The sequence below is a fragment of the Elaeis guineensis genome, chromosome 7 (assembly GCF_000442705.2).
Source record: "Elaeis guineensis isolate ETL-2024a chromosome 7, EG11, whole genome shotgun sequence".
Classification (NCBI taxonomy): domain Eukaryota; kingdom Viridiplantae; phylum Streptophyta; class Magnoliopsida; order Arecales; family Arecaceae; genus Elaeis; species Elaeis guineensis.
The window spans coordinates 27,394,697-27,466,785 of NC_025999.2; the positions used below are offsets into that span (position 1 = coordinate 27,394,697).

Sequence of the window (72,089 nt, forward strand, 5' to 3'; positions counted from 1 at the left end):
TCACTATTATAAATAAGAGCTATATATCTTAGTTTTTGGGTGTAAAAAATCAATCAATGAAAGAAAAGAAAACTTAAGTTCTACTTTCACAATTCTTCTATCTTCTTCTAAACTTCTTTTGAGATATTTGAATTGAGTATGTTGAAAAAAAATCCTCATTCTTTCTAATTGGATCAGGTTGTATCAAAGCATCGATCCTTTATATCTGTGTGGGGCATTAGTGCGTAATCTAAATATACAGACAATGCAAATAGGAGATAGGCAATTTGTGCTTTAAATACATCAAAAGACAAAGATGAGTATGACTACTAGTTCTTTCTCGATAAATGATAAGGTAAAGGAATATCTCACATAACTTGAGAAGAAGATTGATCAATTCATCGAGAACATCTCCAAATTGATGATACCTTCAACACAAGCATAAGCACTAGCAACTCTTATTGCAAAGCTATCTCCTATATTTGAAGATGAAAATTCTCTATTCAATAAGGAGGATGAGCAACTTAAAGGTACATAGATTTTTTCTCTTTAACTATTTAACATGGAAGCTCAAATCAAGACCCCCATATACAATGAGACCATTGATGCAGATGTTGGATGTCTATCTTAGAAGTCAATCTTGGCTGACGCATATAATATTGCTAGAACATAATTTTATACTTAATAGATATTTATATTGTCATTCATATTTTATGTGTCCATAAATCATCTAAGGATTAACAAGATAATGACACATATTCTCAAAGAGTTGAGAATTTGAGGCATATGTCATTGATAGTTAATTTTTAAATTGCTCCTGGTCATAGGATCATCATGGAGATAGAAATTGATCCAGATAGATCAGTGCATAGATCGCTTCCTTCGGATAGATGAGTCTCGAGTCTGCGGTATAGTGACACTGCAGTGAGAGTGCAGGTGGTTGTTAGAGAATAACTAGCATTGAGCGTGACCAATACAAGAAGTCACATGGATGTCTGCTCACTTGTTAGTGACTTTCTCGATGCTGTAGTTGTATGACTGATCTTTTGATCTGAGATGGCATTACTATTTACAGTGAGGCTGCTGGAGTTTGACTACACATAAATATTAATCTCAATGAGCTATTGTAGTAGATGTTGGCGATAGTTGATCCACTGTAGGAGTAAGGTGTGCATCAAGATGGGATCTATCGATTCTAGCAGAAGAAAGTAGTCCTATGAGATTTAAGAAGCTGAGCCTTTAAGTCTATAGCCATAGTAGTGTGATTAATGAAAAAAAAATTCATGAGAATCACATATGGATTCGAGCTGATTGAATCTATCATATGATCGATGATGAGGTTTGATAATTCATCCATGATCTGTCATCTGGTCGGAACTCACGATAGAGGGACTGTATCATACGTTAACTGTACTTAGAGGTTCATCATCTTTTATTCTATTGGGTTGTCACTACATACTGCTAGGTATCACTGATAGATTGTGAGACCCACGAGCATCATCCTGATGATCGATGATCTTTGATGGACAGAGCTGGAATGGTTCTAATCTATTGAAAAGAGTTTCAATGATATTGTGATAGGGATCACAATATATCTCACTACCAGACAGAATAGAACCTATGGGGTCATACATAAAGAGATTTTTGACTGATCAGATGGTTAAATTATGACTATGAATCATGATAGAATTTGATTATCAATTTGATTGATGATTGATCTAATGCAAAAATTACAATAAGTAACTTACTAAAAAGTTAGTGAGTTATAGGAGGATTAATTAGCAATTGAATTGCTAATTGGCTCAATTTGATTGAGCTATAGGGCTTACATCAAGTCTAATTAAATTAGATTTAATTTAACTTAATATGGGTTTGATTTGATCAAGCCTAATTGGATTATGAGATAATCAAATTATATGAGAGAATGATTCTTTGTTGAATTAGGATTTGAGTTTAACTTAATTTCTAATTAGACTAAGATCTAAATAAGAATATTTGGATTCTTATTTGGATTAAGAATTTTCATCTTCATGGGTGCACCAAATCTTAATTGGACTAGGATTAAATTGAGTTTGACTCAAGCACCAAGAGAGAGTCCAAAAAGACTAGGACTCCTTCTCTAATTAGGTGACATCTGATCTAAATAGTTTGGACTCCAAATCAGATTTGAATTTCTATCTATTTAGATCTAATCAATTTTTAATATGATTAGAATTGGTTAGAATTTATTTGGTTTAAATCTGCCACCTAAAGAGCAGTCCCATATGGATTGGACTCTACTCTCTCCATGCGCCACAAGAAGCCCACGCCCACCAGATTTTTGGATGCCACAACATCCCTTTCTTTTGCATGTAATAATCAAGAGAAATTCTTTTTCTTCCGTGAGGTATATGGGGTGCAAAATATTTGTGTGTTGGGCGGCATAAAATTAAGAGTCCAAGGATTATTGGACTCTTATCTCCTACCCAAATTTAAACTCCCTTCCTATTTAAACCCAGCACCTTATAGGACGATTTGATGGGCTGATTGTGATCAGATTTGAGATGCCAAAACTAGAGCAATATGTGCATGGAAAATTACAAGGGAGAGGGCGCGGCGTGAATGTCATGGGCGTGAGGTAGGTGAGGTGATATCCCTTTTTTTTTTACCAACAACCAAGGGTTGGTTGTTAGGGCCTCTTCTCTCTCTCTTTTGTCCATGTTTGGATATAGATTTTTTTTCTTCTTTTTATCCAAAAGTAAAATAGGTCTGCTGGGCTATGCTAGCAAATCTAAGTTACACATTTCTATAATAAAAAATTAAGATATAAATAAATATAATTTGATTGAATTGATTATCAAAATGTCTTCTTATAGAGTACAATTGTATTATTTATATTGATACATAACAACTATCCTTAAATACAAAAATTATCCACTTTGATAGTTGTTTTTCACATTGAGTCTCTACTTTGATGGTTCCAAGAACTGCTGTCAACGATCTTCCCATGATATGTACACAAGCATGATCACTTTATAACTGCTAAACCAATGGTCATGTTTTATTGGCCTTCGATTCATCCTAGCAGCTTGTGTTGGCCATCTCTTCACTCATTTGGCCTACAATATAGTCCTCTATTCTGAAAAATCTGAGGTTGATATGATTGCATCAGCCTTTTATTAGCTAACAACTAAGACTTGATCTTTCGACTTGCTTATCCATATTATGACTGAAATTCTCTCTCTTCAACCTAGGTCTTTATCTTAGTATAATTTTACAACTGAACTTTGTTTACTTTTAACAAGATTCATGTGATTCTTACATATTTTAATTCTATCAAAATGAATCCATGTAGTGCTTGCTCCTAGCCGCCACACCATGTTAATTGAAGCATGAATCAAACTTCAAATCAAGGTTGAATCATGTTTGAACCAAGCTTCATCAAGTTGGCAATTGTGACTTGATTTCAATTCAATTTAAGATTTGTAAGCTGATCAATGTAAGCTCACATCCAGCTTCATTCAAAATCATGCTTGAATTAAACTTTTGATTAAATAACAATGGAACTTAGTTTGATCTCAACTTTAAGATTAAAAATAATTTTAAACTACATTTGATCAAACTAGGCTTTTTCATACTAGGCTCCTCGCATTACTCATGAGTAATCTAGTTTGAGATCCTTTTGATTTAGTGTAAGTTGGCCAAGCGGAAACCTACTTTGAATTGGCCCCAGTCACGGAGCAATTTTTTCCTAAATTGGACCATGAACTGTATTCAACTCCACCTTAATTAAATGCCCTAAGTGAACTCCACATTGAATTCAGATGTACCAAACAGTCCCTTATAGTTTATTCACAGCCGTGATTACAATGGGAACAGATGGATGGCCAGGATTTTCTTGATTCAACTTTATTTAGATCACACTTCATAGAGTAAAGTCTACAGCGTAGGTTAGCCGAAACCCCAGCATGTGGCGCGCCGCCCTCTCCGCACGTGCGGCCGTCTCCAGACCAGTAAAGGCGGAGGAGAGTTGAAAAAAAGAAAAATAATAAAAAAAAAATTTCTAAAGAGAAAAATAGAAAATAAAGAAGAAGACGAGGACGAAGACAACCATCCAATAACGTGTTCGCCGCTGCTTGACCTTTTCTCCTCTTCTTCTCCATTGCAGCATCTTTTTATTAAGAAAAAATAAATAAAGTAGCGTAAATTATCATCAAACTTCTCGGCGGGTGGCATCGATTTTCTTCTTGGCCCTTTGTCGATTCCCGAGAAGGTAGAGTTCTTGATCGATATGTTAGATTGGATTAGATCCTCTTATTCATTAATATTTTTAATTTATTTTTTTTTCGTGGTTACTCAAGATCCTCTTGTTTTTTTTTTTTTGATAATTTTTAAATTTTTCGATCTCCTCCGGAGGAACTCGGCTGCCGGATTTCGATTTATTGTAATGTTTAATGCCCATTTTTTCTTTTTAAATTCCTTTTTCCAAAACGGAGATCTGTCTACTGGATTCATCCGACGCTCGTAAACTTATGAATCCGTGAAGAACTCTCAGATGTCAGGTTCTTGTAGTTGGAAAAATTCTATCTTTTGGCGAGATTGATTGCTTTTTATTATGAATTCGTGGATCCGGATTTTGTTATAACCTATTACGATTCTCAAGGTTTCATCAATATTTCGAAACTTTGATCTTGGATCTGCTTTTACTGGACATTGTGATGGATGCGGACCGCCTTGTGGTAATGTTTAGGTTATTGAAGCTTCTAAAATTTCAATGAATCTTTCTGAATAAAAGATGGCTGGTATGGCACTAATAAGATTTTGAATTTATGTAGATTGAACGTTAGTTCTGTCTGAAACTAGGAATTTGCATGAACTATCCGATGCTTGTACTGGTTGCTGACCTTCTGTTATTACATAAAATTTTGCAAAAACCTAGATTGTTTTGATGTTCTGCTTAGAATTTTTCTATCCCCACTATATTATCTTGATTCTTATAATTGGTCATTATTTAAATCCTTCATATTATCTGCTTCAGGAAATAAAAATTCTTGGTTTAATTGCCTCTGGATCTTACATGTTCTGCATTGGTTGCTATATGTACAAGTAGTTAGCTTTGGAGTTTATACAATGGAATCAATTCTAGAAGGCTAGTGCTCCCTATTTTCTATCGGGTAACTTTTTGTTATATATGGAGAACCTTCCCGTTGAAGTCATTGGTAATATTCTTTCCCATCTTGGAACTGCTCGGGATGTCGTTGTTGCATCTGCAACTTGCCGAAAATGGAGAGAAGCCTGTAGGAAACACCTTCACACCCTATCTTTCAATTCTGATGATTGGCCTCGTGATCTCCCCACGAGGCAGTTGGAGATTCTCATAACACAGACTATATTCCAGACTATGGGTTTGCAGTGCCTTTCAATCCATATGGACAATGCCCATGAGTTCTCAGCAGCTCCTGTCATCGCTTGGCTTATGTATACTAGAGAAACCCTACGGAGTCTTTCATATAATGTCCGTACAACTCCAAATGTAAACATTTTGGAGAAATGTGGCCGGCAGAAGCTGGAGATATTGGATTTGGACCACAATACTATTACTGGGGTTGAACCAAGTTACCAGAGATTTACTTGTCTCAAATCCCTTTCCTTGAGACATGTTAGTATCTCAGCTTTGGATCTGAGCCTATTGCTTGCTGCCTGCCCAAAAATAGAGTCTTTAACACTTGATACGCTAGAGATTGTAACATCAGATTCGCAATCTACAATGGAATTGAGCAGTCAAACACTGAAGAGTATTTATGCAAAATCCATAGGCGTGGATAAGATAATACTGGAAGCAGATAATCTTGAAAGTTTGCAGTTAAATGCATTAAACCTCGATCTTTTTGAGCTGATTGGAAAGGGTACCCTGAAACATCTCAAGATTGATGATGTCAGTGTCACTCATTTGGATATTGGTGAGAACACAGATCATCTGGAGGTTGTAGACGTTAGCAATTTTACAATTGTGTGGCCTAAATTCTACCATATGATATCTAGATCATCGAAACTGAGAAAACTCCGGCTTTGGGGTGTGGTGTTTGATGATGAGGATGAGATTGTCGATTCAGAAACTATTGCTGTTTCCTTTCCCCAGCTCAGACATCTTTCATTAAGTTATGAATTAAGGGATGGATTGCTCCATTATGGTCTTCAAGGTTCATCACAATTAGAGAATGTGTTGATATTGGAACTGGGATGGACAGTAATAAGTGAGCACTTTGGACATTGGGTTTGTGGGATGATTGAGAAATGCCCAAACCTTAAGAAGTTAGTCATCCATGGTATTCTTTCTGAGGCCAAAACTCGTGAAGAACGCCAGATGTTGGCCAATTTTACCTCATTCATTGTTCATCTCATGAGGAAATATGTAGATGTTGATGTGCAGTTTGAATATGAATGAGATTTTGAGGGTGATTTGAGCAGAGTTCACATCGTAATTTATTTCAGCCTGTGTAACCAGTACAGCAACTTCAGGTACAGATTCATCATTTTCTGTAAAATCTGCATCGCTCTATTTGTCTTGCCATCATATTATGGGCTTATGTAACTTACCTGCCAGGGGCAATTTTTTGTCAACTTGATTTTTAGTACAATATTCTGTTTCTAGTTCTAATATTTGGCAACAATGCACGCTTTACAATATGTTGTCACAATCATTATTTTGCATTTTTTAAATTTCATGAACCACTTCAACTATCTCGGTCATTTTCTTTTTCATGTCTATGATTACTATAAATGTCATAAATTCCTTTTGAGATGCATATTTGACTCAGCTATTCTTTGCTTAAAGATATGATGATGGACTGAGGATTTAAACTCGCTCTTGATATGGAATGTCTATCCAATTCTTTCCTATTCAAATTCTTGCAGACGTTAAATACTGTGGAATCATTTTCCGCCATATTGTTTGTGTGCTCAGATAATCAGTTAACATTTTGCAGTTAAACTTTCATGCTGTATTAACATCTGTTTATGGATCCACTTGATACTGTCCATTTAACTAGAAACACGCAAATTTATTTATTTTTTTTTTACAGAAATTGATATATGAACCTCAGTGTCTCCCTTTCCCTTCTTTTCCCTTTTATGCATTGTTTAATTAAGCTAATAGTTCAATTTAAGTGTGAAGTTTTGCTTTGTGCATGTGGAGGTGGTGACTTGGGGTAGTACACATATGGTCCAGCATTAGTCGTCACAAATTACAAAACTTCTCTTGCTGTTAATTTGCTCGAATATATGACACCTGTATTCAAGACATTACCAGACATTAGATTGACACGAAGTTGGTTACGAACAAATTTTGATGTGTAATAGAAAATGGTTGGCAATGCCATGATGGAGCTTTGAGATAAGGTGTAATTTTGTAACAAATGCAACATCTTAGAGAAATGATTCTAGTCATTAGTGTACCACATTTTGTCTAGACTAGAAAAAAATATCAGTATATCTGAAACTTATGGGGGATAAACAGATGCTCAATGGATGCTTATCATTTAAAAGTCATGTAGGCATGCTCGGGTGACCAGTCTTTCTTGTAGTAGATAAAAGCAATCGGGCTTATGGAGAAATTCAGATATTCCTATATCAATTCTTCATTAATATTTTAGGAAGGATATATTGCACTACCGGTCACATCAATGCTAAACAATATTAGACTTGCAGAGTCAAAAGCACCAGTGGTTTTTGAAAGCCCTTCACAATCATTCAAAATCCTATAAATGCATGCGGAGTTGCCTTTCTTTGTAACATTCTCAGAAAATCTTTGCATTCAGATAGCCTCCATACTCATCTAATCTCTTCAGATAACTTATTCTTCATTTGTCCATATTCAATTTTTAATCAAATAAAGAACATCAATTTAAAGTAAACCAATGCATCTAGCAAGAGGAACTTGTTGGGAATCAGATGCACAGCGGAATAGAATTTTAAAAATTTTTAGCATGCAACAACAATTGAAAACATGTCATCTGAACCCCAATCCCAAAATCACCTTAATGCATTCAATCAAACATAAATCACATGGCATATATAAGGAGGTTAGAAATGTTATACCAAACATGTAGATCCGAATATCCCGGTAATCCGTATCCTCGAGGCACCCAAGCGTGTGTCCTTCAATGGTGATCCACACGGATCTCGATCAAGGACTGGGGGAAAATTTTCTTCTCAAGAAAATCAGCAGCTGCTCCTTTCCTTGCATCACCAACACTTGGCGAGTTTCACACCTTTCTTTCCTCTCTAGAACATGTCAATCATCATGCCTCTAAGCCCACTTGCTGTCCAACATTTGGACAGTTTAAATCCACTCATAAGATCAAAAATCTGGTCCCTCAGATCCAACCCTTTGGATCTGATTTTAGACCACTCAGATCCAACACCTTGGATCTGATTTTTGATCACCTAGATCCAACAATTTGGGTCTGATTTTTGACCACTTATATCCATGCAACCCTTGACCTTTTTTCATGCCTTTTATGGTCCCAAATCATTACTCAAATAAGAGCCATGATAGGAGTCCAAACACCCTCTAACACCCAACCTTTGGGCGTCCCAATTAGAAGAAAGAAGCTTCCTTTTTGGCGTGAGATTTAGGAGAGTTTTATTCTCCATGGACTTCTCCCAGAAACGCCAACTATCTGGGGCATGAAGTGCTCTTCATGTGGAGGCATGAGGGCGTGAGAAATATTAGCATGAACACCTTCACGCAAGGACCAAGTGGCGCATGGAAGAGGTTTTTCCAAATTGGACTCTGCCTACATTTGACGCCATCCCATTTATAATAAACCAAAGGATGTGTGGCCAAGTGAAATGCGTGAAACACTTTCACGCAGAAGGGATTTAAGAAGTGCGCACTCCCTTTCATAAAACATGTGGAACTTCACGGTTTTATGGGCGTGGAAGAATCCTAGGAGCGTTGGACTCCTTAATCCAAGAGATAAATATGGAACCCCATCTCTTGGCATTTAAAATCCTTCCATTTAAATCCCACGCGCAAGATGAAACAAAGGAATACGTGAAAACTCTTTTCACGCATGAATTAAAAGGAGGGCGCAAACTTATTTCTGATCCTTTTATTCGTCCAACACTTGGACGTCAAAAGTAAGGAGGTGTGGAGAAGGAATTTCAAAGGACATGGACTCCTCTTTTAAGGCATTAAATCTTTCCTTGTATCCAACAGTTGGACACCCATAAATCAAGGAGCAATGGACCCAATCTAATATAGGACTTGAACCATTCAAGACCCAATTAGAAGTCCAATCGATCTGGTCTTTGACTAATCAAAGCTCAAAGCCACAATTGAATCCAAATAGATTAGGGATTAGGGTTTAAACACGTGCTAACATGTTAGACTCAAATCCATTTAGGATTTCAACCAAATCCAATTCAATTAGGTTCAACAAGACCTAATCAAAAGTCCAAGACCAATTCTCTTTTGTGTGTGACTCATTGGATTCCATATCTAGCCAGTAGTAGGTCAGGTTTATGTGCACCTAATCCAATTAGGTCCAAGATACATTGAACCTAAGTCCATCAATTAATTAAAACTCTTCTAATTAATTTACTGAATTAAATTTTTTTAATTTATTGGAACCTACAAATCAAGATTGACGTCTAACAACGTGTCATGACTATTTTGAAGATGTAGAATTTGATGGAATACCAAAATTATCCTTTCGCGGTGAGTTACTGTGCAATTCAATCCTTCGATCACACATCTCAGACAGACCATGGGTATGAAATCATGTCAAGCTCAAATACCTATCCATATATATCCTAATTTGATGATGACTCGGTTGATGAACCAGTAAAAACTCTTTTCTACTATTCATCCCTACTTTGGCTAGAGATTTTCTAAGTCATCACCTTATGAAATTACATAGGATGTTCTCTCCTCTTACAAGGAGTGACCGATTCTTTATTGACTATTCACAATCTCCATGCACACTTCATCATATCTAGAACATCTCACACAAGTCTCAAAATGGCATGTTAGGGAATAAACCAAAGTAGAGATCCATATACACAAGGTACCATGGTGATCTCAGATCAAAAGATCACTTGCACAACTTCCACTGGAGAATCATCTATCGCAATGCTATAAGACTGCATCAGATGTTTTTCCTGCGGATTAGTTCAGTGAACTCATTCTCCAATGAGCATCTACATCATTGTATTAGTGTTACCATACAAGTGATTGTGAGATTAATCACTCTCTCCGTCGAGCATACATAGGATGTACCAATCTTACCGGCATCATCCATCTCCGACTCGATGATCCAACGATTGAGAATATTTTAGACTGGGGCTATCAAGATTTTAGATCTCACTATTATGATTTCATCATGATCCTAAAATCATTGTCCTAATCTAATGGGATTTATCATAATCATGAATATGATACAACAAATGACGAAACACAATCCTTATAAAAGTATAAAATGATCAATGTCATGCAAATGAGTAGAAAGATAACACAAGATAATACAGAATAGTCCCATCGCATCAACCATGCGATTGACTCATAGGGTACTATTCTTTCAATCTCCCACTTGCATTAAAATCAATCGCCCCTATATCTAATGCCCATGCTATCAAGATGGCAATCACATTGCTGCTGTGTCAAGGCTTAGTGAATAGGTCTATTATGCAGTTTTTTATATCAACTCACTTATGATCACATCATGAATGAGGTTAAAGTACCTTAGGATGTGCGTGGGTTTCAGTGAGACCACTCCCAACTCAGTGATGAACTCTTTCATTAGGTGACTTTCATCAGCAATCTTCACTTACAACAATATATTGAGTCAACTATAGTTTGTTGTTTGGAATATTTTCAATTTACTGCTCCTTTGGTACTTCTTAGGTACTCGAGAATGCTTTTCACAATTTTTCAATGATCCTTTTTTGGATCTGTCTGAAAACTAATGCATCAAGCTTGGTACATAGAATATATGGATAAGTAAACTCTTTTACACCCATCCATATTGAACCCATTCAACACGAAAATTATGTACCTAGACTGGACAAGCCTAGCACCTACTTAGATCTATCTTTATAGATCTTTACACTAAGTATAATGAATGCATCACCCAAGTCTTACAAGGAATACATTTGTGATAGCAAGCTCTTAACCGATTGCAACATCGGGACAACTTTCTAATGTGCAGTATGTTATCCATATACAGAATCAAGAAGTCAGTGGAACTCCCACTTATTCTCTTGCACACACACGGTTCATTTATATTTTGATAAAGTCAAACAATTTGACTATCTCGTCAAAATGGACGTACTGACTCCTTAATGCTTGCTTACTAGATTTGCCCTCCCACTAGAAATAAATCTCTCCGGCTAATATACAGCAATAGCAAGTAAAATCCGGATGAACTTTCCTGTCAGCAGCCTATTGGATCATATTCATAGGTGCATCAACCAAAGACCATACTTGGTTGATATACATCAAGTCCATCTCGGATTTCATGGCTCCAAGCCATCCGTCAGAGTCTCTACTCATGACAATTTTGAATAGGTCATATTGGATCATCATTCTCAATGATGTGTAGTTCATTGTCATTCTGAATGACAAATCTATTTCTGAGTGGTACATTAAACACTTTTATTGACCTTCGGAGAGGAGATATGTGTCGCGGTTGTGTTCCATCAATGGGCACATTTGGTCGAAGAACAATTTGTGGACCCTCCATATGTAAATATGGAATAGTTTGTAGGTCTTAAACTTCTGAAGTTCAATTATCCTCCAATTACCAGTGGTATACTTACTGACAAACATCTTTTATTCAGTAGGATGGTAGAAATAGTATCACATACTCTTCTTAGGATAATCTACAAATCTATACTTATTTGGTCTAGCACGAAAACTTATGTACATCAATTCTTTTCACATAAGCTGGACAATCTGCCTCTTTTTTTTTCATATCTCATATAGAGTGCTAGTAACAGATATTGGTAGTACCTTTTTCATAATATATGCAGCAATAATTAGGGTATATCCCTAGGTTGAGATTAGAAGATCCGTGAAGCATATGATGGATCACACCATATCACATATGGAGTATCCATCTCGAGCCAGAGTTGTTATTACCCTTTAAACATCCATATGCATAAGGCCCTATAGCTCGCTTGCCCTATCTCCATGTCCAATACATGGAGATTAGGTCATCTTTATTCAGCTTCCATATGACTTACAGTTCTTGCAACAACTTGCATAAGTGGGAACCGTGATAGGTATCTAATACCTAAGAATCGAAACTGAAAATTAATCTGTATCATATACAAACCTTTAGCGAATGTAACCTTTGCATTTTGCTATTGCTTTACACTTGCAAAACGGCTTTTGTAACTTTATTACCAAATCTCAATATTGCTACAATGAAAAATAGGTACATTAGGCTGAGACATTCTTCGCCTTATTCTCCTCGATGATGCTATCCAGAAAGAAAGAATCAGGAAGTATTTGTAGGATCAAATCCTTACTCTACTCCTCATCCTATATAAGAATCTAACTAACTTAATCACATGATCAAGTCAATCAAGATTCACTTGACAGTCGTACTATCATCCGACATATCTCATATGCGATTCATTCCTCCTCTATAGCATCATTTACGATCGAATCGGAATCAGAAGAATAGGAGATAATCTCCTAAGTGAGAACTATTCTCATGCTCCTCAACCAATCCATGAGGTTCAATCAATTTAAAAGGTATCAAATATACCAGGCAGTGATGGTGAAGATGCAAATGAATATATAAAAGAATAAACTATAAATGGACTACTCATGATGACATGCACAATTTAGACGAGGTCTTTTATCTAATTGTGTCTTCCACTTATTTGGCGAATTTCATAGCCCTCAAGTATGGAAAACGAAAAATCCTGTCGTCAGGTTTTCAAGTCGGGTTGAGATCCCAATTCCTCTTCAAAGGCCTTGTGGTTGCACAACAAACCTTTGAGAAGTTTATAGGTAGGAACTTTTTTCAATTGCATCTCATGCAACTTCTAATATAACTTTTGCCTCTAAAATACTTGTAGCCTTGTGGTTGCACAATAAACTACAGTATTTAAGTCATACCATTCATTATCATATGATCATATTCGAATAATACTACCCTTGTGGATAGTACAACAAGGCAGCAGTACCCAAATATGCCATAAGCATCACTAAGTCAATATCATATCCAGTCTTATAGCAAGTTTTGTGGTTGCACAACAAACTTACTATAATTTTTGACATACTCTATTGACTTAGCATGAGCTAAATACCATTGGCATCATTATGCACCAAGATAGTATCATATTAGTCCTCACAGCAAGTCTTGTGGTTGCATAACAAACCTACTATGGTTCTTGACATAATACTGGCTTGGCATGAAGGAAAGCATGGGTAGTGTTTTTAACACTTTGCCATTATGACTTAATATAATTAAATGAGGAACTTAGGTCTCAAGCATATCCATAACATATACAAATGCATCACATGCAATTATGTAACTACCAACATAAAAGAACATATAATAAAAACAGATGGTTATGGACTTTTCTTAACATAATCCATCCAAGCCACTGGATAGATTATGGGTCTAACCCTAGGTATATGACAGACTGAACCATCTCATGGTCAATCTTCACGCGCCTCTGCTCTCAAGACATCTGGTTGTTGAGTCTTCATCTCCATAAAAGCTTCTATAAATGCTCTGTTTTCTTTTTTTATCTGAAAATAGAAAGAAATAATTTCTATCTATTTTTAAATAAAATTTTCTATCCTTAATTTTACATCAATATGTAAAAGTCCTAATCAATTGAGAATATATAAAGATAGGAACAGAAAGATACAGCTAAAAATATAAATGTATCAAGGTCAATCTGCCCCAATTTTCAACTAGTGCAGATACATTCATATAATCAGCCATTATAGATACATTCACAGATACATCTATCACATAGCTGTTTTCTAGTCCATAACCATTCATCATGCAATTTATAACAACTTTATAAGGCATGAAAATAAATAATCATGTTATTCTAATTGTGATATCATTCATGCACATGTTAATAAAAGATGTTTAAAACATGGGTGCAGGACCCATCTAGGGTTTTTAATTCGGATTCAACTTTTGACCCAACTTCAATTATAAGTCAACCACATGTCATCCTTTTGAATTAAGTTAATCAATTCTTAAACAAATCCTAATTAGGTTTGCAAAGAATCGGTCAACTATAGCTCAAGTCCTAATCAAATTAGGTCAATGATAATTTGGTTAACTTTAATTGAACTCAATTTTTAATCAAATTAGAATTATGAATTTGATTTGATCTACAATCATAAATCCTAATCAGATTAGGCTAATGAATTATAGTCAAAACAAATCCATCGACAAAAATCCTAATGTGTGTTTGAAGCATCTTTTTTCCATGATCTAGATTTTCAACCACCTACATGACTAGGTCAACTACCATGTTGGGAGACCCAACCATGACCATCGCCCGTTCTGTGGCGGCCGACCCTGGGTCTAGGGTGTGTGCATTACATGCTACAACCCTTCGTCTCGCGCATCCCATGCACAAGGCAGCAATATCATGAAAATTTTAGATTATCAAATCTAGCCCAAACTTGTCACACAAGTCATGAAGCTATGGAATTACATGCCAAGATTTCGATCAGGGACAAGATAACTATTATCCTTTAGAAGAAATGCTACAAACCAGCAATTAAATATCATCCAAAATTTTGATTTTGACATATAATGAATTAGATCTAATCCATATCACAAACAATAACATGCAGTTTGATTGAATCAATCAAGGATGGCTCTGATACCACTGTTGGAAATTGGATGTGCAGTGGAATAGAATTTTAAAAATTTTTAGCATGCAACAACAATTGAAAATATGTCATCTGAACCTCAATCCCAAAATCATCTTAATGCATTCAATCAAACATAAATCACATGGCATATATAAGGAGGTTAGAAATGTTATATCAAACATATAGATCCGAATATCCCAGTAATCCGTATCCTTGAGGCACCCAAGCATGTACCCTCCAACAGTGATCCACAAGGGTCTCGATAAAGGACTCTCTCCGATCCGGATTCGTCGAATTTTCTTCTCAAGAAAATCAGCAGCTGCTCCTTTCCTTGCATCACCAACACTTGGCAATTTTCACACCTTGCTTTCCTCTCTTGGACATGTCAATCATCATGCCTCTAAGCCCACTTGCTGTCCAACATTTGGACAGTTTAAATCCACTCATAAGATAAAAAATCTGGTCCCTCAGATCCAACCCTTTGGATTTGATTTTAGACCACTCAAATCCAACACCTTGGATCTGATTTTAATCACCTAGATCCAACAATTTGGATCTGATTTTTGACCACTTATATCCATGCAACCCTTGACCTTTTTTCATGCCTTTTATGGTCCCAAATCATTACTCAAATAAGAGCCATGATAGGAGTCCAAACACCCTCCAACACCCAACCTTTGGGCGTCCCAACTAGAAGCAAGAAGCTTCCTTTTTGGCATGAGATTTAGGAAAGTCTTATTCTCCATGGACTTCTCCCAGAAATGCCAACTATTTGGGGCATGAAGTGCTCTTCATGCGGAGGCATAAGGGCATGAAAAATATTAGCATGAACACCTTCACGCAAGGACCAATAGGCGCATGGAAGAGTTTTTTTCCAAATTGGACTCTGCCAACATTTGACACCATCCCATTTATAATAAACCAAAGGATGTGTGGCCAAGTGAAATGCGTGAAACACTTTCACGCAGAAGGGATTTAAGAAGTGCGCACTCCCTTTCATAAAACGTGTGGAACTTCACTGTTTTGTGGGTGTGGAAGAATCCTAGGAGTCTTGGACTCCTTAATCCAAGAGATAAATATGGAACCCCATCTCTTGGCATTTAAAATCCTTCCATTTAAATCCCACGTGCAAGATGAAACAAAGGAACGTGTGAAAACTCTTTTCACGCGTGAATTAAAAGGCAAAAGGAGGGTGCAAATTATTTTTTATCCTTTTATTCGTCCAACACTTGGATGTCAAAAGTAAGGAGGCATGGAGAAGGAATTTCAAGGGACATGGACTCCTCTTTTAAGGCATTAAATCTTTCCTTGTGTCCAATAGTGGGACACCCATAAATCAAGGGGCAATGGACCCAATCTAATATAGGACTTGAACCATTCAAGACCCAATTAGAAGTCCAATCGATTTGGTCTTTGACTAATCAAAGCCCAAAGCCACAATTGAATCCAAATAGATTAAGGATTAGGGTTTAAACACGTGCTAGCATGTTGGACTCAAATCCATTTAGGATTTCAACCAAATCCAATCTAATTAGGTTCAACAAGACCTAATCAAAAGTCCAAGACCCTTTTTTTTTTTGTGTGATCCATTGGGTTTTACATCTAGCCAGCAGTAAGTCAGGTTCATGTGCACCTAATCCAACTAGGTTCAAGACATATTGAACCCAAGTCCATCAATTAATAGAACTCTTCTAATTAATTTACTGAATTAAACTCTATTAGAAGTCCAATCGATCTAGTCTTTGACTAATAAAAGCCTAAAGCCACAATTGAATCCAAATAGATTAAGGATTAGAGTTTAAACACGTGCTAGCATGTTGGACTCAAACCCATTTAGGATTTCAACCAAATCCAATCTAATTAGGTTCAACAAGACCTAATCAAAAGTCCAAGATCATTTTTTTTTGTGTGTGATCCATTGGGTTTCACATCTAGACAGCAGTAGGTCAGGTTCATGTGCACCTAATCCAACTAGGTTCAAAACATATTGAACCCAAGTCCATCAATTAATAGAACTCTTCTAATTAATTTACTGAATTAAACTCCTTTAATTCACTGGGCCTACAAGTCAAGATTGACGTCTAGCAACGTGTCATGACTACCCAGAAATGTGAAATTTGATGAAATACCAAAATTATTCTTCTGTGGCGAGTTACCTTGCAATTCAATCCTTCGATCACACAACATCCCAGACAAGCTATAGGCATGGAATCATGTCAAGCCCAAATACCTATTCATATGTATTTTGATCTGATGATGACTTGATTGATGAACCAGTAAAAAATCTTTTCTACTGTTCATCCCTACTTTGACCAGAGATTTTCTGAGTCATCACCTATGAGATCACATAGGATGTTTTTTCTCTTACAAAGAGTGATCGATTCCTTATTGACCACTTACAACCTCCATGTACATTTCACCATATCCAGAACATCCCATACAAGTCTCAAAATGGCATGTTAGGGAATGAACCAAAATAGGGATCTATATATACAAGGTACCATGGTGATTTCAGATCAAAAGATCACTTACACCATTCTCACTGGAGAACCATCTGTTAACATGCTGTAAGGCTCTACCAGATGTTCTACCTGCGGATCAGTTCAGTGAATTCATTTTTCAATGGGCATCTACATCCTTGTATTAGTGTCACCATATAAGTGATTGTAAGATCAATCATCCTTTCCGTCGAGCATACATAGGATGTACCAGTCTTACCGGCATCATCGATCCCCGACTCGATAATCCAATGACTGAAAATATTTTAGACTAGGGCTATCAAGATTTTAGATCTCACTGGTATGATCTCATCATGGTCCTAAAATCATTGTTCTAATCTATGGGGTCGTCATAATCATGAAAATGATGCAGCAAATGACGAAACACAATACCTCATAAAAATATAAAATGATTAATGTCATGCAAATGAGCAGGAAGATAATACAAAATAGTCCCATCACATCAACCATGCGATTAGCTTGTAGGGCATCATTCTTTCAGAACTACCCAGCCGCATTTTTTTCAGCTTACCGATATTCTGTCAATGCCTTTTTATGGGGGGCATTAAACCTTTGACTTTTTCTTTCTTTCTTTATTATTTATTTGGTTGTAGACCCAAATATATGTAAGGGAATTTGTCACCAGTTATCCTATAAAATCTTCACTAATAAGTTAATTTTATACTCTTCTGTCTTTGTATCTGCCAAAGAACCTGTGACATCATTTATTAATTACATGTTATTGACATAATCATGAATCAGTAGTGACAAACCTGAGGTTGGATATTGCTCATTGTCGACATTTCACATTATTAGAGTTTTATGTGTAATTTTTAAATGCTTAGTTTTTCTACTCCAAAACTAGGTTGGTAATATAATTAAGCCAATATCACCAGCCTTATAACTCATTTTTGAAGCACAGTGAAAACCTAATGAAGATAATGAAGAGAAGAGGAACTATGCCTTGTCATGGACCTCTTGCCTTCCAGAAAATGTTTCAAAACTTGCCTATATTTTTGATTTGTCTGGAGTGTTGGTGGTGTAATGGAATTTTGATTTTGACATATTAGCCCCACTTTCCAACCTAATCCAAAATTAGCGCACCTATTCTTATAACAAAACATATTGATCCTTATCTTTTTGTGAACAGGACAAAACAGACTTTGCTACCCAAACAGTAATTTGTTATACTCTTTATATGAAATTATGATTATAAAATTAATCTATTCTATTACGATTAATTCAGAGGAGAGTGGAGACATGGATCACCCAAGGAAAATTTCATTGGTAATGGTATGATGGGTTAAATTCAATTTTTTTTCCTTTAAGATAATCAGGTTAATGGTATTAGTAAGTAGCTAGACAATAGCATTTGCAATAAAAGGTCCTATATATATATAATGAAAGGGGATTAACTTAGTATTTGGTTGGGAAAGGATAGTTAACACAACAAATTCATTTAGCAGCTTCACCAAAATTTTGGAGTTTTGGGCAAAAAATTAAAGTCTCATGCAAAAAAAAAAAAAAAAGTGGAAGAAAAAGCATCTAAGAAAAGTTATTATGCTATATATGTCATATTATAGAGGTTTTTTGTTTGTGTAGTTTTGGCAGCTTTAGGCTGAAGTTAATATTTTATTCAAGTGACCTGTCAACACTTATATTTGAACTATGATTGTGTGAAAATTCACAACCTTTTGCAGTCATGAAGCTTTCTAATTCCTAGTAGTTTCAAGTCTTTTTCCATCATTTTTGAGTAAAACTCACAAATATATTAAAGTGGGGCATTTCTTTCTTAAATCTTTGAGGTTAATTGGCTATCAATTAAATGTATGAAGTAATGAAATGAACTAAATATTAAACATCAAATATTTGACAAGATTTTTTTAACAATTCCAAAAACAATGATTAGCCACTGGAATTCAAGATCCACAATGTTGAGTTTGATCTACACATTTAAAATGGATGGAAATTAAAAATCATATATATTTTGGAGGTCTTCAACATACACATCAAGTGAGTACAATAATGAACAGTACTAATTCCACTAGTGTGCCAAAATATATGATAGGGCACATAAATCAAAGGTACACTTTATTGATCATGATCTACATATCTGAAAACATGATTTTTTTAAGTTCAACATATTTTGATGATTAGATCATAGCAAAACATAGTACCATCCTATTAAAACCATTTGCTTTTTGATTTATTTGATGGTTAAAGATCACCAAAATGATTTTTGGTTTCTAGATAATTTTTTTATGCTGTAGACCACATTCAATTGTTTGGATATTTAATTTGGATGCTCCATCATTGACTTTGAATTCTTAAATCTTGTCTGAGTTTTAACATTTAGTGGCAGTCCTCATATGGTTATTTAATTAAAAAGATGTTCTTACTATGCATGATTGTGGTTTGAATTTGACTGTTCACATCAAATTATCATAATAGGGCCCCTGTTAGAGGTCTTAACCCATTAAAGGTTGCATTTAACATCTATAAGTAATCACTCCCTCTTTAACATCAAGAAATAGAAAGAAACACAAACCAAAATTGACACTAGCCCATGTACTTCAAGAGAACAAAGAAATCACCTAAATATGTTATTAAATACTGAATATATAAATTAAACAGTATTTGTGGCTAATTTCACTCATTTTTGTTTTGAAAACTGAAACTGCAGAAACTGATTGAAGCTACTGGAATTAATTAAAATCAAGTTTTCAGGGTAAGTTATTGCTTAGTTCAAAGCCAAATTGATCTGTTTTGACTAAAATGGATTTGGTTCAGCGGAAACATCAAATCTTATATCTTAACAGATTTTAGGTGTCCCATTAATCATGCTAGAAAAGTTAAATATGAAATTTTGATCAGAAGTCTTCCTAAATATCTCCATGAATTAGGTAATTCTAGTAGTACATGAGGGAAGCTGCAATCAACTCTACAATTGGTTCCCCAAACACAAGCATACATATTATTCTTTCTTTGACTTTATATCAGCACTGTGCACTAATTTCCAATTACAAAACCATGCAAGATAAATCTATAGTTTGTCTTGCATTTTCTTGATCTTGGCAAGGCCATGACGTAATCTTACAGTCCATGGGTTTATTATCTTTTCTTCCCCTGTTTCTTATAAGAGTTAGGATAATATGAATAAAATCTTTCGCTGCTCCTTTAGTCTTTAGTATTGTCAAGGGGTGCTCATCACTTCCTCTGTTAAGAAATCAAAGATTTACAGAACTATGTAATTGGTATTTCTCTCCATCTATTCATTAGTTGCTCTCTCTTTTTTTTTTTGCACTGAAATCTTTGGTCATCTAGTACTTACTAAATGGTGATAACCAATCATCATACAATCCCATATATTTTACTTGGACTTTCTTATTTCTTATGAACTTCTTCAAGTAGCTAACCAGTCTTTATATATTCTACTGCACCTTCTTACAAGACCCGAAACCTTGCTTTTATTGTGTTCATGTGATTTTCTTTTTCCCATGAGCACATTCATAGAATAAATAAGTGTTTTGCTTCAAGGCATGATTCTCTATGTTTATGGTGCCTGTTGATTGCATTATTCAGAGACATGTTATTCCAATTAAAGTAACACTTCTTTAGCAAGGCCATCACAGTTGAAATCTTGCCACCATCTTAACATCATAGGTGCTGTGTGCTTGGAATCCACCAGAATGGGGACATTGTTCAAAGAGTTTTGGAAATGCACCAATAATAGCCCCAAGGTACAAGTTATCCATATTTGATGGCACAATTGATGTTTTATATTAATTATAACATCCATCATTAGACTGGAAGCGACAAATGAGAAGATTTCTTTTAGTGGAGGTAGGAATGAAGTTGGAAATGAGAACATAGAAGAAAGAATAGGTTATCTTTATTTTTGCTCCTAGTCTCTCTATCTCTCTCTAGTAAACAATAATTTGTCTTCTTTGAGATGGAACAAACCTAACCAGGTGGCAGCTTTAGCAAGATCAGGCCAAACCATGATGCAGTGCCTCCATCTTATTTGCATTAAATATCTGAAAACAGCTGTTGTATCTCCAATGGCACAGTTGAAGTTAATAAAGGAAGATCTCATGTAGATTCAAAAGGTTTTCAAGATTTCTTTATATGGTAAATGCAGTTCTAGGAAACAGCAAAGTCCATTATATAGGATCTATAGGATGGAATGAACAAATCCCCTTAATGGGGACTTCATGTTCGGCAATCAGGAAGTACAGAGGAGGGTATAAGTTGTATCTTTCAACTTGTCATGTACTCCCCACACAAGAGGATGTGTGGGCAGGATTTCTAGGTCGCAGCATTTTGCTTGAGGTGACTGGCTTGTTCGTTAGCTGGATAATCAATGCTGTTCTCCTTTAGAATTTTCTTTTAATAAGTTCTGCATTTTTTAAGAGTTATGTTAGATGAATAAACCTTTAAAATTTTATAAGGACCTCTGAGGTTAACTAAAATTTCAATTCTTTAAGAAGCATACTAAACACCATTTACTCGATGTGGAATGTGTAATATATGCAGTTATGCTCCTTGGCTGTTATGACCTGAGCCTTGAATTGAACTAGGCTTCCTGGTTATGGCTATGCCCTCACATTCTGAGATGTTTTGCTTTATTTACTATGGTTTTTACAAATATAGAGGTGCAACTTTATGATTATCCTACATTTGTTGAGCTATTGGAAACTATGACTTTATAGCAGTAATTTAGAACCAATGCTTGAATATCTGGTTTTAGCTTTTATTCAACTGGAGCTTGATAGTTAGGTCAAAACAATCATGCCCCACACAACAAGTTTAATGCATTTCAGGAGATAAATGTACATACAAAGATCCTATTAAGTGCTTGAAGAGCAACTCCGAAATAAGGACTTGTTTGATGAGGATATCTCTACTCCTATAGTGGAAACTTTGAGGGTATGTCTGCATTCCTTGAGTTCTGCATCACCATGGGCTCAATTCCATTTGGCTCCACTAATCTTTCTATTTGCTGTTATCACCTACTGCAAACCTTCCCTTTTTTTGCCCCTGGGAGTCTGTCTTTTCCTTCTAGTGCCAACAATCTCACAAAGTTGTGGACCATCAATGGGATTTCACCCATTCACCTGCTTCTAATGTGCAGTGCATGCATAGTCATCAAGTTATTGTTAGTTGGAGCTGAGTGAATATGGCTTATGATACTAAAGCCACAGTTTGGGTTGTTTGAGGAGGTCAGAAAAGGAATAGGAGGACAGTTTTTGGATATTGGCAAACAATTGGTCTGACCAAGTTGAAAGAAGGTAGATGAGTGTGTTTGCGACTAGGTGGTCGAGTCAGTAAAATAGATATAGATAATGAGACATATCTCAGAAGGCACCAAAAAATGTACCCAGTATAAGATTTTGCTGGACATCTGCAGGTAAAATGGGCATTAAAGCCCCAAATGAACCACCTGTCCCCCGTGTATCATACTGAAACCTGTTTGGCAGCTTATTATGGGTACACACTGGGGCAAGCACAGCAGTATTCATAGATAATTGGCCTAGTATAAAGTAAAAAAATTGTTCTAATTTAACTTCAGTATTACTCGAAAGATTTTAGAATATAGCATGTTTTGATGTCAAAAGTAAACACGGACCTTTTGTTTCTCCAATTATCATTGACTTTATAGTTGGTGTTTTATGCTTACCTCATATGTATATGCTTTTTGAGCTCTTCCCTTGGATTCTCTTATTTAACTTATATGTTACAAGGGAAAAGCCTAGCATGTCACCTAGCATTTCTCCCTTACCCTCTCCTTTTCGATTTCCTGTTACTCAGTCTCATTCTTGTTGATCTTTGAGAACGATCATCCTTTTGTTTCTGTTGAGATTGGAATACCTATGTTTCTGTTGAGACTGGAATATGAAACAGTACCAGATAGTATTTTGTACCACGGAAATCACTTATTGCCAATATATCATGGGTTTGTTAACAAGCTAATAACTAATCAGTTTTTGTTTTTTTTTTTTTTTTTTTTTTTGATGGGAGTTGAAATATGGAGACAACAGTTTTTATTTATTTATTTTTGATTGTTTGTGTTTTCTTGGAAGTTATACTCTGATGGCATATCTGAAACCATAGAATAGATGTGCTCTTTTAAATAAAGTATGTGATAGATGTGTTCTACTCTAATGGCCCTAAATTGCAAAGGAATGGAGGAAAAGGATTCGTGTAGCTGACTCCAACTAGTTTGGGATTAAGGTTTAGTTGAGTTGCAGAATGTGCTCATCAGCACATTCTAACTTGCATTATTGTAGAGACAAAGTTCAGATATTAATCTTGCAATTCAATTAAAAAAAAATGAACATTATATGTCTCAAAATCTGAAGTCTAATGATTATTTACAACATGAAAAGACATGTCTATGGTACTTGAAACCTGAAACCTCATTTTTTTTTCTTATTTCATCAAATCCGGCTTTTTACCCTGCAAAGTATTTGACAGATATGCAGCCATTTTATTGTAAAATGCTTATCATATCACTGAATTGATATTGTTACATCATTTGTTAATGCTGATTTTATATTGAAAACATCCTTTTGCTAATTCACAAGGCACGAGATGTTTGTTTTTCATTATGTCTATATGACCTTTTTCTTTCTACTAATTCACAAGGTGCAGAAGTTTTTCTGATGATGATGTGAACTTCTGTTTCACCCGTATTTCTTTTCTGCATTCTGTTCACCAATTTCAAAGTAAACCAGTTCTTATCCTCAGCAGGAATCTTAGCTCTCTGATTCAGATCTGGGCAGCTAGAAAATAATTCTTAAACAACACAAACAGCAAGGAGCCTGGCCAAATTGTAATTCACTTCACATTTCTCTTGTCAAAACCTCTTGAGGGCCTCTTATTTAAAGAAATAATCTTTCAGAGTTTATAATATATAGTTGGTATAGGATTGCCTTCTTGTTGGTGGGGCCTACTAAACCAAATTTTGGTTTGTATGACTCTTCGGCATTTTGAATGATTCATAATGAGTTCTGTATTTTAGTATGTTATCTAGTCCTTTAATTTTATATTAAAAGTTGGGTAATGACAATTTGCTTATTCCTCTGCAGATGTGCCATATTATCTTTTGGTCACTGACATATCTGCCAATGCTCTCAGTGCTGATTGTTTTATTCAATGCAGTGCGTTTATGGTGGGAACAATGTAGCTGCTATATATATGGCTGAAGATTTGTATATTGTTTACATAAGCTTAAGGTTGAGGAACGAAAATCTTAACCAGATCATTTTCTCAGATGGGATGCTTGCATTGCCTGCTGCCACTTGAGTCTCTAGGATTTTTTACATTCATTAATTCTCTTGAGGCGTCACGAAGAAATGAACAGAAATTGCCCCTCATCTGGAATGTCATATTTCACAAAATTGCTTTCTCCATGGCTACATCAATTTAGTTGGTCTTTGATGCATTACATATAAACTAATGGGGGTGGGCTTGCTGATTAACATCTTGAGTCATTGCAGATGCAAGTCAGAGGAGAGAGCACTTGAATCGGCAATTTTTTCCATTTTCTTTTGTGATTTCTTCTCATATGTTCCCTTTCAGTGCCACAAACTTCATTAACAAATCAAATAATGAAGAAGTAGTGTCTTGGAACTAATCATTAGTTTCTGAAGTCAGAGCTAAGTATAATAATTGACATGTGTAAGAACAGTATATTAAATACCTCCTTATCAAGAGGCCTAATAATTTGTGCATCACTTACTGTTTTAAGGCCGGTTGGATTAGTCAATCACTTTTTTTAGAGAGGATTCCAGAGTGATTCAGACCCTTTATGATCGAATACAAAATTGGATATTAAGTCGACAGGTAGATTTTTAATATAACGAACCTGATGACCTTCATTTGCATGTGACTTTGTAGATCCAAAAGGAATACATGATTGCTATTTCTGATGACTGAATCCAAGTTCAACCATGAACAATGAGCACGAACAAGTTAAAAATAGAGAGAAAGAGAACATCTATGTTATCCTTAAATTGATGGAACATGATTTTTCTTTGCATGGTCACTTAAACAATCACCAAGTGTTGTGGATTACCTAATATGTGCGTTTTTGTTTGACATGGAAAGGAATAGTTGATCGTACCTTTAGATGTATGTGGTAGTAGATGTGACATACACTTTCCATTTCTTATGAAAATGACCTCTCATGAAGGGATTTGTTGGTCAGTGATCATGAATGTAATAGTTATTATTTAGTTAATGATCATTCCATCAGCCACACCTAATACTGGATGAGGAACTACCAATTGAGGAGCGCAAAAATTCAGAATTGCAACATCACCCTCCTGAATGCCCTTAAAAGACCTCTGTTGAAGCTTCTACGTGGGGAAAGGAATTTTGGTGTGTCCTGGCTTTAGGTATTTAACAAGGCATGGATGTTGACCCATGAACCAAGGGATAATTATAATATCAAACAACGAAACAAATCCATTTCAGGAGCAGGATTTATATTACAAGTGGGTTTGCTTGTGGGCTAATTGTGGTGGTGAGTGTTTTGGTTGGGATGCGCATGGGGCAACCATGCGAGGTATGGAAAGGGACAGCTAATGTCAAAGTAAACCCTCATCCACCTCTTTAGCATAGAAAAGCCCGGGTCCTTTTTTTTTTTTTTTTCAAACACAGGGGCTCGTCTTTTAACCATTGAATGCTGGTTTTGTTGAGTACTTCATCTCAAGTAGCCCAACAGGGAGCCAATGAGAGAGCGCGGTTGGTTACAAAGGAGTGGAGTAGGAGTCAGAGGGAGTCGGTTCCTGCCAAAGGCCCACCCTCTCTCTCTCTTCCCCTTTCTCTCTCCTCCCCGCTTCTCTCTCTCTCTCTCTCTCTCCGTCCCCCCCTCCCCCCCTCCCCCACTACATACTTTTGAGACTTTGTCTGCAAGGACAAGATCTTCTCTGTTGTACTACGGATAAACTCCAGGGGTGATATTATTACTAGAGACAAGAACACAAAAGTTTAACAAGAGCAAAGGATAGAGACCCATGAATGGTCAAGGTCCATCAGATGATTCAGGGATATAGCTTCTAAAGTCCATAGGCCATACTTGTAGCAAGTTATGATCCTTCTCATATATCTGTCTCATATTTACACAGAAAGCTCCTGTTGTTCTCGAGAAAGCTAAATATAACATGGTATGCTCTAGAGCTCGTATCTCTCACTCCCCTCCTTTCAAATTATGAAAGCTCTCCCCCCCTCTCTCTCTCTCTCTCTCTGTGTGTGTGATGCTTTTGTCATCTCTCTCTCTCTTTCTCCATGTGATATTCTTGTTATACTTACCTCTAATAACTACTGCAGAAAGGAAGAAGTATCGATGAAGGGATGTTGGAGAGCATGAAGTTGAAAGGTTAAATTATGGCGCATCACTGAAGCTAGTCGAGCATGGTGCAGGGGGGAGAAGATTCTGGGATGGCAAATCATAGAGTTGGTGAAACCAGCCTTTCTAATTCCGGACCTTCAAATCAGACTCCAACTTATGGAATCCATGGCACCAAACCTGCTGCCACCAATTTCTTGTATAGTTCCTCAATTCTATTCTTCATGACCATACAAGTTTAGAAAAAAAAAATATTACATCTAAAGTCCTTTATGAGATTTTATGCACTGATTCTAGATCATTACATGGATTTGTTCTCTTTTAGTGACTGATTTTAAATGGGTTGTGCACCTCCTTCCTCCTGTCTCATGTGTTATTTTTCTAATTCTTCAGTGGGCTCTTTATTTGTTCTATCTATTGCTTTTAACCTTCCTTTTACTTTTATAACAACCAATATACTATATCCTCAGCCTTTAGTTGGATTACTCAACTTGCCATTAAATTCATAAAGTTATAGCCTAATCCATGAACTTGCTCCTGTTTAATTTACCTCTTGGTTGACCCTCCTCTTCTTTCTTCTTCTCCTACTTTCCTAATATTAAACTGAAAAACTGCTCACTGAAATGGATTTTGGTTGCTTGATTAGTGATCAGGGGGGCACTGGTTACTTTGGGGAGCTGGAAGAGGCTCTCATGCAGGGAGTTGATGGCATTAGAAGCGACGGTGGTGGAAAGGGTACGCCTTTCTGTGTTTTTCCCTTCTTTGGTGACCTTCTTCATCACACACAGATTACACCGTAACAGGCCTTGCCTTTTCCACCATAGTGATAACATGAAGCTGGAAAGTTTAAATGGTGTGACCCCCCATATTTGGAACCCCACCAACCCAAACTTTACTTCGACTGGTGTTTTATTTAACTCCCTACAACACTTGCATAGGGAAAGAATAAGTTCCATGCTGAAAAACTGAGTCACTGACACCTTGGCCTTTATTTCTTTCTAATAATTAGAGCTCTTACCCACCTGCACTCACTCTCTTTGCAGATTATTTCACCAGCAGACTCCCCACACTTGAGATCTTCCCCTCATGGCCAATGAGATTCCAGCAGAACCCCAGAGTAAGGTCATGCCCTTTGACTTGGGTTTTTGGCATAGAATAGTAGAATTAAAAAGGGTGGGGATGTGTTGTTGCCCCCATTTAGTCTTTGTGGTGCCTTGTTGTTTATTGCCAACAGGGGAATTCACAGTCAGCAGGGAGCACTGATTCAGGCTCAGCTCAGGTCACAATATCTCAGCTGGAATCAGAGTCTCCAGTTAGCAGGAAGGCCTTCTCAGAGCAGTCAGCTGACCAGAAGCAGCAGCAGCAAGGGATGATGGCTAGTGATGCCTCCAGGGCAGGAGCAACACCAAATTATCAGCAAGGAGCCCAAGAAAAGGTACTGTTTAATTGTTCTCTTCCACTTTATTGTTACTGATCCAAATCCCAAGAACTTATATAAGAAAAGGTGGGGCAACTTATGTCTCCCCAAGTCCAAGACTCAGCTCCCAAATCTCAAGACTCAGAACCGCACCATATGCCTGGCCAGAAACCAACAACTCCACCAACAGTATATTGTCCACACAGATCCCAAGGAGAGAGAGAACAGCCAGTAATGTGTCAGCTACCACCTTTGGCCTTGTTAGATTAGACCTTTGATACCCAGTAGCTCAAAAGACTATGTATGAGTTCTGACATCGCCTGGTTCACGGTTTCTACTGTATCATTTGTTTTTTACCTCCTTACAGAATCATAAGTTACACTGCCCAATGCCAATTATGGAGGTTTTATTTTAAAAAAATATGAGTAATAATTATGAAGCTGGTAACATTTTGATTAGATATACAGTATCTATAATCATAACCATCAAATGTTGTTCTGATGATCGTTTAAGTTGGCTTTGCCGATTCTTGTTCACCAAAGAGCCATGATTTTAGCTACCAGAGAAAATGAGCTCAAAGGGATGTACAGCATCCACTTCCACTGAAAACATGCTATTATTCTTGTTCTGTTGGACTAGAAACTTGCTGTCACTGTGGATACATACCAATCCCTTGCAACTTTTGTTACTTGATGCCCTCCACTGTTACGTTCTTTTCTATTCTTGCATCAGATTTTGTGAATATTGGAGGATATGTCTTTTGACTTCATTTTTTTAAACTACCAGTTGTTATATTTTATGTCACAGAAGAAGATGGGTGGTTCAACTACAGGGAAAGATACCAAGATGCTTGATGCTAAGGTTCTCTCTCTCTCTCTCTCTCCCCTTTGCGCCCCCCCTCCTTCCTGCTCCTGTGTATGTGGTCATGCATGTATGTCTGGATGCATGGCATGGATCTACATGCATATGTGGGATCAGATCGATGTGGATTGGGTCCTCTTATGATTGAACCAAAAAAATTAAAAAAAAAAAAAAAAAACTTGATCAAAGAACTCAGTTCTTTGACATCTGTCCACATCCAGCAGCAAATGTGACTTTTAGAAAGCAAGCAAGGTTGTGACTAAGTAATGGATTCAGGTAGAGCTCCTTGATACTAGATTCAAACAGCTGTCCTTCATCTACACCCTTAGACCGAAATATTCATCCTATTGCACTAGGACCTCATCCCTATCTGCATGGCTGCATGTAGGATCCTTACATCCACCTATGAATGGGAAACTAGGATATAGCTGGTAACCTTCATTTTCTTTACCGTCTCTTTTTTTCTCCATTGACATACATCTATATACGACTATTAGACTTTGAGGCGCTTAGCTCAAAATAGAGAAGCAGCAAGGAAGAGCCGACTAAGAAAGAAGGTGAGTCTGATTTTAACGAAAAAAAATATTTTGTTATAAATTGTTGCAAGCTCTAAAGAAATGGATTGGACTGATGCACTCTCTTCCTTCTTTTCCACAGGCATATGTGCAACAGCTAGAATCTAGCAGAATTAGGCTTCAGCAGTTGGAACAAGAACTCCAGAGAGCAAGATCGCAGGTAAAAGTGCTACTCTAGCAATAGAAAATAATATTTGTTCTTCCATAAATCTATAACTTTTTCTTAGTTTTCTATCTAAAACATGTACTGACTCCATTTCAATTGCTTGGTGTTTAGGGTCTGTTCTTGGGAGGAGGGAGTGCAAGTGGAGATATCAGCTCCGGTAACAAGCAAATTCCCCTTCCTCCTCTAGCTTTTGGACACTGGCATTGGAAACACATTATCTTTCCTTCCTTCAAGCTTCCTTCTTGATAAAAATAAATGTGTTACAGGTGCAGCAATGTTCGACATGGAGTACAACCGATGGTTGGATGATACCAGCAAGCACATGTCTGAGCTCAGAGGTGGATTGCAGGCTCACCTGCCTGACAGCAATCTTGCCATCACCGTCGACGAGTGCATTGCTCACTACGACGAGCTCTTCCGGTTGAAAGGCGTCGCAGCAAAATCCGACGTCTTCCACCTCTTGACCGGAATGTGGACTACACCTGCAGAACGGTGTTTTCTGTGGATGGGTGGATTTAAACCCTCCGAGCTTCTCAAGGTCTGCAACCTCATCCTCTTCTTTCTTAATTTTCCTTAAATTTCTCGATGCCAGCAATCTGTTTCTCTTCAATTGGATAACCATCACTTTGTATCTTCCAGTTATCTAATCTTTTCACGAGTCCTTTGTGAATCAGTTTTCGATAGGCAGCTCAATGGTTAATCCAGCCAACAGCCAAAAATATCGCAGTTCGAATTTCAGTACTTGAGCTAATTGGTAATGTATTAACTGGTCGACTAGTTATGTGGCCTTGTTATGACAAGGAAATGATTGTGGATATTTTGGGAGGCACGAATGGTCAACTTTGAGGGATTAGAGATACTTTAACTAATGTAATAAGATTGATCTGGGGCACAACGAGATGCATTTTTTTGCATTATAGCCAGTCACTATGTCATCCCTGACAGATGCATAGTATTGAACTCCCAAGTGTACTCACGGTTGCACGACGTATTTGCCAATAAGAATGGCATGTATTAGATTTACACTCAGATGTAATTTATTTTACTGAAAAGCTAGAGTTGCTTTAATCCTGGTTCCATGCCATTATCTTCAATTATCAGCAATTAAAAATGTTCTCAAGGTATTCTTTCTACTTGAATTTAGTGTCCAAAGGAAGATAAATATTTTTTTTGTACTATAACAAACAAGAGATGACTCTAAACTTGCTTAATTGTTAATGAATTTGATCAGATACTGATGCCTCAGCTGGACCCATTGACGGAGCAGCAGCTAATGGGGATATGCAACCTTCAGCAATCATCGCAGCAGGCAGAGGAAGCCCTTTCACAGGGTCTTGAACAGCTTCACCAGTCCTTAGCCGACACAGTTGCAAGTGGGTCTCTCAGCGATGGCACCGACATCACAAATTACATGGGCCACATGGCTATTGCATTAGGAAAGCTTGCCAACCTTGAAGGATTCATCCAGCAGGTCTTTCTTCTTTTCTTGCAGTCATCGTATTTGTGCATAATTTGGATGCTATAGGATGCATGACATGACTTGCTAGTTGGCCTAGTTTATGATCAACAAGATTACTTATTACAAGCTCAGCATTATTCTAGAAATTTTGCAAGGTTTTACTGAAAGCTAACTTTATTAATATATTTTGGAAACATCGGATTGCGATGCATTCAATCATCTTGAGCATTGATAATTAAACTTTAATACTTTCCTAACAATCAGATCATGTATAAGTACTTGGAGGCCTAGTTCTCTCAATTCTTCTCATTCCACCTAATCAATGACCCTAATAAAAGATCATGGTCTTTTAAAAAAAAATGTCTTTGAGGAGCCTGAATCTTTCTACTGGTGGCATTGCCGTAATAAGCTTGACAAGGAAGCCAAAGAAAATGGTAGGAAGTGTATCTTTAACCCCACCTTTCACATTCTAAATAAAGTCAAGGAAGAATATTTGATTTCTTTTTTTGCTAAAGGGGGTCCATGCATCTATTATATTCCTTTGTCCTTTCTTCTGCTAATGCTAAACTTTCCCTCCTTTATCCATTGTGTTTTTTGGGCACTTCCAACAGAGAAGCATCAAATCTATTTAGTTCATTTAATATCTTTTTATGCATTGAAAAGGTATTAAGGGTTGCAATCCCAGAATAGTAGCAAGAAAAGGACCCCAAGTACCTAACCCTCATTTCCATGGATAAGACCAGTAATCTATAATTTATACATCAATACATTTTGTGTTTTTCATTGATCTCTGATGATAGTTTTTTTTTGAAACTGTATGACATTTGTTAACTAGATATTTTAGGATGGGTACATGTCACTGGAGACATTTCACTCTTACAAAACATGAGAAGACTTTGTCAATCAAAAATATAAATTGAAAGTAAACAAGAAGAAATCTGCATTAAATACTAGCAAATAACTCGTTCTAGGATATTTAACATATCATCGGAAAAGCACTCTTCTTTCTCCCCTCCCTGCTAATAAGTAATTTTGCCTTCCAATAATTGTATATTAATATCTATTATACAAAGGAGAAATATTTAAAAATGCAATTTGCATTACTGGACCTGGCCCTTCAAAAGATTGTTGTCATAATATCAGACTTATTTACATGGATCATGAATAGGCGGACAATTTGAGACAACAGACAATACACCAGATGCGCCGGATCTTAACGATTCGACAAGCAGCAAGATGTTTTCTAGCAATTGGAGAGTACTATAGCCGCCTGAGAGCTCTAAGCTCCCTCTGGGCTTCTCGCCCTCAAGAGTAAGCTTTCTACACCTCTCTCACAATTTTCATTTCAGCATCTTGTACAGAAACTCTTATGTTGGCCATATGTTGTCATAAATTAAGTTTGATGCAAGTACCCCCAGTTAATTTGATAGATGTTGCAAACTGCGTAATACCCCTTCTCTAAAGGGAAGAGGCTGTGGGAACAAAAATTGAGAGATGTTATTTCCCAATAATTGGACAGATAAATTACTTGCTAAGGTTCCCTCCTCCTGGGGAAAGAAAAAGTAGATAATAAAGAAGTTGCCAGTGACTCTCTTCTATAATTTAAGAGGTATACAAAACTGAAGAAAGTCTCTCCCATGATGCACATGTTCACTTCGAATTCAGTTAACAAAGTGTAATTTAATTAAACAGTCTTCACTAGTACTACCATGATAGTGTTTTTATGCTTATACAAAATATATATACAGGCGAATCTAGCTTGATCACCAACACGAGGACTCTTATTTTATAGTTTGTTGGTGCTAGATATATGCAATCTAAGGATGCTCTATTTTATTTTGCACTTGTTCATCTTTGTATCGTAAGTTTTAACTTAGCTATCATATATGCCTTTGCATAACAGGAACTTGATCACAAACGACAGTGTTTGCCCTACAACGACAGACCTGCAAATAGTTCACCATCCGATTCACCATCATTTTTCTGCCTTCTGACCGATTCATTGAGAAGATGGCAGAGTTGTCCAAATCCAATGTTATAAACCTCCTGCTTATCTTTATTTTGAGAGAGATCCAAGCGTGCTATGTCCGCACAGTGGGTTTATCCGACCATTCAAAGGGGCCCTTGGTCATCTGGCTCGTGAGTAAGATGAAGGGTTAGGAGCAAAGAGAGAGAAACGAAGAACAAAAAGTAGAGGCAGGAAAGATATGATATGGAGTATAATATTATTAATGTGTATAATATAAACATATATATTTATGGTTCAGTATGAAATATGTTGCATAATATTATTTGCAAGTTGCATGGAAAAGGACAAGTTAGAGCGGTTATGAGTTCAATTAATGCGCCTTTGTGTAGGTGGAGTTACAGCGAATTCCCGCACTTCTGAAATAAAATGCTTGATACCCCTCAGGGTATCTCAACTTCAGTTTTTTGACAAATTGCTAGTGGTAAAATAGATAATAAAGCTTTTCATCAGCTACCTACACTTGTATGGTGCACAAAAACCCCGTTTGGCCCCCATTCTAGGCGTGCTAATTGGTAAGCCAAATGATGCTTTCAAATTTATTTTTTTTTTTTTGATGAAAGGTATTTTCAAAATTTATAACTGTGTAATTTGTTAATAATAAATTATATATAATTGTATAGACTTATAATAGTTTTGGTCATCATGTATAATTAGCGATGTAAGCCGAAATCCAATTAGTTGCACTATTTACTTCTCGCTGGCATTCGTCACTTCAAAAGAATAAGGGGGCTATCAAATACCAACAATCTTAATCTCAAAGGATAAGCGAAGATTTCAAAGATCTTGAGGTCGATAATCATCCGATCACTGTCAAGAAATTCCTTGCAGAATAACCTGCAAAGCTCTCACGTATTAATAGTGTTGGCGTGAGCTGTCTATAAGTTGTAATTATCAGATTAATTTCATAATTATAGAAATCAGATTAGTTATCAAATTTTATGTATAGTTGTCAAATAGATTAGTTATCAAATCTTGTGTATAGTTGTCCTTGTGTGTAGTTGTCAAATCTTGTATATAGGAACATTTAGTTTCCTTAGAATAGGATTGTTTTCTATTACTATGGTGTAATTGTATCTATATATTGGCTCCAACTTGGAGAAGAAAATGATATATCAAAAAATATTCATTTACTATTGTCTGATATGGTATTAGAGCAGTTCTAATCCTAAAAGAATTGCTCAACATGAATCTCGCTTTCCAAAGCTTTACATGAAAATCTCCATCACCATCTCTTCTTCTCCATCTGAAACAAATGGCTAATTTCAATCTCATTATCCCAACTGCGTTGAACAACTAAACACCATCTATCATCATCCATCAAGACAATTATGCTTTTCCTATTAGTATCATACTGGATGAGACATTATCAATTATGGTCTCAGCTTATGGAGATGCATATTAGCGTTCGCAACAAAGCTGGATATCTTATCGGAGAAATGAAAAAGTTTGCACCTAAAGATCCCAATTATGGAATATGGATTATCGAAAATCATAGAGTGAAAAGTTGGCTTATTGACTCAATGAGCCCAATACTGATGCAACGATTTATCCGTCTTTCCACAGCCAAGGAGATATGGGAGGCTATATCGAAAACCTTCTACGATGGATCAGATGAAACCCAACTCTTTGAATTGAATCAGAAATCTTTTTCTACCACACAAAATGGTAGACCATTGTCAACATACTATAATGAGCTTGTTGCTATTTTTCAGAAAATTGATCAAAGGACTATCTCTCAGGAAGGAACAGTTGAAGGAGTGATCCAGTTGTATTTTGTGATGGCTAGGCTTCGAGTTCATATCTTTTTGAGTGGACTCGACTCTGAGTTTCATTAGGTTCGTAGAGAAATCTTACGAAAAGAACCAAAACTTGATTTGGAGAGTACATATGCATATGTGAGAAGAGAATATCAACAAAAACAGACAATGGGAAGCTCATGACCAATCTTTGAGAGTTCAGCTATGCTAGCCAACCAAACTCGACAAGGATCATCATCTGGCTCGACAAAGAATCAAAATAATCGATCAACTGAAAAGTCTAACAATCTTGTATGTAGTCATTGTGGTGAAACAGGCCATTCGAAATAGCGATGTTATGAAATCATTGGCTACCCTGAGTGGTGGAATTTTTCAAAAAAACCAAGAAAGAAGATTACAGGGAAGGCTATGGTGACTTTTATGGAGGAAGCCCGATCAAATGTGAAGGAGAAATTGCAGCCCACAACAAATATTGCTCACCCAGGTATTGCTGGTAAGGCAAATGTATTCTCTACAACTTCTGAGAATAGTACTTGGATTATTGATACAGGTGTATCTGATCATATGACTAGAGACTCTGGTTAATTACAATCCATTCATCTATCTTCTCAATCTGTTATATCTACAGCTAATGGTAGTACCTCTCCTATTACTAGAGAAGGATTTGTCACCTTGTTTAGTACTCTCACACTGAATACAGTTCTAGTCGTTCCATCTCTTGAATATAACCTTTTGTCTGTTAGTCAAATAACCTCCTCTCTTGCTTGTATTGTAACTTTCTGACCCTCTTTTTGTATCTTTCAGGATATTCTGATCAGGAAGATTCTTAGTTATGGTGTTAAATGGAGCAAACTCTATTACTTAGAACTAACAGAGAATGGAGGACGAAAATTTAGTCATACATATCACATTAGTAGTGAAAAAAAGATCAAGCAACTATATGGTTATGTCAACGAAGATTGGGACATCTTTCTTTTGGATATCTCAAAAAATTACAACCCCATCTTTTTTCAAATTTTAATACTTCAGATTTTTATTGTGATATTTGTGAACTGGCCAAAAGCCATCGTATTTCTTATTTACCAAGTTTGAATAAATGTTCAGAACTTTTTGTGGTTATACGCTCTGATGTTTGGGGGCCTGCAATTTTTTTTTTAATTTCTAAAGCTCGTTATTTTGTTACATTTATTGATGAGTGCACTAGGATGACTTGGGTGTCTCTGCTTCACAAAAAAAAGTAATGTTTGTATAGCATTTTAGGAATTTCATAGTATGGTGGGCACTCAGTATCAGAGGCAGATTTGTGTTTGGCAATCTGATAATTCAATGGAGTTCGTAGATGCTTCCTTTGAAAAATTTCTAAGCCAACATGGGATTCGACATAATACTTCTTGTACATATACTCCACAACAAAATGGCTTGGCGGAGAGGAAGATAGGCAGATAATGGAGGTTGTTTGTGTTGGGAATAGTGTCCCAAAGCCAATCGTCAGCCTGTTGACGGTTGTGCTCCTTTTTGTATTAGTACATGAATTATAAATAAATAAAAGTTATTTTGCTATTTTTTCATCACAAATGTTTCATCTTCTAATGAACTCCTGTATTGTGGTGAAGTCCTTAGGACTATTTAGACTCGACAAAGGAGGATTTGTCGCTTAGTCCTTAAACATGTTCGCGACCAAATGATACGTTGTTACCAAGGACGACAACGTTTATCGAGCATAGGTCGTTGTGTGCCATATGGGTTGGTTGTCCTCATAACCAAAGAGTGTGGAGACACTGGTATGGCATACAGGTGAGATGTAATGGTACATCTGCACTGAACATGACCAACTCTGGAGCTATTTCTGCTGTCAAGATTTGCTCCGATGGGATATGGGTATAAATGTTCCTCCGACCTGAGACCGCCACGGTGACTTGCAAGCAACTCACTGCACTTAGGCACTGGACTACCTGAATTTCTAATTCAGTGACGGAAGGTTGCTGGGTGTAGTCAAGTACTTGACTTGTCGGTACGTGTGTCAAGATGTGATTGACCACTCCAGTTTAGGAGCTGTGTACAGTCATGTTTCAATTTAGCAAAACCTTGGCCAGGGTAGTCCTAGTGAGGAGTCACAGGACTAATTGAGTTGAGCACGATTCAGATGATATCATCAGGGTTGACAGTTTAACCCTGAGTCGTCCTAAACATAGGGGTCAAAAGGGATGAATTATACGGTAACCATATTCACGTAGGTTCTGAATGTTGCGATTGTGATTATTCGACCTATCCGATCGTCGGGTACCATTGCTAGATGGTCACTTCGATTAATACAGGAATTGGTTCCTGTGCTACCGGTTTAGGTTCGAACCTGCGGGGTCACACACATTAGAGGTTCCTTTCTGATCTGATGGCTGATTATGAGTCTTATCTATCTGGGACTCTATGATTGAGAATTAAGATTCTCTAATCATGAGTTTCACACATTTTGGATACCGGGGTTAAAATTTTGAATTTCAAATTTTAAATTTGAAATTTGAACTCTTTGATCAGGATTTCATATCGATGGTCTCTGATACCTGATTGCCCATCGAATTTGGACTCAATATTTATGAGAGGTTTAATTAGTAATTTAATCACTAATTAACTCAATTTGATTGAGTAATTATTTTTGGATCAAGTCCAATTGAATTGGATTCAGTTTGGATTGACCCGATTAGGTTAAATGTTGACCTAATCGCTAAGGTGGTTTAGTCCCTGATTTGATCAGGGGTTAGGTTTAGTTAATTTCTGATTTGATTAGGATTTTATTGAGCCTAATTAAGTCTAATTATGTTGGATTTAATCTGGTCTAATTGTGCTTGACCTATTTTAAACTAGGTTGGCTCAATTTGAATCAAACCACCTTGTTTTAAATTCCCTGCGACACCCAACTTCCTTGCACCCATTTGAATTCACGAGAAGAAACTTCTCGTGAAATTTTTCTCACGCAAAACCCTTCCCCACGCCCTCATTTGTGCGCCATATGGATGGATAAAATAATTAGTTAGCCATTCAAATTCAAAGCATGTTTGAATTTGAATGGATAACTTATCACTTGCCCTTTCATCCTTATCCATTTTGTGCGCCACATTACTTACACGAGAAAAGGTTTCTCGTGAAATATTTTCCACACACAAAGAGCCACGCCCCTTCTCTTCTCACGCCCAAAAGGATAGGGATAAGTTGGTTTTTGTTTGAATTCAAATTTGATTTGAATTCAAATGTGTAACCTCTTATCTTTATCCTCTCACGCGGATAAGACACGTTCGACGTTGTTTTAAAAAGAGGAGAAAGGTGGGACGTGCGTAAAAATTTTAGGAGAGAAACTTTGGGGCGTGAGGAAGGCTTCTGCACAAAGTAAAGGTCCAAAACCTTCCGAGAGAAAAAGAAAGAAAAGAGAGAAAATTGGGCGCAGGGTTTTTGGTGTGTACCCTAGGGTTTCTACCTAGGGTTCGGGAAGTGAGATTGGTGTGCCACGAGTGTCGTGAGTCCACCAAATTTTAGAGAGAGATCCATGAGCCTCTCAAGCAACTGTGCAGACGATCCGGAGTGTTCGAGAAGTCGGCACACATCGATCGAAGGAGTTCGATCAACATCTGCCATCAAAAGGGTGAAATCACGAACTAGCATTCGTGAGGAGCTGATCAGACGGGAGCTTCGTGTGGACGATCCGCAGAGGCCAGATATTTGTGTGGCTGTGACGTGATGATCAGAGCCCCCCGACAGTGATCAGATTGCGGTGATCGACTACCCGCAAAAGGTGATGTGTTCTGAACACAGTACTGTAAAACGTTTACTGATTCAAATTTGAATTTCAAATTTAAATACATGCTGTTGTATCATATTTAGATCCTAGTGTAGGGTTAATTAGTATTAATTAATGAGATTAATTAATAATTTTGCTGTAAAATAGTAATTTTGAAAAAGTTTTAAAATTACCATTTTGCCCCTGCACTAAATTTTCGCTTCAGTTTGTGCCTCTCTTTTTGGTATGAACATGCCACGATTCTATTGGAGAGAAGCTGTGAAGTCTGCTATTTATCTCATCAATTGGATACTTTCTCGAGTGATAGATTTTCAAACCCCTCAACAAAAGATGCAATCTTTTTTTTCAATTCCACATCTCTGGAATCTTGAACTAAGAGTCTTTGGTTGTATGGTATATGTTCACATTTCCAAGACTTTGCGAAATAAACTTGATTCATGTGTAAAATGATGTGTATTTGTTGGCTATTCAGATTTTCAGAAGGGATATCGGTGCTATGATCCTCTAGTCCGAAAGTTACATATGACCTTGGATACCTCTTTTCGTGAGTCAGAATCTTACTATTCAAGGAGAGTTTCTACACCATCTCTTCAGGGGGAGAATTTTAGTGAAGACAGCATGTTACAAGAAGGCAATAGAGGAGATGAGCTTTTTGAACCGGAAAAGTGAATGAAAAGTTTGGGACAAATAGTTCACAAAATTTTGATAGTATTTCTGCAATTGAGAATGAGGAGGTAGTTCCTTCCGAAGATAAATCACAATCACCAATGGCTGCAGAATTGCCCATGTTAACTCTATTAACCGACGAATCAACCCAGAATGTTCAGAATTCTTCTCCTCAGATAATCTCTAGTCCAATATCGAGTCCCATGTCTAATGAGTCTCTTGAAACAAATGTTCCCACTACAAGAAAAGAATATTTTTATGATGAAATTATTTGCGATGAAAATAATTTTCATCGTCAATAATAGTATTTATGATGAAAAATTAAATTTATCATAAATAATAAAATATTTATGATGAAAATAATTTTTCATCGTAAATACTTTCATATTAGCAATGAAAAAATTTTTATCATAAATACCCAATATTTATGATGAATATTTTCATTATAAATAATACATCATTTATTTTAATTTTAAATTTTTAAATATTCATGATGAAAATATTTTGATCATAAATAATTAAGTATTTACGAGGGAAAATACTTTATCGTCAGCAATAATCTTATTTCCAACGAAAATATTTCATCATCAATATTTGAAAAAAATAAAAAATTTAAAAATTATTTATGATGAAAATTTTTCATCATAAATAATTTAAGTATTTACGATGAAAAATACTTTTTCATCAGCAATAATATTATTTTCAAAGAAAATATTTCATCGCCAATATTTGAAAAAAAATAAAAAAATTAAAAATTAAAGATTATTTGTGATGAAAAATTTTCATCATAAATCATTGAGTATTTATAATAAAAATATATTTCTATTGTAAATACCCAATTATTTATGATAAAAAATTTTCATCACCAATATTTTGTAAAAAATAAAAAAATTTAAAAATTTAAAAATTATAGATTATTTATGATAAAAATATTATGTCATAAGTAATTGAGTATTTATGATGAAAAGATCTTTCCATCTTAAATACTTGATTATTTATGATAAAAATTTTTTATCATCAATATTTTAAAAAAAATAAAAATTTAAAAAAAATTAAAAATTAAAAATTATTTATGATAAAAATATTTCATCATAAATAATCTAGTATTTATGATAAAAATTATTTTTTTATCATAAATACTCAATTATTTATGATGAAAAATTTTCATCACTAATATTTTAAAAAAAATTAAGATTTTTGAAAAAAGATTAAAAAAATTAATTTTTTTGATGAAATTTTTTTGAAAAAATTTTTTAGATCAAAAATTTTTTAGATTAAAAAATTAATTTTATTTTTCATCATGAATATTTTTTAATGTCATTTTTTTGTTAAATTTTTGGATACAAAATTTTCTTGATTGAAAAAATTTAAAAATTATTTTTTATGAAATGGATATTGAAAAGATATTTAATTATTAATGAAGTAAATCAAATTTTCATCACAAATAGTCTTTAAATTTTTTATCAAATTTTTTAAAAAAAATATTTACGACGTAAATATATTTTTCATCGACAATCATGTTTTAAAAATATTACTTTGATCAATTTTTGTGAATGAAAAAATTGTTAAACAAAAAAAAAATTATTAGTGAAAAAAATAGTTTTCATTGGAAAAACTATTTTAAAAATAATTTTTTTAAATTTTTTTGAAGGGAAAATTATTAGAGAGAAATTTTTTTTGCGATATTTATTAGCGATGAAAATTAAATTTTTATTGCTAATAATCTTATTAATGATGAAAAATTTTTTTCATCACTAATAATTTATTTTTGGGTGAAATTTTTTTAGAGAAAAAATTTTTTTAGTGGAAAAATTTTTTTGATGAAAATTATTGATGATGAAAAATAAATTTTTGTTGCTAATAATATTATTAATGATGAAATTTTTTATTTTTATCGTCAATAATTTTTTTTCTAGAAAAAAAATTTTTTGTGAATTTTTTTTGATGAAAATTATTGGCCACAAAAATCTAATTTTCGTTGCTAATAAGGTTATTAACGGTGAAATTTTTTTTTGTCGCCAATAATTTTTTTTGCAAGAAAAATTTTTTTAGTGAGAAATTTTTTTTTTGATGGAAATTATTGATGATGAAAAAAAATTTTCATCGTTAATAATAGTATTAGCGACGAAAATTTACGTTGCTAATAGTTCTATATTCAATGCACGTCAACTCGACGTCCTTTCGTGCGAAACCCTCTTCTTTTTCCCCCCTCTCCTCTCCTCTCTCTCTGAGCTCTCCCCTCTCCCCTCTCCTCTCTCCCTTTTCTCTCTCCGTCTTCGAGCTCTCCCCCCTCTCTTCCTGCTGGCGAGCCCCTCTCCTCTGTCGCTGCCGCTATTGCTGCCTACACCATTACCGTCCACTTCTCCGACGCCGTCGTTGCCTTCTACTGTCTGTCGAAGGTAAGCAGACTTGAAATGCTTTTTTTTTTTGGTTGATCGGGCCATCGGGGGGCAGAGAGGGGGCCGTGGGCGGCTGGGGAGGGTGCCGTGGGTGCCGGGGATGGGGTCGGTTGGGGAGGGTTGGGTGACAGCAGGGAGGGGGTCGGCCGGGGAGGGGGTCAGCTGGGGAGTGTGCTGTAGGCGGGGAGGGTGTCGTGGGCAGCCAAGGAGGGCTGGGTGATGGCGGGGATGGGGTCGGTCGAGGATGGGTGCGGCCGGAGAGGGGTGGGTGGCGGTGAGGAAGGGGTCGGCTGGGGAGGGGTGGGTGACGGTTGGGAGGAAGGGGGAAGAGAGAAACAAGGGGGGGAAAAGAAAAAAAGTAAAAAAAGTAAAAAAAATATATAGATCAAATGTTTTATTATTTAATTAATAATAATAAAATCTGGATCACAATTCGAATTGGATGGAGGTCAGGATCCGAGTCAAGATCCCGATTCAGATTAGGATCCAGATCGAGATCTAATCAGGATCTGAGTTGGGATCTGGGTCATGGGAGGTTGGAGAGGGCAATGGCACCATTGGGGTGGGTCTCGAGGGGTGGGTGATGGTGGTGGTGCCACCGAAGCAGGGGTCGCGGGGGTCGAGTCTGGGCGGCGTAGGGTGGGTAACGGTGCCGATGCCGTGGGAGCGAGGGTCGTAGGCAGTCGAGTCCGGAGCTCGTTTAGGAGAAAAAATATTTTAAAAAAAAATATTTTTAGATAAAAAATATTTTTTAAAAAATAAAAAAATTATTCATTATTTTTAGGTAAAAAATATTTTTTAAAAAAATAAAAAACCATCGGGCCCTCAAGATTAGGTCTCGTGTTATTATTTTCATTAATATTATTTTACATGCTCAACTACTTATAATTTATTTTATATTTATTGTATAAATTTTTTAATATTATTGTTGAAATTTATAAATTTTTTGTTCCACTAATACAATGCAAATTGCTTTTACTTATTATAATTTAATTATTTTGTGTGCTATTATGTATGCTTTTATTTATTATAATTAAATATAAAAAATATTTTTATTTTAGAGAAAACTCTACTGAAATTTTTGATAAAAAAATTTCAATGTAAAGTTACTCTTTTTTGATAAATTAGAAATCCATCTTTGAATGTATGTTCAGAGATGGTAGTTAAATTACATTGAGCCGTAGATTCTCGTTCAATAGTTGATCTCGATCGAGATTGACTCTTGAATATTCCATATTCAAATTTTTTAAAAAAATAATAATCTTATTATTGTTAATAGTTGATATTTTATTTTATTATGTAGTACTCAGCAGTTATCTGTCTACTGTTCTTCAGATATATGGTGGATAGAGTGAGTAGGTACCATATTCACGTCGTATACTTAGAAAACTATGGAGAGATACTGTCAAAATTTTTACAATAATGAAACAAAATATCGACTAATAACAATAATAAAATAATTACTTTTCTAAAAGGGATAGGGCCACACCTTTTAGTAATGATTTGAAATGGATAGGATCATGCATTTTTGCTTTATTAAATTGGTGGAAGGAGATTTTTTGTATTACTATTCAGTCTGTATTCTTTAATGCATACTGTTTTGTATAAAATGATCTGTGTCCGGATCTAGATTGGGATTTCATCCAAAATTTGGATCGAGATTCAATCCAAAATCCGGATCGGGATCCGATTTGGATGATTACCACTGAAAATTTTTTTGTTGTTAATGATTTTCGTGTTTGTTATTAGATAGATATTAATAAAAGTTGGATGAATGCCAGATGTATTTTTTTGCCTGAATATCGAAAAGATGTTCAAGATTTTATTGAGTTTGCATGGTATAAGGTTGACAGTTCTAGTCGGATAAAGTGTCCATGCAAAAAATATGTCAATATGGTATATCATCACATAACACTTGTTGAGGAGCATCTGCTACGTTATGGTATAGATAAGAAGTATACTTGCTGGATATGGCATAGAGAGGGTGATCCGAATGAAGTTGTGCGTGACGATGATGATATTGAAGATGATAGTGATGCTGCTAAACCTGTCGAACATGATGGTATAGCAAAACTATTGGATGATTTACATTAGAGTGCTTATTCAAATATACGCATGAGTACTAATGCATTTGAAGGCAATTCTGATCATGAACACAATATCCTACTTGAGATAGAAGGGACTTCTGAATAGTTTGTCAAGCTTGTAAGGGATGCACGAGAGCCACTCTATCCAAATTGTATAAAGTTCTCTAAGTTAGAATTTTTGATAAAATTGATTCATATTAAAATCATGAACCGATGGAGTCAGAAGTCATTTGACCAAAATTTGACATTGATTAAAATAGCTCTTTCCAATGAAAGAGACTTTCGAAATCATATTCTGAAGCAAAAATATACATGTGGAAATTGAAACTTGGCTCTATTCTTATACATGCCTGCAAAAAAGACTGTAAATTATTTTATAAGGATAATGAACAGGCAACTGAATGACTGAAATGCGATGAGCCTACGTATAAAATTGATAACAGAAAAGAAAAGAAGATATCTCAAAAGATTTTGAGGTATTTTTTCTTGATTCCAAGACTTCAAAGGTTGTATATATCCATAAAGATGGCTGAAGAAATGAGATGGCATCATAAGCAATGAGTTTCGAAGCAGAACATACTTAGCCATCCGATTGACTTTATAGTGTGAAAAGACTTCGATGCAAAGCATCCGCACTTTGTGAGTGACCCACGCAATATCCGGCTTGGTATAGCAACAGATGGATTTAATTTCTTTGGCAATTTGAATACTTCCTACAGCATGTGGCCTGTGATGCTAGTTGTTTATAATGTGTCACCTTGAAAGTGCATGAAAAAATTATTTATTTTTATGTCACTATTGATTCTGAGTCCGAAAGCATCAGGTAATGAAATTGATGTATATCTATGATCGTTAATTGATGATCTGAAGGAGCTATGAAAAAATAGAGTACAGACATATGATTCTGTGAGTCAAAAAAATTTTAAGTTGTAGGCTTCGATTTTATAGACCATAAATAATTTTTCTGCATATGAAAACTTATCTAGGTGGAGCACCAAAGAATATCTGGTATGTCCAATATGCAATAAGGATGCATCTTTCTTACATTTAAAGCATGGAAGAAAAATATGCTTCATGGGTCATCGATAGTTTTTACTTAGTAATTATTCTTGGAAGACCCGTTACAATCAATCTTTGATAGTAAGTCTGACCGACATCCACCACCTATGGAGTTAAGTGGAGCACAAATTTTCAAATAATTTGAAGTCATTGGAAACATCCAATTTGAAAAAACATCGGATACTCACAAGCGGAAGCATATTAAAGCTGAGCTGAATTGGATGAAGCGAAACATCTTTTTCGAACTATCATATTAAAATCAGCTACTACTTCATCATAATCTGGATGTAATACACATTAAAAAAATATTTTTGATAATATCATCGATACTGTATTGAATATTTCAAAAAAAATAAAAGATAGTACAAAAGCTCGCCTTGATTTATAGAAAATGAAAATTCAATCAGAGTTGCATTTAGATCGTCGAGGTGATAGATTTTTTATGCCACCTGTATGTTATTCATTGTTTGGCGAGGAAAAGAAGAATTTTTATGGATGGTTCAAAACTATAAAGTTTTCTGACGCATACACTTCAAACATATCGTGGTGTGTTAGGAACAACAATGGTAATATCTCTGGTATGAAAAGTCATGACTCCCATGTGATGATGCAACACTTGCTTCTTGTGATCATGCATGGCTATTTAGGTGGTGATGTTCGAACTGCATTGATTAAGTTGAGAGTATTCTTCTGAGAACTGTGTTGTTAAAAATTGAAGATTAACTTACTTGAGAAGTTTGAGAAGGATATCGTACTCATTCTTTGTAAGTTAAAAAAAAAAAATTATCATTATTTTTTGATGTTATAGTGCATCTGGCTATTCATCTTTCAAAGAAAGCTCCTTTGACTAGACCAGTATATTATCGATAGATATATCCTATTGAAAGATAAAGAAATTGTACGCACTTTGTCATATCAGTTATAAGATGTAAATATATTTTTAAAATTTAAATTTATTTTTATTTACAGATTTTTGTGTATCTTAAAAAAGTATATGCATAATAAAGTACGGTCTGAAGGGTCTATAGCAGAAGTATATGTAGTTACGAAGTGTGTCACATTCTACTCGATGTATCTTAATGATATCAAAATAAAATTCAATCGTACAGATCGTAACATAGACCATGAATGGGGTGACAATGAATCGATACTATTTATATTTAAATAAACGGTTCGACCCATTGGTAGAAGGAGATATGAATTTATGAACATGAACGAGCTATCCAAGGCATACTTCTACGTTCTAAATAATTATAAAAAAATTAAAGATTTTATTGAGTAAGTATCATCTTAGCATATTGTTTAATATTTTAAGTAATTTTTTTATATCGATATAAAATTAAAAATCATGACTTGTTACAGTGAGCACAAGAGTATACTATGCAGAGAGAATAATACGGATGCTGATGATCGACATAGGAGAAAATTTGTGAAATGATTTGGTGATATTGTAAGTTGCACTAGTAATATATTATTTTTAATAATTATAAAAATAATTATTTAAACTAATATAATTTTTTATATTATTGTGTAGATAAAATATAATTCTTTCAATAAAGAAGAGGGTGCGACCGATGAGTTGTATGATTTAGCATGTGGTCCCGATCGAAGGGTTAACCACTACGCATTCTGTATCATTGGAGGAATAAGATTTCACACAAAAGAGCTTGAGATGCAATGACGGACCCAGAATAGTGAGATTGCTATGATAGGATATGGGAGAAGAAGAGATTGAATATTATGACGTACTGATAGATATCATAGAACTGAAGTATGGGTCCAGTAATTCTGTATTCTTGTTTCAGTGTGAATGGTGGGATATTAGCAATAAAAAGATCAATATTTATATCAATCTACACTTTATCAATGTAAATTTTATACGAACATGGTACCAAAATGAGCCATATATATTAGCAACTCAAGCGAAACAAGTAATATATTTGAAAGATCTAAAGTATCGAGGTAATTAGCATATCATACAAAAAATAACACCTAAAGGCATATATGATATACCAACCTGATTAGAGATGGATGAAAATTCAGATTTACATGAAGAGGAAGCTTTTTAGTAGGAAGAATAAATATTAATCGAGTTTCTTGTTGATGAAGAACTTGTAACAGCTCCTTTGAATAGGGCTGATCTGTCGTCTAATGAAGTTGAAATTGATTTTATATTTAATCTTGATGAGTTAGAGAGTGATGATCAGTTCATAAATAATGATGAGATAGAAGACGATACATATATCGATTATTGTGATTTGGAGGAGGATCTACACATCGAGGAAGATACGAATATTGATGAGTAGATCTATATTCTTTGTTCAATCTTCTCTTGTAATAATGGTATGTGATATAATTCTATTCATTAGAATGTAATTTATTTTCTATTAGTATTGTTTAATATTATATTTATTTATATGTCAAGAGTTGCAAGTATGGCATCAGGAGATAAACAATGACGTTGGCGTTCGCAGTCTATCCTAGAGGCTGAGGTACCTTCATCGATTTCAACTGCCGCACCAGCTCCATTGCCAGAGGGTCCTGCATTGGCAGGTCCCAATGAGGCAGGCCCCTATGAGACAGATCCGAGTGAGGTGAGTCTGAGTGATATTGTTATACTTTTTATATAATAAAATTTAATTTTTTTATTTGGATAGCTATCATACTAATGATTTATTTATTATTATTTCATGTCAGTCTCCACCAATAGTGAGGTGAGGGCGAGGTCCATCGAAGAACCTCGTTCTAAAGTGTTGGAGATATGAGCACCCAGGATAGCATCTCCGTATCGAGATCCCATCCAGCTACACCAGGCCTATTAAGGGATGGTGCAAGCCGTGGCAGACCGAGCTGTGCATCATATGCCGCAGCTATGTCCTCGTGACACTTTTCGATTAGCGTTACATTGTACCGACTCAAAAAGAGATTTTCTATACCTAGTTACAGGTAAATAAATTATACTGTGAATATTTAATTAGCATGGTATTCTTCTAATATTTGTTATTGGCAAGGTGTATTTAATATTATTGATTTTGAGGAGAATCGCATGCGGCAAGCTATGGATGCTTATTTATCTTTACGTTTCAAAGAATATCACCACTGCATCTATCAGCATTGGTACCATGTGATGCAGGAACATGGAGTGGAGGCAACGCAGCAGTGACCCTATGATAATATCACTATGGATGATTAGACTGTCATATGCCTGCATTATGAGAATCCAGCATATCAGATTATACATTCAATTTTTTTTTAAAGTTTAATGATTGAATTATTTATTCTTAAATTTAGTTTATTACCTACTAATTTGACTGCTAACTATACAGAGAAGATGTATCCAGAATATCGTGAATCAGATGAGACAGACTGTACCGTATTGTGGGGGTTCGAGGTCGTTCATTCGTCACATGGAGCAGATGGTAAGTAATTTCTAATTAGTATATTTTAACTCTCTAATTATTTAAAAAATTTTTAATTAATTATTCTCAAATTATAGAGAGATACTAAGAGTGACGAGCTTCCTGGTAAGATCGATATCTACCAGCGGATCCACCAACGACAGTCAGGAGAGTAGACAACAGGGAGCCAGGATCTTTTTGTAAGTTTTTTTAATTATTTTTTTATTCATAATTTGATTTTTAGTATAAAATTAAAATAGGTATAACTTTAATTTTCATGACCGTATGATAGACATCAGATCCCAGCCTATTCCTGAGGGCTCGATCGTACCCACAAATGATAAGATCTGTAATCAGGTGCTTGGTATGAGACCCTGTTATGTTAGAAGTCTAGGGCATGGGATCACTACTCCCTCATCCACACACTCATCCAAGGCTGACATCTAGTTGCCTGCGATGCTCGACTGACGGAGGTGTAAAGGCAGGCTGAGCAGCGAGCTGATAAGTTGACTGTACGCATCGATGAGTACCAGCGACTTCAGATCTAGATAATGGATCAGATAGTACAGATGGAGTAGATGATGCAGCTGATGAGGTAGCAGCAGACCGATTCGAGCTGATTTGAGTGCTCTCCTTCTCTAGCTCTTTCTCCTTCTACAGTTGCCGACACTTGACGGTCTATTTGTGCAATTTTTTATTTTTATTTTAGACATCTTATAATTTTAATTTAATATAATAAAATGATAAAATTTATTTATAAATTTATTATATAAATTTATTATTTTTAATTTATAAAAAAATATTATAAATATAAATTTAATATATATATTTATAAATTATTTATAAAAAATATGTGTAAATTATTAGCGATGAAATTATGTTTAACAAAATATTGGTCACCAAAAAATATATAAGAGATGAAAAATTGATCATAAATAAATTTTTAATAAATTTAAAAATATCAAAATTTTATATTAAATTAATAGTGATGAAACTATTTTTATTATAAATAATTAAAAATTTATTATTAATAAAAATTTACATCAAAAATTATAATATTTATGACATAAAATTTACATCGTTAATATTTTTTTAAATTTGATTTTTATAAAATTTTTTAATTAAATTAATAGTGATAAAAATATTTTTATCGTAAATAATTATATTTATGATAAAAAATTTATGTCACTAATATTTTTTTAATTTTGATTTTTATAAAAATTTTTAATTAAATTAATAGTAATAAAAATATTTTCATCATAAATAATCATATTTGTGATAAAAAATTTATGTCACTAATTTTTTTTTAAATTTAAATTTTATAAAAATTTTTAATTAAATTAATAGCAATGAAAATATTTTTATCATTATTAATTTAATATTTATTAGTGATAAAAATTTATATAAAAAATTATGATATTTATGATGAAAAATTTACATCACTAATATTTTTTTAAATTTAATTTTTATAAAATTTTTTAATTAAATTAATAGTGATGAATAAAATTCATCATAAATAATTTTTTTTATTAGCGACGTCACAAATTATCTTTTTTTATGATTAAAATTTTTCATCATAAATAGTTTTCAAAAAAATAATTTTTTTAATAATAAAAATTTTTTGTCAGTAATATCTATTATTTACGATGAAAATTTTTTCTATCATAAAAAATTATCAACTACGTGATTATTTGTGACAAATATTAGTAATAAATATTTCATCGCTGATAACTATTAGTGACGAAAATCGATTATTAGCAATGAATTTTTTTTCATCACTAATATCTTGTTTTGTTATAGTATCCTCTTGAAAATTTTGCTCCAAGATACCCACAAAGATCGAATAAGGGTGTCCCAAGAAAATAGTATGAACCTGATCCTAAGGCCAATGTTGAATATTCAATTAGCAATTATGTCTCCACTCATAGATTGTCTAAATCATATGCACTTACTATTAATCAATTATCCAAATTAAGTATCTATTTCTAGTAGCGTGTGGATGCATTGGCAAATCCAAAATAGACAAAAGTGATGAATGAAGAGATGGAGGCTTTATAAAAGAATTCTACTTGAAAACTTGTTTCATTACCCAAAGAAAAGAAGACGATCGGATGTAGATGCGTGTTCATCGTGAAAGTTAAAACAGATGGAAGCATTGATAGATATAAAGCAAGGTTAGTTGCGAAGGGGTACATACAAAAGTATGGGGTAGATTATCAAGAGACTTTTGTACCAGTAGCTAAGCTCAACACAATTCGCATTCTCATATCTGTAGCAGCAAATCGGAATTGGCCTTTGCAATAATTTGATGTTAAAGATGCTTTTCTAAATAGGGATTTAGAGGAGGAAGTTTATATGGAGCTGCCACCTGAAATTAAATGTAGTTCTTCAAGAAAAAATGAAGTTTGTAAATTGAAAAAATTATTCTATGGGCTTAAACAGTCACCTAGAGCTTGGTTTGGGAGATTTTCTTCTGCAATGATGGCATTTGGTTATAAATAGAGTAATTCAAATCATACTTTGTTTATAAAACACAAAGAAGGGAAGGTAATAGCTTTAATCATATATGTTAATGATATGGTCATGATAGGAGATGATCCGTGTGAAATGAAGTTGTTACAGGAATATTTGGCCGCTGAGTTCGAGATGAAGGATCTGGGACTACTTAAATATTTCTTGGAAATTGAAATAGCAAGATTAGAATGAGGAATTTTTCTTTCGCAATGGAAATATGTGCTAGATCTTTTGACTAAAACTAGAATGTTTGCTTACAAACCAGTCGAAACACCCATAGCAATGAATCATAGACTTGGAATTTTTCCAAATCAAGTTCCAACAGACATGGGTCGCTATCAATAGTTGGTTGGGAGACTAATTTATTTATCACACACAAAGCCGAATATAGCCTATGTGGTAAACATCGTAAGTCAGTTCATGCATGCATCAAGTGAAGAACACATGAATGCAGTATACAGAATCTTGAGATACTTGAAAGGTACTTCGGGCAAAGGTTTATTATTCTTAAAAAATGATGGCTCTAACATTGAAGGATACATGGATGCTGATTGGACAGGTGATCAAACAACCAAAAGATCCACATCTTGTTATTTTACTTTTGTGGAGGGTAATCTTGTTACTTGAAAAAGTAAGAAACAAAAAGTTATGGCAAGATCAAGTGCAGAAGCTGAATTTCAAGGTATGGCTCATGGCGTATGCGAATTGTTATGGATTAGAAGTGTTTTAAAAGACTTGGGGATTGAATATGCAACACCTATGAATCTTTATTGTGATAATAAGGCTACTATCAAAATTACACAAAATCCTGTACAATATGACCGCACCAAATATGTTGAAGTTGATTGTCATTTCATCAAGGAGAAGTTAGATCAAAAGATTATACATTTTTCATTCATCAAGTCAGAGAGTCAGTTGGGTGATATTCTCACAAAAATTGTTTCAGAAAAGATATTCCATGATATGATTGACAAGTTGGGCATAATAAATATCTATGCTCCAACTTGAGGGGGAGTGTTGGCATGAGCTGTCTGTAGGTTGTAGTTATAAGATTAATTTCATAATTAGAGGAATCAGATTAGTTGTCAAATCTTATGTATAGTTGTCAAATAGATTAGTTGTCAAATCTTGTGTATAATTGTCTTTGTGTATAGTTGTCAAATCTTGTGTATAGGAATATTTAGTTTTCTTAGAATAGAATTGTTTCCTATTACTATGGTGTAATTGTATCCATATATTGGCTCCAACTTGGAGAAAAAAATGATATATCAAAAAATATTCATTTACTATTGTCTAACAAATAGCATATGTCAAACCTTCCTATGTATATGTAGTTCAGCCATTGAAATCTTAGTATGAAAGACCCTGATCCTAATTGTAGCTATTAAAAGATCTGACAAACTTGAAACTTGAACCATCATAAGCAACTCAATTTTGGATGCTACTATTGAAATTAATCTTATTTCTATTATACCCTATAATTTTCAATTATGATGGATCGTTATAATACAAATAATGATTGCTATTTTTTCTTATACCTTTTCAATAAATAATATTATTTTAGATTTCAAATTTTCTCTCAAATTCCTTCAAAAAGTTAATGTATTGTCCCAAAAAGATACATTAGTTTATCTAATAAAATATGAAAAAAATATTATTATTTTTCAGTATTATTTATTATTTTCTATTAAAACATTATTATAATGGTCATAATTTCAAGAATTATTTTATATAAACAACATTGTTATAACTATCATAATGGTCAATAATAGTTTCGATGGGGGTCATTATAATGTGATTACACACTACTTCAAATTATGCTCAATGTATTAGAACTTTAATATTTTGATAATCATAGTAGAAAGAGCAAGGCTATATTAGAAAAATAATAATGAGACCAGGAGAAGGAAAAGGAAGACTTAGGCAAGCTTTATGTTAGGTTAGTCTTAACTTACAATGAGGGTTCGATTCTATCCCTATGTTTGATAGATTTTATTTCCGTTGTTTTCGCCAATATTGTCATCAAGGTGCAACTTGAGTTTTAGCATAGGATAGTTGCATATCTTGCTCATGTATGAAATTTTGAGTATCAATATCACACCCTGATCCGATAGCCCAAGCCGAGCATATGATAGATGGCCGCACATTTGTAGAGTTTAACCGAACAGGATATGCAAGGCCAACCTTCTAATTCATACAAATTTATGCCATTCCAACTCATGTAGTGGTAGAAATAAATAATCTAATGTATTTAAAAAATAGTCCATAATCATCAATAATAATGAATAAGGTTATGTCTAAATCAAATTTTATTCAAGAAAGGCTAATCAATATCATTTAAGTCATAAGCTTCTTGCTGCTTGATCAAAAGGTCTATCCATTTTGCCACATCTAAAGAACTTAGAAGAGACATAATGAGCTTCATAGGCTTAGTAAGTCTCCAAAATTTTTAGTGGGATCAAGCATAAAATATTTTTTTCAAATATAAACCATTTAATAATATAAAAAATACATTCACCAACATAATTTTTTTTTTCAAAATATGCCATATATAACAGTAAATCATAAACTCTCTTAATCTTTGATGGCTATGGCCACCATCAATCCCATAATAAATCTAAAAAGAGATCAGTTTTTGAACATACAATATGCAATGCACCAGCATGTACTAATGATTAGTCCTAATTGGCTAGATCTAAAAGAAAATTAGCTCTGAATCATACAACCATGATTTATCCTATGACATGATAAAAAACTAGTCTTGAGAATAAAACAAGCGAAACATTAGTATGTGATAATGATCAGCTATGACTAGCTAGATCTGGAAGAAACAAATCCGTTATCTAGATCCAAATCATAGTGAAAATAGAGAGTTTTCATAATATTCATAACTATTGATTTTTCATACACACACACACACACACTTATTTTTAGCAACATAATGAAACATCAACTGAAAGTTTGCATCTTATTTGCAAAAACAGAAGAATCATTTTCTTTCAAAAATTCATGCAAAATTAAAATAAGAGTAATTTTATCTTTTCAAATGCTGCAATTATGCAAATGTATCATTATTTTCATAATCATGCCAGTAGAATTTATGCTAGATCAATAAATTTTAAACTATTCTTTTTATGTAAGCATGCATAATATTTATAAACATGCATAATTTTTAAATATTTTTAATTTTCAAAAATTTAAATATTTTTTCTTCAGCTGTTGCTTCAAAACTAAGCAATATGAACTCCAATTTTAAAGTATATATAATGTAATCTAAAATCATCATAGATAAAAGAAAACTTACTATGTTAAGTAAATCAAATCCTTAAATTCCTTTTGGTAAAACCAAATCCAGCTTTCGACATGTGGCCCAATCCCTAGACTAGATGCTCCTCTAGAGTTGAAAGCTCTAATCAAAATAACCAACCCCATTAGCTTTCAATAAGAAAAAAAGGAATAAAGCAAATAGAGACAAACTCAATCTTAGTCTCAGTCTAAGCTCGATCTATTTGGTCTGAGTGGACCATCAGAGATCTAGGTCTAAGTCTAGCTAGTCAGACTGTGAACCCAATCTAAAGAGGAAAGGTCACAACAGGGGGTGTCTTTCCTTATTTTCTTTTAACTTTTCTTCCTTTTTTTCCCTTTTCTTGGAAAAAATATGGATGGCTAGAATAGGATTCCTCGTGTCATTAAAAAGAAAAGATGGAAAGACGGTAAGAAGGGGTGGTGATCTGGTGGTGGCATGCATGGTTAGGATCCTCGATAGCAGGTGGTGATGACAACACTAGATGGAGGTAAGAATTGAAGAGAGTGATGGAAGGAAACCCACTAGCAAGCTATGGAGGCATGGGATCTCAATCGATGGTAGCGGATTCCAATGGAGAAATGAGTAGCCACACTTGGAATAGGGAAAATAAGGCCAAAATAGGGTTCTGAGAAGAAAAATAAGATTTTGGGTGACGACATTTGGCTATAGCGGCATGGCAGCCACCAGAGATGAGATAGAAAGGGAGAGAAAGTGGAGAGGTGTCCTAGTGATGATTAATCATAGAGATGAGGAGAATTTAAAAAATTTTGGAAGAGATAGACTCAGCTCAATGGTAGATAAGGCCAGTTGTTTGCTGATTGTAGTGGCCCCACTAGCCGATAATTATTCATACTAGACCCAGAATATCTGCATTGGCCCCATGGCACCCACACCAACCATGATTCTGTGGTCTTTATCCTCGCAGCAAGAGCTCAGGTAGAGAGTTGTGTTTCCCCTATTCTAATTGCAATCTCTTTTTTGTTTTTGAATTTTGAACTAAGGTAGGTTAAGCCTGTCGACTTCAATCCAAAATGAGTGCATTTGGGCCAATTCTTACATCCTCCCCTCCTTAAAAATTTTATTCTTGAAATTGACATATCTAGGCCATAAAATAGCTGAGCGTACTTGGATCACATGTCCTTCTCAAGTTTTTTAGTGGCTTCACATTCTGTATAGTTGTTCCACTGAATCTTGATAAGAGGGATGATGTGCCACCTAAAAAATTGATCCTTCTAGACCACAATCTCACTATTGTTCCTTATAAAACAAATCATCACTGAGATATAATGGTCCAAAATCTACTATGTGGCTAGGATCATATACATATTTTCTCAGCTTGGAGATAAAAAAAAATATTGTGAACTCTAACAACAGACGACAGTCAATCAAGATGGTAAGCTACTTCTCCAATTCTTTCCAAAATCTCAAAGAAACCTACATATCTAGGCATAGCTTACCTTGGACCCCAAACCTCATCATGCCCTTAGTAGGAGATACCTTGAGGAATGCATGATATCCCACTTGAAATTCTAATTTTCTTATCTTATCATCAGCATAGCTCTTTTATCAACTTTGAGATATATGGAGCTAGTTTCTAATGAGATGGATTTTATCCACTATTTGCTAAATATTGTCTGGTTTCAATTGCCTCCTCTTGCCGACATCATCCAATATATAGGGGTCCTACACCTTCTCCCATATAGAACTTCAAAAGGAGCCATCTGAATATTAACTTGATAGATGTTTTTATATGTAAACTCTACTAATGGTAAATGCTCATCCTAGGATCCCTTCATATTAAGTACACACATCCTCAATATATCTTTCAAGGTTTGAATTGTTCTATCTGACTAACTATCTATCTGAGGGTGAAATATTGTATTGAACTCCAGCTTAGTCTTCATGGCTCGATGCAAACTCCTCCAAAATTAAGAGACAAATCTTATCCTTGTTAGATGCAATAGATATTAGGAGTACCATAGAGCCTGACAATTTCATCTATATATAACTTAGCTAGTTTTTCTAAAGAGAAACCAACTTTGATGGATAGGAAATGTGTTGACTTGATGAGTCGGTCCATAATCATCCAATAGCATCATATCCTTTAAGAGTTCTTGGTAGCCCCAAAAACAAAATCCACCATTATACGCTCCTACTTCCACACCAGAATGTTAAGAGGTTGCAATGGTCCTATGGGCCTCTGATTCTCAACTTTCACCTACTGATAAGTCAAACACTAAGCTATATATTGAACTAGCTATTTCCCCTTTCATACCGTTCTACTAGAAGTTTGCTCTGAGATTCTTATATATTTTTGTATTTATAGGATGTACTATATAGATAGAGTTATGAGCCTCCAACATAATTTCTTTCTTCAGTACTACACTATTTAGAACATATAATCTATTGCCAGACCTCAATTATCCATCTTCATGAATTCTAAACTCTAATATACCATACTAGATTGTTCCTTCACTCTGATCCTCTTTAGCTCTATATTATCTCCTTGGTTTTGCTTCTATCTATCAAGGTAGGTGGTACATTAGAAGCAGTAAGTAGGGCTTTAGAATTTTGCAACTATACCTCAATGTCCAACCTTTCTAGGTCTTGAAGAATATGTATATATGAAGTGATCAAAGCTGCTGCACAACCTACAGACTTCTTACTCAAGGCATCTGCCACCACATTCATCTTCTTTGGATGGTAATTAATTGTCAAATCATAATCCTTGATTAGCACTAACCACATCTTTTGTCTCAAATTCAGTTGTGTGTGAATATATACTTAAGATCTTTTGATCCATAAAAATTTCACATGGTGCCTTATGCAATAATATCTCCAAATCTTCAGGATAAAAATTACTACACCCAGATCCAAATCTTGATAGGTAGTTTTGCTCATATAATTTAAGCTACTTAAAATTATACTAATATTTTCTCATTCTATAGAAGGACACCACCAAGCCCTTTTCTAGCCAGAGGCATCACTATGGATAGTAAAACCTCCGCTTATAGATGATCGGACAAGAATATGAGCTAATACCAAATGCCTTTTCAATTCTCAAAAGCTTCTCTTACATTCCTCTATCAAATCAAATTTGATTCCTTTGTGAGTTAGCTAGATCAAAGATACTGCCAAACGAGAGAACTCTTTTGCAAATCTCCCATGATATCTGACTAGTTCAAAGAAGCTACAAGTCTCTGTCGCATTAGTTCGTCAGCTCCGATCTATGATTACCTCTTTTGCAAATCTCCCATGATATCTGACTAGTCCAAGGAAGCTACGAATCTCTATCGCATTAGTTCATCGGCTCCAGTCTATGATTACCTCTACCTTTGTAGGATCCACAGAAATGTCCTTCTTAGAAATGATATATCCAAGGTAAGAGATGCTCTCCCAAAAATAGCACTTCTTTAGCTTTGCATGTAGTCTCTACTCCCTAAGTATTTGCAACACAATCCTCAAATGCCTTTCATGTTCCTCCTAGCCTTGAAATACACTAGAATATCATCTATGAGCACTACCACACATTGATCTATGTAGGCTTTAGACCCTATTCATCAGGTTCATAAAGGCCACGAGAGCATTTATTAACCTAAAAAATATAACCAAAAATTCGTAATGCCCATATCTGATCCAGAAGGCTATTTTGGATATATCACTAGCTTTGATTTTTAATTAATGATATTCAGGCTATAGATCAATCTTGAAAAATACTTGGGCATCTTGAAGCTTATCAAAGAGGCCATCCATCCTTGGTAGTGGATATTTATTTTGAATTATTAGCTTATTCAGTTCTCTATAGTCGATGCATGGTTATAGACTCCCATCCATCTTCTTGACAAAGAGTACTAGAGCACTCCATAGAAAGACACTGAGCCTAATGAAACCCTTATCAATTGGTTCCTAGAGTTTCTCCTTCAGCTTCTTCAATTTAGTTGAAGTCATTCGATAAGATACTTTAGAGATAGGTCCGGCACAACATACTAGATCAATAGAGTACTCTATCCTCTTGCCTAGAAGTAGTCTTGAACGATCCTCTAAAAATATATCAGGAACTCCCTCACTATCAAAATTGTTTCTAACTTTAATTCTTCCTACTGAATATCCATGGTGGTGGCCAAGTACCCTAAATAGCCTTTCCTCAATAATCTACAAGCTTGCATGAAGATATAATTTTGATTGGGCAATCATTCCACTATAAGTGAAGCTAAATGGCACTAACCTTGGAATATAGAAGGTTGCTCTCTTCTTGAATTAGTTAGGTATGATATAAAGCAAGCCAATCCATCCTTAAGATGATATCAAAGTCCTTCATCTTCAGGACCATCAGATCAGATATAAGATGATAATCTCTGATGCTCAAAGTGCAAGATGAGTAAATTATATCAACCATGATGACCCTCCCATTTGGAATAGAGGTGCACAACTCATAATCCAAGGGTATAGGCACAATGTCAGTCTTTTTAGCAAACTCAAATGAGATAAAATAGTGGATAGTCTTAGGATCAAACAAAACACAAGCATATCTAGATGCTACTTTCATGACATCTATCATAAGCTAAAGTTTTACTATTGACCATAACTTTCAACATATAAGATTGTAGGCTTAAATTTAACCAAAAAGATTTTAGATATCTATCACTTCAGCATTGGATGCTTATGTATCCTACTGAGTCATAGCATAAATATGTGTAAGGATCTTCTGCTTTTGGCACTTACCTTTCTCTTGACCCCATAGTATGGTCTAACCTTTGCAAAGAGTCTATACATCTGAAGCAGTCTAAGTGGTGCTCTTGGTGTATTCTGTGAGGGCTACTAATATCTAGGTTGGGGCAATCCACAACCTATAGCCTTGTTGACCATAATAAAAATAAGTTCCAAAAAACTAGCAGCAATCTTGCTCCAATTGAAATCCTCTACGTCTACCACATCAAGGTTCCTTCCTATGCTAGTCTCTATTATCCTCTAAGTGAGTTTATTGTCGCTTTGATTGAGTGTCAAAAAATTAGCCATCCTAAGGCCCACCAGATTTGGACCTTTATTTCCACAGCTGACCTCTTGCTCCACTATTTTGTCTATATAGATTACCTCCAAGTAAGAGATCAACCGCATTGATCTCACTTCAGCACAAGTCCCGGGCCTCAACCTTTTTTCAAATCTTCTAGCTTCGATATAGTCAATAACCATCAGATCTGGAGCAAAGTGAGAGAACTTGGTAAACTTGACCTTATACTAGGCCACCATCATGTTCCCTAGAATCATCTTGGTGAATTCACTCTCCATCTTAAAAATGAGACTCTTAGAAAAATACATGTCCATGAACTCTTGATAGAAGGTATCCCCAGTAATAGCCTATCATTCTCTTGTTGCCGCTTGATAGCTTCCTACCATTTGTAAGGTTCTCCCTATAATAATAAGCAGTGAGGCAAACCTCTTTCTGGTATGTGAACTCCATACTTGTGAACATCTTTTCCATTTCCTTATGCCACTTTAGAGATGGTGGGATTGGTGGAGCCCTCAAAAGCAAGTAGTGCCAATTTCTTAAATTTTATAATCCCTCTTTTTAACTCGAAGATTGACCACCTTTATTCCCCTGTAGCCCCATTTGTTATATCTGATGCAAAAGTCTAGTTAGGGCTTGCACAAGGTTTGCCATTTGACCCTCATTCCTCGAAGGGTTAGCAGACCTTTGATTGTGGCTTGGGGCATTGGGGACATCATCCTACTAGCGAGAAGGGCTGGCTACTTTGCTTTCACCCCACTATGCTGATAGACTACAAGCTAACTTAGAGGCACTAGCAACTCAAGAGGCATCGAGAGAAACTAGCAGCTCGAGAGGTAACAGCAATTTGAGAGATACAAACGGGCCGAAAGCCACTATAAGTTTGAGAGGCACTGAGAGTTCAAAAGGTGTAGCCATTCTGATAAATACGGCATATGTGCGCTGTATGAGAATCCTTCATAATATAAGATAACTTTTTGGATCAGGTCTGAGCCATGTCGACCTATATCATAAGAAAGAATAAGATATACAATGATTGATTATTTTAGACTAGTGATTAAAATATCAATCATAACCTAAATTTTTTCCCACTCTTACCTACTATCCTAAGCTATAGGCTCTTGAACCTAAGCTCTGATATCACTTTATTAGTCACGCATCAGTCCGACGGCTCAAGCTAAGCACTAATAGATGGCCACACATCCATAGGGTTTAACCTCATAGGAGAAGTAAAGGTTTGTCTTCTGATTCATACATATTCATGTCATTTCAACTCAAGTAGTGGTAGAAGTGAATAATCTAATGCATTTAAGGAATAGTCCCCAACACTAATAATAATAAGATTGTGTCCAAATCAGATTTTATTCAAAAAAAAAAAGCTAATTAAATATTTTCTAAATTAGGACCTCCTTAGTGCTTAGTCGCAAGCCCCATCTATTCTACCACATCTAGAAAAAAATTAGAAGAGCGGTAATGAGCTTTATGGGCCCCATAATTTTCCAAAATTTATACAAGGATCAAGCATAAAATAAATTTTTTCAAACATAAATAAATTAACAATATTAAAATACCAACATATTTTTTTTCAAAATATGTCATGTATAATGGTAATCAAAAACTCTCTTTAAGTCTTTGGTGATAATAGCTACAATCAGCCCCATGATAAGGCTCAACAAAGACTAAATTCTAAATATAGAACACATAATCCATCAGCCTGTATGAGTGATTATCACTAACTGATTAGACTCAAAATGGAACTAGCTTTGAATCAACAGCCATAATTCATCTCATGACAAAATAAAGAGACTAGTTCTGAGAATAAAACATACAAATCATCAACATATGCCAGCAATCAACCTCGACTGGCTAAGCCTAAAGTACTAGCTTTACTAGTGATCAGCTCTGATGGTCTAAATCTGACAAAAAAAAATTAGTTTCTGATATGTAGCCAAGGATCAGTCCTATTGACTAAACTTGAATCATAATCAAACTAGAGAATTTTCATAATATCCATAACAATCAGTTTATCAAACATAATATAAATACACTTTTTTCAATAGTATAAGCAATATCAACCATAGTTTTATATCTTATTTCCAATTACAAAAAAAATCATTTCCATTCAAAATTTATTCTAAATTAACATAAAAGTAATCATTTCTTTTCAAAGTTGCAATTATGCAAATCATATATCTAATATATATATTATAAAGCAAAAATTGAGAAAAAGTTCTTAGCATTTGAGATTGTCTCCGTAAGTAATTTTTTCTATGCCATGTATCCTCCTACCTAATAACCCTTCAAACATTAAATTCAAATCTTGAATGAATAAAAAACTATATTGAATCATATTTATATATATATTAAATTATGTTATTAATGTATGATATTATTATATTTTTATAATTAAATAGGTAGTTGAGAATATAAAATAACTCTAAGAATTTGAATGAAAATTATTTTATTATTTATGTATAATTTTTTTCAATCTGATCAGATCTAGAATCCGTGCATAATGTGCGGGCTCAACATTGGTATATATATTAAAATGGAGCAACCGCATTGGTGCGTCTCTAACACATGAAAATTTAGAAAAATGGGAGCAAGCCACGTGTGAGCGGACGTCTCAACATGAGACCCCAGCCATCATCTAAGCTTCCCTGTTCGATCCTGATGATTATCCTATGAACATCTCTCGAAAGAGAGACCTTTCGAAATTAGTGGATTTGGGAAGGTCTACAAGGGAGCTCTCTCGCTTTCGATCTCTAGAGGAATTGAAGGTGGAGGAGAAGCGAAGGAGGTGGAGAAAGTGGTGGTGAAGTGTGTGAGCAAGTTTTTGTGCGAGTTGTGGTGACGTGAGCCACAAAGGGAGGAAGCAGAGGGGGTGGCTAAAGGGAGGTGCCGAGTTCTCACACGGAAGAAAAATCATCCACTTACGAAGATAGGAGGGATTTTTGAGGTTCCAGTTGGGGTTTTTTCCAAGCATACAGGTTTTTATGCGAGTTGTGACAGTGTGAGTGGCAGAGGGAAAAAGCCGAGGGGGGTAGCTAGAAGGGAGTTGTCAGAGTTCGAAGGGCTTGAGGTAGAGGTCGACAGCAATGATGGAGGCGGCATGGGTTTGGGCCTAGGAGAGAGAGGCAAGGGCGTAGACATCCTCATTCATAGCAGAGAGAGGTGAAAACAGGGGTGGGTTTGATCGCGGCTTCAGCCAGGGCAACAGCGATCGTTGCGGTGGCCGTCAGGGAGGGCAACGTGATAAGGAGGAGAAGTTGGTATCCGTGAAGGAAAAAAAAAAAAGAAAGGAGTCGGGTGGGTTTGGCTGCGGCTTCAGATGGGGTAGTGGCGATCGCAGGTATGGCAATTGTTGTGGTGGCTATCGAGGTAGGCGGCGTGATGAGGAGGAGAAGTGGGTTCCCATGAAGGAGGAAGAAAGAAAACAAAAGAAGATAAGAAAAAGAGAAAAGAGAAGAGAAAAGAAAAGAAAGAAAAGGAAAGGAAAATAAATTTAAAAAAAAGGAGAAAGAGAAGAAAAAAGAAAAAAAACAAGAAAAAAAGATTTCATGAGGTCCTTGATTATCCTAATAAAAGTGGATATGGATTATTATGAAGAAAAAAGGAAGAAAGAAAAAAATAAGAAAATAAGAAAAAATAAGAAAATTTTTTTTGAAAATTTAAATTTAATTTTTTTTAAATAAAAGATTTTTAAAATTTAGATCTCCAAAACTTCACTATCAAAAAAATAAAAAAATTTTCTTCATTTTTAAAATTTAAATATCTTGTCGGCCATCAGTTGGAGGCAGACTCACCAACTAATTTATGATCAATGTCTCACAAGACCATCACTTATCCCTATATTGATATATTTTCATTTCATCCCAAGCTTAAAGATGCTATTGGTAGTGGTGGTCAACGAGTAATATTGTCGACTCTGCAGTTAGGAGAGTTAGAGGATATGTGAGAAGAGCATTGAAAGAGAAGTGGAAGGAGAGATAGAAATATTTAAAAATAGTTAAAAATAAAAATAATAAGAAATAATATGTTTAAGGGACTTTATGAAATCAAAATCGTCGATCTCCACACTATACATAAAATATAGTTTTTTATTATGATAATTATTTTTGAAATATATATAGAATAGATATAATAGAATAGATACAATAAAAATTTATATCAACTTGGATATACCTAAAGTGAAAAGTTTTAATTATAGGTATCATTTACTTATTCATTATCTCACTGTTACTTTATATAGGACAAACTACTAACTAAATTTGCTAATTTTTTCAGTAAAAATTTATCATGTATAAATGATGTTTAAGAGCTTATATCCCAAAGCCAATTACAAACTTCTTCTGCTGATCCATTGTCTATTAGAAGGATGACAATTCAAGAGATAAAATTTATCGAGTGGGATTGTCGTAAATAGGTGATTGAAATTGTATAATACCAAAACTTTATTCGTATATCATATAAATTTTTTAAATTTGATATTTATATTTGAAGATATATAATTATAATTAAATATTATACTATTTTATTTATAAGAGATTATCTTTAATTATGATGCTTTAATTAACAATATCAAAATAAAATATGGATGGTGCTATATAGCTTCCCAAGTTTGTCAGAAAAAAATAAGATGTACTGATATTGGATTCTGATGTAATCGATGCAATATAAAGCCTAAATATCCAATATGAAGGTTTGTTTCATATTTGATATTTAAAATTTACTGATAAAAGATAAATATATATTTTAGATCATTAAAAAAATAAAAATTTATATATTAGATATTTTAATATCACATCTCTTACTCATGTTCATTATAATTTTTTATTTATTAATTATAATAAATTTTAATTTGATTCTATTCTTTTCTGTTCTTTAGATATTGATTACAATTTTATATAGAGGATTATACTGAATTTGTATCATTTATTCTTTTCGATAAAGTTGCTCAATGGTTAATAGGCATTTCAGCTAAAGAATTATGCATGTATAAGATATATACAATATATATTTAATATTTTATTCATCCAATAAATTATTTGATGATATCGAGTCATGTATTTTTCTTCATGCAAAAAGATGATGGTTCTATTATTTTTTTAGAAATCAAAAAAGTTATAAAAAAAGTTATATCTTCTAAATTAAAGTTGATGAATATAATCTTAAATAAGGAAGATTAAGCTATACTATTCTTAAAATAATTTCGAATGATGTATGCAATGAAGCAGAAGATAAGATAAATCGAGAAAAATTTATTATGAGTGATATATTTTTATTCTTTTACATATAGATGATTATATTTATATATTTTATTCTAATAATTGATAACTAAATTTTTTTTTACAGATTGAAGTAGATGAGGATGAAATTCTTGATATTGATATAACTATGAAGAAAAGAGATGTGCATGGGATACAAATAAGTGGTCGTACTTTACTTAATAATGAGGATTCCAAAATAACTGATGCTAAAAATATTGATTCAAGAAATGATTTCTCTATCTGCAAAATATAAAAATGATTATATTACTTCTTACTATCATGTTATTTAAATAATCTGACTTTATATTTTTATTTAGATTATTTGATATCATCCATGATGTCTTTTATATTATGTTGAATTTTTAATTTATAAAAATATTATTTCAAAAAAAATAATTACATGTTGTGCATCGCACAGGGTTCTAAACTAGTTCATTATTATTTTCTTAATCATGCCAGCATAAGAATTTATGCTTGATCTATAATTTTTTATTACTTTTTTATGCAAGCATGCATAATATTTACAAACATGCATATTCTTTTGAAATTAATTTTTTATTTTTAAAAATTTAATATTTTCATTAAGTTATTGGTTTCCCTATGTCATGAGAAAGGGAAGACACAGAGATGAAAAGGAGAGGTGGTGGCACGGTTGCACGATCGGGGTCCTTGATAGCAAGCAGTGATGACAATGGTGGATTGAGACGGTGACAGCTGGTGATGGCAGCCCAAGAACATGGCCAATGAAAAAGGAACCAAGGTCTCAAGGTTAAAATTGTGGAATAGGGCTTGGCTTAGGGAAAAATGGAAAGGAGTAATAGGAGGGAACTCATTGGTGAGCTGCGGAGGCATTGGATCTCAACTAGGGGTAGTGGATTTTGTTGAAAAAATAAGCAGCCACACTCAAAACATGGAAAAGAGGGCCAAAACATGGGTTTTTGAGAAGGAAAATGGGGTTTTGGGTGATGGCATTGGGTTGTGCCAGCATAGCAGCCACTGAAGACCAAGAAAAAAGGGAGAAGAAGTAGAGAGTGGTCTCAATGGTGATCAATCATAGTATTGGGATAGGTCCTCGTCACTTAACCGACCTCACCCAACCAACCTCAATCAGAGGCCTACCTTGGTAAAGGCCGACGCCATTGGGAGAATATCAATGTGAAGCTACTGATGTGGAGCCAAATCTTGGAGATCATCATAAAGCCGATCTCAGCGCAAAGCCGAGGTCATCATGTTGAGGTTGTTTGGCCAGGACACCACTACCAAAAGACCTTTTCGATACCACTCGCATCGCAGCAGGAATAAAAAAAATAATATAGGCACGATCAGGTACATGGAATAGTCCAAGCACTGCCTCCATAGGATATGCAAGCTTCATTATGAAAAAGAAATAAATATAAGAGGAGAACATCTACTCTCAACTCTCTGTATACCATCCTCTCTCAACTAGAAGCTATCCTCACAAAAGCTCTCTCAAATCCCCCAAGGAGACTCTCTTATAGGCCCGCCAATATTAGGATCCTCAACGTCCATGGGCGCTTCCTATGGAGCGAACCGCTACATCATACCTTTCCACAGTACCTGTCTGATATTCTACTCTACCTCCGATTCTCTATCGGTACTCTGCAGTATCTGCTCTGCCTGCTGCGCCCACTCAACACTCTGTCAGACTCCTGTTGACTGCACGAGCCTCCCTCACACTGATGCCTTCGTTTATGGCTCTCTATCGCTCTCAACTACTACCTGAGACCCTTCTCAGCTACACTCTTTCTGGTTATATTTCACCATAGAGCCCTTTAAAGCCCTAAAACCCTTTTCGGATCAGAGAACCACTTCTGATCGGACTCCAGATGCTTCACGATTGTCTAATCAGCACCGTAAGTCTCCTCAGTTGCTTGATCATGCTCGATCAAACTCCATTAGACCCAGATCACACTTGCAAGCCATTTGCACTATTCGATCGCATGTCAGATTGAATCTCAGCCATTAGATCGCACTCGATCCATAGAAACTTGTATGGACCACCTGCCCTACCATGGATCACGACTCAAAAGTCACATAGCCCATGATTTTATGCCACGGTGGACCACGGTGGGTGTGCATGCATGGGCCTAGGCCACGCACCGTGCATGCCCGCATGAGCCCACGCTAGTCCGCACACTTGCAGCCAGCCCACGCACCCCTGCACACTGGGCTGCACGCTTGCATGTGGCTGGCCAGTGCGCTCGCTCTGCCACAGCCTCCGTCGGCCCACCGCTGGTCTTCACCGCTCCACCGTCCATGCTAGCTTTTTTCACGTGTAACTTCTCCGTTTGGACTGTTCTTCAGTTCATTGGACTCTATTCGTCATCTTGGATCTCGTTCTAGGATTTTTATGGATCGAATCTCAAGACATATTTTCTAACAATCTTCATCTTGACTCGATATTCAATCTCCACCTGATTTTGAGAGCTTTTAATTAGATCTCCTCACCCCCATGTCCTGGGATAATCGCTTGCTACTCATGCTTGGACGAACATGAAAGTCGAGCCAGACCATTTGATCCCATCTCTGTCACATCCCGTGCACATCCTGAACTAAAACCTGCTCGAGGTCACCTCCTGATGACGTCGCATATCCTCCTCTCGAGTCTCTCATCCCGTGTCTGATCCATCTCCACCTAAAGCTCCACCTCTACTGGGCTCCGACTGGAATCCTTCATATAGACAGCTCCTCCTTGTACAAGAGAGCATCGATCAATCCTTCACGATCGATCTCTATTTTGATTGCGTCTGTTTTCTCCATCTTCAATCTTGCTCACCACCACTGCAACTTCATGCTGGTACCACCTCACTCTGATATCAATTGTTGGGGTTGTCTGGTCAGGATACCACTACCACAGGATCTTTTTGATGCCACTCATGTCACAGTAGAAAGAAAATAATAATATAGATATAATTAGGTACATGGAACAACCCAAGCACTGCCTCTATGGGGCATGCAAGCTTCATTATAAGAAAGAAATAAATACAAGAGGAGAACATCCACTCTTAACTCTTTATGTATCACCCTCTCTCAATTAGAAGCTACCCTCACAAAAACTCTCTCAAATCTCCTAAGGAGACCCTCTCATAGGTCTGTCAGTATCTGGATCCTCGATGCCCCTGGATGCTTTTCATGGAGCAAATTGCTACATCTTGCCTCTCCATAACTACTCTGCCTGACACTCTGCTCTATCCCTGATCCTTTGTCGGTACTCTATAGTATTTTCTCTACCTATTGTGTACACTCGATGTCCTGTCGGACTCCTCCCGACAGCTGCATGAGCCTCCCTCGCACTGATGCCTCCGGTCACAGCTCTCTGCCGCTCTCAACTGCTGCCTGAGACCCTTCTCGACTACATTCTCTCTGGTTTTGTTTTGCCACAGGGCCCTTTAAAGCCCTAAAATCCTTCCTGGATCAGAGAACCACTTCTGATCAGACTCCAGATGCTTCATGGCCATCCGATCAGCATAGCAAGTCTCCTCAGCCACTTGATCATGCTCGATCAAGCTCCATCCGACCCAGGTCATACCCGCAAGCCATCTGCACCATCCGATCATGTGCCAAATTGGATCTCAGCCATCTGATCATGCTCGATCCATAGAAACCCGCATGGACTACCTACCCGGCCGTAGACTGTGACTCAAAGTTGCGTGGTCCATGATTTTACACTATGGTGGACTGCGGTGGGTGTGCGCACATGGGCCTGGACCATGGTGGGTGTGCGTGCGTGGGCTTGGGCCGCATGCTCGCGGCCGGCCCATGCACCCCTGCACACTAGGCCACTCACCTGTGCATGGCTGGCTCTCACGCTCGCTCCACCGTGACCTCTGTCAGCCCACCACCAGCCTCCATCACTCTGCCATCCATGCTGGCTTCTCTCATGCATAATTTCTTCATCTGAACTTCGTTTGGGCTGTTCTTGAGCTCGTTGGACTCCATTCATCATCTTGGATCTTGTTTTGGGTTCTTATGGATCAAATCTCAAGGCATATTTTCTAACACACTAGAGGGTCGGCCTCAATAGAAGATTGAGATCCCCAAAAGCCTACCTCATCAGGAGGTCGATCTTGTCTGAAAGTTGAAGTTCGTGAAAATCCAACCTCAACATTATCTAGATGTGGCGATAGTCCAAGTTAAAGACTATATCAACCAATGATCGGCTAGTTTGTCTAGTTGCATCGGCAAGAAGCTAACATACTTACCTATCATGGCGGCACTGATCTGGAGATCGAGTTCTACCTATGGTGCCTGATACTTCAGATCCGCCATCTACCAACCTAACTCACTAACCTTACTTGATGAGCTAGGGACTGCTGGCACACGGGATACTCACCTCAGATTGCTCCCAATCCCTTTCATTTTGCTCCAGCTAGGGCTGACCTGGATATTGACATCGGCCAAACAACCGACGGTCAAGTATGGTCACCATGCAGTCCCATCCAGTCACATTCAGTCGCATCATACTGAGATCATATCCTTGGCGGTCTATCGTGCACCGTGATAGGATACTATAAAGTTATTAATTATGCCACATGCTTGCGATAAGGTCCACCACTGCGACCACCGATGCATCGGACAAAAGGCATGCCCACTGACGGAGCCATTTAAAGATGCCCCTATACGGCTTCGTATGATTGGACATTATCGGAATGCTCTTCCATTCTTTCATCCTTCATCCTACTCCCTCTATAAATGGAGGTAAGAAGGAACCCCGAAGAGATACGCACACTCAAAAATTCAGAGTCTGAAACTCTGTCTCACTCGCTCCTCCATCTGTTGAGCTAAAAATTGACTTAAGCGATGGAGTGTCCTCATCGAAACCATCTCCGATGAAGTCTTTTCTTGCAGGTTTCCTCACTTCCATTGGACGTCACTGGCCAACCTTTCTATCCAGCCCGAGTTGACCCCACCTTCGTTCAATGCATCGGGAGTCCTCACTCTCATTCTCGATCCTCTCGACTGTGCCCTCTCTCCAGCAAGTGGTCTTTCTCCACTAGCTTCCTATTGTTCGACACTCAGGTGTGATGATCTGACTACCCCACTGGAGATGAGCCACAACAATTTGATGCACCAAGAAGGGAGGGAGAAACATCCTTCCAGGAGTTACAATGGCTAAGACTAGAGCACAAAATACTTCCCTTAATTCGCTCGACGCTCGTCGCGGCGTGACGCACTTCGACAACCTTTGAAGAGCTGAGTACCTCACAATGGAGAAACAGTGGACCAACAACAGCTTGCCCCTTGGTACAGTAAGTCAGAGCATTGATGGAAGCTATCTACAGTCTCCAACAAACTATAGAGTAGCAATAGTAACAGCAGCAATGGCGGACAGAAGATTCGACACTGTGGGACATGCCCTCCAAGCATAGTCCCCGACCCCGTTCTCCATCCCACCATTTGTCTCGATGCTCTCATCGGACGGCTTCTTAACTCATCTGACGATCACCCAAGCTGACTTTTGGTGCACTCTACATGCCACTTTCGATGATCGCCGGTCCCCTTCCCCTCAACGAGCCCCACACAAGGGGAAGAGGCTGTGATCTCCATCAAGATCTTCTTCTGTAGAAGGTTTTACCCTAAAATATTCCAAGCATTTTGATGAATCTCAGTGGTGGTTGGATGAATATGACCTCAAGCTAAAAGAGATCAATCGCCATTTGGATCGGCTTCAAGCGAACAACCAAGATCCTACCGACGAGCTTGGCGTCAGCACTCGTCCACCCTTTTCCTGATGGATTCTCAATGAATCAATTTCAGATCGGTTCAAGATGCCACAGGTGGAATCGTACAATGGCTCTACTGATCCACTCGACTATCTCGAGAGCTACAAAACTCTCATGCTTCTTCAGAGGGGCATCCGATGGTCTCCTCTGTATCATCTTTTCGATCATCCTTAGAAAAATCACTCAAACATGATACTCTGAACTTCAATCGAAGAGTATTCAATCATTTGACAAGCTCAACAACACTTCTTGATGCACTTCAGTATGAATCGAAAGATGCTGCAGATGTTCGACAGCCTTTTCTCTGACAGTAGCAAGATGGAGAACATCTATGAGACCTTGTGGCGTGCTTCAATGCTGCCACCCTGGAGATCTGGGACCTTAACAAGTCAACGGCCATCATGGCCAAGAAGTGGGGACTATGCAGCTTCAAGTTTACCTATTTTCTGAACAAGATGCTTCCTGACATATATCGAACTTCTCGAGCGCGCATAGAAATATATCCAAGCCGAGGAGGGAGAGACTGATCGATGATGATCTAAGGGCAAGGATCCAAAGAAGAAGACCAAGAAAGAAGGAACCTCTATGGGACCAGTCAAACTCATGCTGAGAGAGAGGCTCCACCTTCCTGACCAAGTTCGAAGCCTAAAAATTTCGACCCAGGTATGATTCCTACACCCCTCTAACTACTCCTCATATACAGATCCTTATGGAGATAGAGGGGAGACTACCTTCAAAGACTCTAGCTGATAAAGATAATAGCAGCATTCTATAATCGAAAGCACTACTGTCGGTTCTATCGCAACTATGGTCATGACACTGAGAGGTACATTGAGCTAAAGAACAAGATAGAGGACCTGATAAGGTGGGGATATGTTGGAAAGTACATGCGAGACTGACCTATGCAGCTACTGGGTGACTCTCAGCCTCAGTCGCAACCGATGAGAAAGTTCATGCTCAACCTACGGCAGGCATGATCAACGTGATCTCAACAGGATCGAGACTTCAGGGAGCGATGACTCAGAAAACTCCCCCAAACATCGATGGTTAAACAACAACATCATCTTCTTCAAGGAAGATCTGTAAGGAGTCCAAACTTCTCATAATGATGCTGTTGTTGTATCAATGATGATAGCCAATTATGATCTAAAATGATATCTTATTAATAATGAAAGTTTAGCCGACGTAATTTTCTACAATTGTTTCTCTCAAATGTGACTTTCTATTGATGACTTAAACTAGTCAATGCTCCTTTAACCGATTCATTGGTGACTCAGTTAAGGTAGAAAGGGAGATATAACTATCTATTACTACCGGACACCACCTAGGCAATCGACCATGCAATTCAATTTTTTGGTGGTCTGGGTTCCTTCTGCGTATAATGTTATCTTGGGGTGACCTAGGTTAAATGCACTCTAAGCAATTATCTCAACATATCACTTGCTCGTGTATTTTCCAACAAAAAAAGGAACCAGTGAAATGAGGGGAGATTAGCAGCTAGCTCGATAATGTTATTTGACCATAGCCAAAAAAAGAAGCTGGCTGAAGCTCTTTCTATCAACGACAGACTAGACCAAAGAAAGGAAGAAAGCTGAGGAGAACCCATAGAACGACTCATCTTGGTGCCCCTCAACGAGGGAGACACGACCAGAACTATTCAGATTGGAACTTTCTTAAGTGACGAACCGAGTGAGAAGGTGATCAATTTTTGAGGAAGAATGCAAGCTCTTTTTATCGACGATGGACTAGATCAAAGAAAAGAAGAAAGTTGAGGAGAACCCATAGAACGACTCATCTTGGTGCCCCTCAACGAGGGGATACGACCAGAACTATTCAGATCGGATCTTTCTTAAGTGACGAACTGAGTGAGAAGCTGATCAACTTTTTGAGGAAGAATGCAGATGTCTTT

General features: G+C 35.9%; 2 protein-coding genes across 7 annotated transcripts; both read left to right on the forward strand.

The window, feature by feature from the left end:
• Positions 1-4,094: 4,094 nt before the first annotated feature.
• Positions 4,095-24,738, forward strand: LOC105034230 (F-box/LRR-repeat protein At1g67190). 5 transcript variants are annotated; one of them, XM_029261552.2, is made up of 4 exons: positions 4,095-4,231; positions 4,997-6,477; positions 20,989-21,065; positions 24,417-24,738. In XM_029261552.2, the coding sequence occupies exon 2, from the start codon at positions 5,150-5,152 to the stop codon at positions 6,401-6,403; it is 1,254 nt and encodes a 417-aa protein (XP_029117385.1). In that variant the 5' UTR covers positions 4,095-4,231; positions 4,997-5,149; the 3' UTR covers positions 6,404-6,477; positions 20,989-21,065; positions 24,417-24,738. The 5 variants fall into 5 exon arrangements, with proteins under 5 accessions (XP_029117385.1, XP_019702478.1, XP_010907587.1 ...); XM_019846919.3 differs by lacking the exon at positions 20,989-21,065 and adding an exon at positions 24,079-24,160; XM_010909285.4 differs by lacking the exon at positions 20,989-21,065.
• A 378-nt stretch (positions 24,739-25,116) lies between these two features.
• On the forward strand, positions 25,117-33,432 carry LOC105034229 (transcription factor TGAL5). Of its 2 annotated transcripts, none has more exons than XM_073260709.1 (13): positions 25,117-26,498; positions 26,662-26,879; positions 27,327-27,415; positions 27,724-27,797; positions 27,915-28,115; positions 28,884-28,958; positions 29,456-29,515; positions 29,616-29,693; positions 29,811-29,856; positions 29,966-30,237; positions 30,931-31,170; positions 32,327-32,469; positions 33,062-33,432. In XM_073260709.1, the coding sequence occupies exons 2-13, from the start codon at positions 26,746-26,748 to the stop codon at positions 33,150-33,152; spliced, it is 1,503 nt and encodes a 500-aa protein (XP_073116810.1). In that variant the 5' UTR covers positions 25,117-26,498; positions 26,662-26,745; the 3' UTR covers positions 33,153-33,432. The 2 variants fall into 2 exon arrangements, with proteins under 2 accessions (XP_073116810.1, XP_010907586.1); XM_010909284.4 differs by having other exon boundaries at positions 26,100-26,498; positions 28,905-28,958.
• The last annotated feature ends 38,657 nt before the right edge of the window (positions 33,433-72,089 follow it).

Coding starts and splice junctions, on each gene's coding strand:
- LOC105034230 (XM_029261552.2), top strand. CDS start 5,150: ATGGAGAACCTTCCCGTTGAAGTCATTGGTAATATTCTTTCCCATCTT.
- LOC105034229 (XM_073260709.1), top strand. CDS start 26,746: ATGGTGCAGGGGGGAGAAGATTCTGGGATGGCAAATCATAGAGTTGGT. Junction 28,116..28,883: donor AGCAAGGAGCCCAAGAAAAG/GTACTGTTTAAT, acceptor TTAAACTACCAG/TTGTTATATTTTATGTCACA. Junction 28,959..29,455: donor CCAAGATGCTTGATGCTAAG/GTTCTCTCTCTC, acceptor TACGACTATTAG/ACTTTGAGGCGCTTAGCTCA.